The sequence below is a fragment of the Saccostrea echinata genome, unplaced genomic scaffold (genome assembly GCF_033153115.1).
Source record: "Saccostrea echinata isolate AGI-Se365-2 ecotype Australia unplaced genomic scaffold, CSIRO_AGI_Sech_v1 ptg000028l, whole genome shotgun sequence".
In the NCBI taxonomy this organism is placed as follows: Eukaryota; Metazoa; Mollusca; class Bivalvia; order Ostreida; family Ostreidae; genus Saccostrea; species Saccostrea echinata.
In genome coordinates this window covers 13,663,322-13,735,410 of record NW_026889777.1, presented here as the reverse complement: position 1 = coordinate 13,735,410, position 72,089 = coordinate 13,663,322, and the positions used below count along the sequence as shown (strand labels likewise).

The 72,089-nt window shown below is 32.0% G+C and overlaps 2 protein-coding genes and 1 non-coding gene across 3 annotated transcripts; 2 read left to right on the top strand and 1 right to left on the bottom strand.

The window, feature by feature from the left end:
• Window positions 1–24,095: 24,095 nt before the first annotated feature.
• Window positions 24,096–50,718, bottom strand: LOC133193536 (integrin alpha-9-like). Its single transcript, XM_061329499.1, has 21 exons — window positions 50,564–50,718; window positions 46,612–46,742; window positions 43,880–43,935; window positions 42,088–42,261; window positions 41,796–41,844; window positions 41,156–41,245; window positions 37,988–38,079; window positions 37,673–37,747; window positions 37,186–37,347; window positions 36,805–36,913; window positions 36,473–36,667; window positions 33,804–34,010; window positions 33,334–33,476; window positions 33,054–33,191; window positions 32,363–32,826; window positions 26,095–26,251; window positions 25,626–25,760; window positions 25,417–25,542; window positions 25,064–25,153; window positions 24,789–24,914; window positions 24,096–24,416 (listed from the first exon to the last, which is right to left on the bottom strand). The coding sequence occupies exons 1-21, from the start codon at window positions 50,716–50,718 to the stop codon at window positions 24,285–24,287; spliced, it is 3,006 nt and encodes a 1,001-aa protein (XP_061185483.1). The 3' UTR covers window positions 24,096–24,284.
• Window positions 50,719–53,746: 3,028 nt separating this feature from the next.
• LOC133194142 (sterol O-acyltransferase 1-like) lies at window positions 53,747–69,791 on the top strand. The gene is made up of 16 exons (XM_061330124.1): window positions 53,747–53,873; window positions 54,932–54,996; window positions 55,488–55,624; window positions 57,717–57,746; window positions 59,727–59,792; window positions 61,725–61,832; window positions 62,167–62,315; window positions 62,877–63,004; window positions 63,443–63,512; window positions 63,905–63,998; window positions 64,905–65,101; window positions 65,252–65,328; window positions 65,568–65,666; window positions 66,254–66,386; window positions 66,886–67,022; window positions 67,205–69,791. The coding sequence occupies exons 1-16, from the start codon at window positions 53,804–53,806 to the stop codon at window positions 67,268–67,270; spliced, it is 1,626 nt and encodes a 541-aa protein (XP_061186108.1). The 5' UTR covers window positions 53,747–53,803; the 3' UTR covers window positions 67,271–69,791.
• Window positions 64,772–64,844, top strand: Trnas-acu (transfer RNA serine (anticodon ACU)). The gene has a single exon. It is a non-coding gene; the product is annotated as a tRNA-Ser (tRNA).
• Window positions 69,792–72,089: the final 2,298 nt, after the last annotated feature.

Sequence of the window (72,089 nt, the reverse complement as noted above, 5' to 3'; positions counted from 1 at the left end):
CAGACTGACAGTCAAAAATGATTTATAATGTCCTCAAACTTTCGCAAAATCAGGGGACAACAATTATAAGATGGTTCCTTTCAAAATTGAAATTTCATTTTACCTAGAATTAGACAAAGTAAACGAGCTTCTGAGTGGGGAAAATACAGCTGTTTTTTTTTTTTCATAAAAGAACATCGATAATTTGAATCGTAATGATTTTCAAAAATAACAAAATAATGATAACAGTCACGTGACCATTAATTCATGAATAAAGTGTCCAGCATTTCTCCAAATGTTTTAGACTAGCAAATAAAGCTCCCCTTGAGCATAAGTAAGTCTATCAATTATTTCGTAAAAAGTCAAAATTTGGCAAATTCTATTGTAGATAAAGGTCTGTCCAAAACGGGTAAAATGGCATATTTGTAATTTTGAATGATCTAAAATTAACATATTATTTTTTCTAGGTTTATAACATTCGTTATGTGGTATATATATCTCTGATTCTTCTAATTATATTTACTTAATTCTGTCTATAATAATGAATTATAGCACACACTCGACTGTGTTGTCAATGTAAAGAAGAAAATCGATATCCCCTTTTCATGACCTTATTATCACATACTTGACAGTACCATTATTGTTCAAAGAAAAATAGCACGTGTTCACGAACATTCTGTACAGCCCTCATTATAACAATGACCTTGTTTTCTAATGCAACATGCAAATGTTGACTGGCATCTTTCATACAATTTTTATGCCATTAATATTCACACTGAATTTATGTGGATAACTCCGTTTATACGATTAAGACATGGGCTAATAGCGGGTGTGGTAGATCAAAAGGGAATACTTTCTAATCCACGGCAACTGATTCTATCTCTAGAGAATATAGGGGATTCATGTTTGCTTTCTTTCAGGTTTTTACATCGATATTAAGACAAGTTTATCGACTACATTAACTTTGTATCAACCGAAAGTAAGCAGACAGAAAATAAACACTTGTAATTCAAATCTCCATACTATCTCATAACACAAAATGTTAGGTGAAAAATACACAAGCATGACAATAAATACGTAATTTCGTGAACCTGATACAACATACCATAAAGTATAAGACAAATAACAGAAATTAACTCTTGTTAAAAGAATTACCAACCGGTTGCATGGTCGTTTCAACATATTTGTCTGCAGCTTACCTCCTTTTAGAAACTAATCGTATATAGAACATGCCCGTGTGAATGGTATCAACTGTGGCCGATCAGCAGGAAATACTTTCCCTGTATTGTATCATTGGACTTTGGCGCAAGATAACTGTTCGTCATCACATTTTGTTGCATTTTGCTGAATTGTTAATAAAGAAAAATGAAATATCGTATACATGAAACTTACTCAGAAGTCAACAACCATTTTAATAGTACACGTTGCTTGTTAGTAAGAAATTCAAAATGTTATGTACAATAGACAAAAATGACTTTCGGTCATTTGATTTATATACCCTGGGCAAGATATTTTGCATGTAAAAGTTCTGTTTAGAACATTATTCCTATAAAGTGTTTTATGAACATTTAATATCTGCTTAGATATTTTAAAATAAGTAAACCAGGTTCTGCATGTAGTATGATTTCTAAAAAACAAAAAAAAAAAAACAAAAAAAAAAAAAACAAAAAAAAAAAAAAAAACAAAAAAAACAAACAAAAAAAACAGAAATCTTGCTATTTGCACGAGATAAAGTATATGCAATATAAAAAAAAGAAATAAGAAATAATTCTTTTGCAACCTACAATTCTTTTTAAATAAATATCTCTATACAGAATTGTTAGGATTATTTAGACTAAATAGGGCTGACTGACCTACCCTATATATCATATGTTACTCCAAATAATCATAAAGTTTTGGAAAGACAAAGTCTAATCAAAACCAAATTATAAATATTAACACAAGTTCAAATGTTGACTGACGATCTTTCATACAAAATGTTAGGCCATTATGTTCATTCTGAAATGTCCATGAACGTCTTCCTTTACCTGTTCATGACAAGGGACTCGCGATATGACTGGTCGACAGTGGGTGCTTTCTCCTCAAGGGCACATGATTCCACCCATCTCTTATATGTTTTCTGGAATCTTGTCTCAATTTTTATTGTTTGATTGGACTATTGAAAATTATTACTATTTGTTATTTTCTTATGACGACATAATCTAATGATTGTTTACAGGACTTTGACTATACACATATGATTAATCTAAGATTAATTTGTGAACAGATGATTATCTCCCTTACGTCAGATTCATGAAGAATTTGTGATACTAGTAACTTGGTTTACTCTGTGATCAGCGTATTGCTCTCAGCAGAAAAGAAATAAAATACGTTTCAATAAAATATGTGTAAATCTACAATATCATTTAATTTAAATGTTTATCTTTGTTGACCAACATGATTTTTTCTTGATATGAAATCAAATCTTAAAATCTAATGCTCTTCTTATATAAAAATAAGAGATCAGTTAGTTCCATACATATTTTCTTAGAAATGACGGGACTTTTCTTCCACAATTGAAATCTTTAGTGCACACGGATATGTTAAGGAATACGATATGACGTCATAGTAAACTATATGACAGGAACTTCAGAGATAATGTTTTCTTGTCTGTATTTAAAGTTTTTTTTAAAAGTCATTTTTGGATGGTCTAAAATGCGAAGTATTTGTCTGAGGGTTACATGTCTAACCCATGATATCATAACTGTTAATCAAATATTTACCGAGGGAAAATTAAACCTAACGAGAATTCATTTAAACAAATGTATGAAATGGATGTTGAAAAGCATACACAGGGAATATGAATGAAAGATTTAGATACAGGTACAGGTTCGCTGATTTATTCTATTTTTATCAACCTTTTTTCTGTCGTTCTTGACAAAAAAAATGCAACAGTTCAACTACGCCGAATGTTTTAAAATATTTTTTTGTTTATATTGAGTGTGTTTTACATGTCACTGAAATGGTACAATATATGATTACATGGTAATTCTGCTAGAATCGTGTTATTAACATGAAATGATTAAAAGTTCTTGATTGTATGTACAAATGTAAAAAAAAAAATAATTAAGGTTTCATGCAAATGTGTGGAATAATTATTTCTGTGGCTGAAGAATAGGATTCTAAAGCAGAACTTTTCGTGGCCCAGAGATGTTTTTACATAATTATTTTTAGCTAGATGATTTATCTAAAGGTGTTGTTGAACTTTTCACTTTTTCATTAGGGCATTATTCTATTTATAGACGTCACGATGACATCGTTGTAGAACGCTTCTTTTAGCTTGAGACTCATTAACGTCTCTCCTGAGGATAACAATGGTACAATGTAAATGATTTATCCAGAGATTAACCGATTTATTATTGTTACATTTTCCAAAACAAAGAATACCTTCGCCCGAATAATGATCCAGATGTTTCCCGAACATACCCGCGCAGCATAATTTTTATATTCTGAAAGACAATTTTAATTTGCAGTGAGAATTCATCTCAGTGATATTTGAACGAGATTCATGCAATTCAATTATTTTTCCCAATTATTTAAAAAGCAGATAAAAGATTGAGGATTCATAGAGGGTTAAGTGAACAATTAATTGTATTTACTCAGAGTAAGGTTTGTAATTCAGTGATAGTTTTATGTCACTTTCTTCTTGATAAGCAAACTGCGCTCACATTTGATTTTTTTTTTTTTTTTTGTTTCTACAGGAAAATTTAAAATGTTTATAACTTATAAAATTGTTTTCCATGCATTCTTGTGTATTTATGTCTCCCAGCTGATTCGATACACAAGAGCATGCTTCCAGGTAAGATTATGTTTTAAACCAAGGTAGGCTAATAACAAAGAAGTTGATGTTATAGGGCTTTCAACAATCCCATTCAGGGTTCTCCATTAGCTCTGATACTGTATCGACTCCGACACAGTTAAATTTTTCCGTCGACACAGTAACGATTCAAATTTTATGCGTGCAAAATGTAAAAAAAAAAAAAACTTCGCAACAATAAGATCTGCGAGGACCAGAAAACTATGAACATATATTCCCTTAAACGGAAACTTTAACCAATCAAATCTTCCGTTTTACAATGTCAATGCAGAGCACTTAATTTACGTTTAATTAGAGCCCATTGTCTGGCTCATTAAATTGTCAATTACTTGTATCTCCAAGACCATCGCTGAACATTACGCGTGAATAAACAAAGAAAACACATTTGTGTTTTTGTTCCAATGTAACGGAAAAAGTTAATTTTTAACACCAATTAATTATAAATCTTTAGTTTAAAACAACGTATCTAAAATCATGTTTGGACTGCGAGTCAAATATCGTATCATGATCATTTATTATGTAATGTTGAAAAATTAAAGGCATTCCCCTAAGAGTATTTTATTATTCTGAAGTTTCTTTTTTTAAATTAAAAAAAAAAACAATCAAGTGACAAGAATCATTACAAATGCTTTAATTTTGTTAAGATCGTAAATAGTTCGATTGTATGACAAACCAGAATTTCCTCTGCTCTTTATTGTACGTATGAAATATATAAAAATATAGGGTTTGACAATTACAACTTGTAGATACTGATACAAATATATTATATACGTTGTTTGCTTACATGTATATCGTAGTTAAGTTCGTTCAATTCTTTTGAAGTCAAGTGTATGTTTGGAAAAGGGAAGGGGTTACAGATCAGATCGTTTGTTTTATAGTATGCTCATAACTTTATGTTGGAAAATTCTAATATTTTTTAACTATCAACTATTTCATACTAATTAATATGCACAATCAAAGTATTTGTGATTAAAACTAGTAATACAAAAAAGCTGTGCGAATGTGATCGCTGTGAATACCGTGAATATTTGTGCATAGTGCAAAATTTACAGCCTACTAAAATTTTAAATGATGGAGTACCCTGCCCGTTTAAAGACACCATTTTGCAAATTCTCAGTTTGTTACACACTAACAAAATATTTACTATAGTTTATTATGGTAAATTATAGTAAATACGTAGATACTTTGATTCACTAAGAAACATTTCTCTAGTTTATTTTTTAATCTAGTTAATTTTTCGAGATTTCAAAGCTTAAAATCTCCTAACTTTGATAATAGTGATGTAAACTTTGGAATTAAAATGTAAAAAAAAAAAAAATAGAAGTAGTAGTGCCATTTAATATATAAAACAAGATGTGTTTGTGAAACACTGATGCCCCCGTATGGCAGCTTATGGCAAAGGTTAAAGTTTCTCAAACGCAAGTCAAAATCCAGGCCAAAAGATAAAAAATGTCAAACAAAAGAGTAGGTCAAACTCCTATGCCAAGGTCAAAGGGGTTGGTCTTGTCCAAAGGATTACAAATGTGAAGTATGAAAGCCCTAGCACCAACTGTTCAAACGTAAAACGACATTGATTTGCATAAATTTGCATAAAATGGTCTTAATTTCCAGGTATCCAAAGGAAGGCGATGTCACAAGGATTATATATGTGAAGTATGAAACCCCAAGCACCAACTGTTCAAAAGCTATGGCCAAGGTTAAAGTTTTTCAAAAGTGGGTCAAACTCCAAGGTCAAGGTCAAAAGGTCAAAGAGGGTGATATCCAGAGTAAGGTCTTGTCACAAGGAATACACATGTGAAGTTTGAAACCCCAACTGTTCAAAAGCTATGGCCAAGGTTAAGGTTTTTCAAAAGTGGGTCAAACTCCAAGGTCAAGGTCAAAAGGTCAAAGTGGTTGGTATCCAAAGGAAGGCCTTTTCAAAAAGAATACACATGTGAAGTTTGAAACCCCAAACACTAGCTGTTCAGAAGTTATGGCCAAGGTTAAAGTCTTATAAAATTTTGCAAAAGTGGGTCAAACTCCAAGGTCAAAAGGTCAAATATGATGGTACCCAAAGAAAGATCTTGTCACAAGGAATACACATGTGAAATATGAAAGTCATAGATCCAACCAATCAAAAGTTATGGGCAAGGTTAAAGTTGACAACAGACAAACAGACAGACAGACAAACAGACAAACGGACAAACAGACAGACAGGACAAAAACAATATACCCCCGGGATCTTTCGATCCGGGGGCATAAAAATGTTCATGTATGAATTGGAGAACATAAAATATAACAATCTGAAATCCATAGTTAAACAAGAAACACTATGCCCCCGATGGTAACACAATTCTGGAGAGGGACGTAGACTACAGTGCAATAGTTATGGCCAATGTTAAAGTTTTTCAAATGTAGGTCAAAGGTCACAGTTGAGGTCACATGATCAAAAATTTCTGTACCAATGGAAAGGTCTTATCATAATGAATACTCATGTCAAATATTAAAGCCGTACCCTTGACAGCGCAATAGTTATGGGCTAGGTTAAAGTTGACAACAGACAGACAGACAAACAGGACAAAAACAATATACCCTCAGGATATTTCGATCCGGGGGCAAAACTATTTTTGATTAACTATAGAAAAAACTTTGATTTACTATAGTAAAAACTTTGATACTATAGTTAACTATATTTACTAAAGTAAACTATATTTACTAAAGTAAACTATAGTTAACTATTGAATTTTGTGTTTGGGTAATTACATCGTTTGCAAGTGTAACCGATATTTTGACTGATATGTTTTATATAAACTCTGAAGTCATTAATATTTGACAATGTAAACTGTTTACCCGATCAATGCAGAGGGATCGCAGAATGTCTGGCAGGTCTTAATGGGACATTCTAAGCATAGGATCCCTTTTCTAGTTATTACAGGAGACTGTGTTTTTTGCCCTTTTGCCACGATGTACTAATTAATGGGTTAATGAGATCGATCACTGTTTGTTATATCTAACTTTTTTATTCACAGCATTATTCATACGTTCTATTTTTAACAAAGAGATCATCAATGCAAAGTTAGTGCTTTCTGTAATTCCATTATGTTTGGCAATGAGATTTTGCTTGAAATCAAATGAAAAAAGCAACTGAAAGTAGGTCTTCTCTAGCTATAATAGTAATTAATTAAGACCTGTAAGTGGGTATGTTATGAAGGTTTATAATTAAATAAAATCCCCTTTTGCTGCAAGTTTATTTATTAGGGAGTACAAATAAAGAAATATGTAGAGTAGTGAACATGTAGAGCAGTGTCACAGGTAAGATAAAAAAAATGTTAAGGTCGAATATATTAACTGAGTTATTTCGTATGTTTATTTTTTGCACTATTTTTTTTCTTTATTAAGAAACAGTGGTGCACAATTATGACTGTTTTTTTTAAATTTTGAATTCGATATTATGTTTAAAGTTATGTAATTTTCCAGATTTGAAAATTGTAATACAAATATGCAATTTGGAAATTGAAAGGCGTTGCAATGACTAGGTGTGTGTCCGTATTATATGGATTTTATACAAATATAGGTCAAAACAACAATAATTCTTATAATTAACCGATTATTAGATGCATTTAAATATTAGTAACCCCTTTGGAAGATAATACAGAGAGGTTATGAAAACAGGACATTAATTAATTACGAGTTCGGACACTCATTTTGTTTTGTGCTCTTTTGAATGTTTATTACATGTATGCATCAATGTAAGAATTTGAGTGACAAACCTCTTTTGTGTGATAAATAGATGCTTCTTAATTTTTATAATAATTTTCACACATTATTGTTGACACTTTATAATTCTGTTGGTAGTACCAAAATACGTGTATTCTATGTTTCGTTGCAGATTTGGCTTTTTTGAAATGGATATCTATGAAGTTTTTCTAAATATAATAAATAAATAAATAAATAAATAAAACAACAATGTACATTTATTTTGTTTAACAATATATTTCTCACTCTTGAAATTTCTCGAAGTTTTGTCAAGATCCCATTGACTTCGAATTATCGAGAGTCACTTGTATATGTTTTATGCTGTACGAAACATTTTTACAGGTTATCGTACTGAAATATTGGTTTAGTCATGCATAAATGAAAAGAGTGGGGTTTATTCCGTCCTGATATTACAAAATATCGATTTTTTTGCGTAATCTTCAATTAAAACAAGATGACTCGAAGTAAATTAATTTCTAAGATTTGAAACTGCCGAAAATGTTCTTTAAAACACGTTATTCTTTAAAAAGTATTTTTTATCAAATTCAATAATTTTACGTTTTCTTTATATTGAATATAAATTTCACTGCTAGGGCATTAGTTTTACTGTTCCCAAATGATGCAAAATGAGATAAAAGATACCACAGAGTCTGACACATCTGTTTCATATTTTGATATTTTACTGGAAAAAGACTTTAATGGTAACCTTACAATAAAGATTTATGATAACCGTAAAGACTTTCCTTACTTATGTAGATATATACCCTTCTCACATGATTGCTCTAGGGATCAATTTCTAAATGAGATAAGCTATTGACAAACAAGTTGATGAAACAAAGATATCAACAGTCCCGTTTGAAGTCATCATTTTGCAAGTTTTATGGTAGATACAATGACCCTGTCAGCAAAATACAATCTATCATTAAGTCAAATGCCGACTGACTTTTTTCATACTAATTGTTAGTTTATTATTTACATATTGAATTGTCTACGGATTTTTCCGTTTTCTCCGATCATGACAAGGAGTATACAGTGAATTTGACTTGTCAGCAGGGGATGCTCACTCCTCCATGGCACTTGATCCCACCTCTGATATTTTTGGAGGTCCGTGTTTGCTCCGCTTCCGATTTGTACTGTTTAAATGGACTTTAATTTGAGCTCGAATACTGTTCTTTATCTCCATATTTCATATAGATGGATAAACGTTATTAAGTTTCTTTTACAAACTTTAATTTTCGCCTGCGTGGCGCAGTGGTTAGAGCGTTCGCTCTAGAGTCGCGGAGTAAGGAGTTGGTCCTTACGTCGCGGGTTCAAATCCCACTGTGGGACGTGGAGACCGGTCCTTCGGATGAGACCGTATAAACCGAGGTCCAATGTTGCAGTAGGTGCTGGCACGAAAAAGATCCCTCACTGCTCAATGACCCTGAGTGCCGAGTATAGGACAAACTTTGCAGCTCTCCACCGGTAAGTGTTGGCGTCTCCATATGAGTGAAAAGTTCTCGAGAGGGACGTTAAACAACAAACAAACAAGCAAACGAACAAACTTCATTTTTTTGCGAAAAGGCCTACAGAAATTTGTCTTCTTGATTCCTACTCCATTTACTGTAGTTTCATGTTTCGGTTCAGTTCTCAGTCCTCCTGGCAAAATAATTTTGAGTTAATTACACTGTTTCAAGAAAATACCATTTTGAAAATTGTTTATATTAAATAATTACAATTCTTCATCTAGGCTCAACAGAATGTTAAGACATGGTGGTCATAAAATTTACAATTTACATTTCTTTTGAAAATGCTTCTGGAGCAAATTTTCAAGTCAATGCATTTTGTGCAATCTTGACTTGGTGAACGAATTCATTTTATAATAACGAAGGTCTTTGAATAAGGTGAAACTATTCAATATTTCTAATATCATAATAACACAAACTCAAAATCAAGCAACCAGATAATTCATAATATGAAGAATGAATACAGAACTTAATAGTATGATTTCGTTGACTACCACGCTGACAGGGATCAAATCTCCAGGACTCGTCATAGTCCAATGTAGACATAAATTTCATTTGTTGATTAATTTATTGTATGTTCTTTTAAGTCCCATTTTACCACTATGTGTCTGTAATTTTTCTAAAATAAAACTGTTTACATATATGTATTTTAGATTCTTTTACCAAGAGTTGTATTCACAGCATCATCAAAATCTTCCGGCTACATAAAACTTTTTAGAAATTCGCCTACAGAGGTCATTTTAATTTAGTTCCAGTCAAAGTTGTTCATTGATGCAGATTATTTTTTAATTTCAATCTTTAAATATAAGCTGTGAAAACAAATTGTTAATTTTGATCATCAGTAGTCTGTAATAAAACAAACTGGGATAACTCAAGTCTGTAGGAAACAATGTTTGTTTGGAAGGGGGCTGGAAACGAGCAATATTTAAAAAGAATTATTGGGTACTACAAAATAAAACGTCATTGAGGAGAGGAAAAATGCTTTTTAGATCTAGACCTTAATCAATGATGGGATACATTCACAAAGAATTGTATACATCAGCAAAATTATTGAAGAGGGGCATACACCCAATGTCTCCTCTCCTGTTGCTACAAGCCTGCAATTAGGCCTCGCGACAAAAAGGCATGCAATAATGTTTTGGTGTGGTTAATAGCTCTTCGAAAGTTAAACTGTGTTGTGTAAAAATGTCGAAAATCAAAAATATGTCCTCAACTGATAAAAAATAAATAATCTGACCTTGACTTGTTGAACACCCAACACCAGCCCTCCCATGAAGTAGATTTTGGAGTTTGGGTAGTTTTGTTTAATTTTACTTAATTTTTTTTTCATTTTATTAAGGTCTTCCGCCTTCCTTCGGAAAACCTTATTGTTTGTGTTTAATTTCGTTTCATTATTATTATTCCCTTTTCACAGTACATATATAATATGACAACAAAAACAATCCATGGGAAGAACTTGCGGTGTAAATCGGAAGTAGTGAAAAATTAAACTTTCCCCCTAAAATCATTAGAAGTAGTATAAAATGATTTGATATTGGGGTTAAACGTCCTCTTCTGGCGTTTGTGACTTCGATTCCGGCTTTCAACCGAAAATGACGTCTTAAAGACTGGAAAAGTTCGAAGCGAAACCGGAAGTTGTTGAAAAGGAACCTTGTTTTGTAATTTTCGGACATTTGCAAAAATTTTTCCTTATATGGATAAAGAAAATTAAAACTCTCAACACATTACTTTTGACGTCTCGAAATTAGTGTGGTGTAATTAATAAGCATTGAATTTCAATGATTGTAACCTGATATAAGTTTGTTTTTCGTATAATTCGATAAAACATGACATCATATTCTTTTTTGTTATAACTAAGAATTTTTTGGGAGGGCGGGTAGTGGTGGTAAGTGTTCTAGATCTTAAATTATATTGTTTGAAAAAGAAAGGAAAGCTATATCCAATGTGGGCGTTTTAGGTAACATATTGTTTTATTTATTAAATTATAATTAGGAAAAGAAAAATATGAAAGTGAAATTTGAAATTAAGAAATCTTGAGAGGACAAAAAATATATATCACGCCCAAATAATACAAAAATTATAGTTTGGAGTTTGCAACAAAAAAAGATACTGTTCTGTCTTCTGATTTTACTGAAGGTTGGGGAAATTACTTTTAGTCTGTCCATCCGACTATCTGTCCGTCCGTCAGTCATTCTGTCTGTGTGTATAACACTTTCGTTTCCGTATGATATCTCAATAAACCCACTGAGCTTTTACAAATAATTTTTTATCACAGCTTTCTAGGGCTTAAATAAGCCTCTTCTTGATTTTGACTGTTTGAGGTAAAAAAAAAATTCAAAGAACAAAGTCATTGCAAATAACAGTTTTCAGATGATAATTTTAGTTTCGTTGAGATTTTCTTTCAATTTAAGTTAATATAATAATTTCCAATGACCTTAAAAAGAGGTCAAAAGGTCAAAATAAGAAATTTATATATTGCAAAAACAAATGGTTTTCAAATAATAAATTTATTTATTTTGAGTTTTGTCAATGAAGTTACGTATTTTTACTCTAACTGACTTAAAAAAAACACCTCTTCTTATTTTGAGGATCAAAGGTCAAGGTCAGAAATACATACAATGAAAAACGGTTTCCTTGTGATAATTTTAGTTTTCATTGAGCGTATTGTATGGAAAGACTCTCAACGACTTAGAGAAGAATTCTTCTGTAAAGTCAAAAGATCAGTGGAAAATTCATATCTTAAATAAAATTGGTTTCTTGGTTATATCTTGTTATATTATATATTGGAATGACTTTTATATCTGTAGTCAATATGTCATAAAAAGATCAAAATGTTGAACCAATGTCAGAAATTTATATATAATTGCATATATTGTTCTCAGATGAAAACTTTGGTATTCTGTGAGGTTTTGCAATGAAACTTAAGGACATGGATTTTCTTTAACCTTAAGAAGATTCTATTGCTTTAAGACCCTAAGCTGGAAAAAGTCAAAGCTGACCTTTCATTCTTTCTCCATCTACATTTTGTATAATGGATTTACTCAAAAGAAACGAATTATTCTTAAATACTAGCACTATGATTGATATTGTAATTTAATATTTCTTCGGGAAACTCACTGGCAACAAAATAGGTGCAATATTTCACATTAACAAAGTCCTATTGGAGGTTTTGTGGCAAAAAGCCTGTTTATTTCTTAAGGAATCTGGGTGACGCATATTATTCACACATAGACTTTTAGACAGTTATTAGCTTCAGGATAATCGAAGGTTTCGAAAAGCTGGGAAATCAGCATAAGTTCATTTTGATGTATCTGCATTAGCCAATTGTAGATAAAAGAATGGCAGCTAACATAGATCTATTCCAAAATTCTATGCAAAAAGATGATTCCTTGAATTCGGATTCTTGCTATAAATCTTTGCGTAGAAGATTTTATGACTGGATCTGTGCTTTGTTTTCCAGATGAAATATTTTAAGGATGCACGCTCGCTTCGTGTTCGGGAGGCTCGGGTTCGATTCTGGTTCGCCGCAATGCATCAAACGTAAGAAGTAAATATAGGTAGTGACTGTTCCTTTGCCAGGCTCCCGGCACTAGAAATGAAAACCACGGGTCTTGTGGATGCGACCTTAAAAACTGAGGTCCCGTTGGCACCTCATAGCTCAATGGCCCTGAATGCCAATCATAGGTCTAAATTTGAAGCCCTTCAATGGCATATTTTGACGTCTCTATATGAGTGAAAAATTCTCGAATGGGACGTTAAACAACATACAATCAATCAATAAATTAAGGATGCACGTATAAAAAATATACGGTTTAGCTCATTGTTATAGTGTCACTTCTAACAATATTATTGATTCAATAAGAAAAATATTTTTCCATGACGTTTGCTTTCAAATACATCAAAATCATAACAAAACAGATCTTTATTTCGGTTTGTGCATCCTTCTGGATCTTTGCTGCTGATACTATTTACTTAATGTTTACAATGAACAATCATCTTAGAGAGGGACTTTGTATTTGGCCCCGATACAGATTGTGAATATGTTACCAAAATATTTCTTTCTAAGTTTACAAATCTTAAAGATTCAGTACTCGGTCCACTGTTATTTTTGTTATATTTTTATTGTATGTAAATGATATTGCTCAAATATAATGTAGATTGTATGTTGATGATAATTCATAATTTACAACAGTGTTCAGATAATATTGATCTTTCTTAAAATCTTAATCATGACCTTACAATATCCGATGAATGGTCAAAGAAATGATTGTTGAAATTTAACCCACAGGAAAACAAAGCTGTAATTTTTTTTCAAAGATTGTGCAACAATATCTTATTTTTTTTTTTTGGCGTTGACTTTTACTCTGAAAAAGCACCGTTCACGGTAGCTCAGTCGGTAGAGCGCTCGCTCCGTGATCGTGAGGTCGTGAGTTCGAATCTCGACTGACCTAAGTCGATAAAAAATGGGTAGCAACTGTTCCTTTGCCATTCCCTCGGCACTTTGAAGTGAAAGTTGCGGGTCCTTCGGATGAAACCTTAAAAACCGACGCCCCGTGTCAGGGCAGGCCTTGGCACGATAAAGATCCCTCACAGCTCCTTGGCCCTGAGTGCCGAGTAAAGGTCAAAATTTGAAGCCCTTCACCGGTATATGGTGACGTTTCTATATGAGTGAAAAATTCTCGAATGGGACGTAAAAACAATGTACAATCAATATACAATACTCTAAAAATGTTCCACAGAATACAAACATTTTAGGATTATTGTTGTCTTTTAAATTAGGATTGCCAGATCACATTCATTACATTGTGAAGAAAACTTACAAAAAACTAAAAATTAAAAAAATAAATAATAAAAAAAACAAACAAACAAACAAAAAAAAAAAAAACCCAGAAAGTTAAAATTTTCGTGCTTGGTGATATTTTCTTCCGGAGGTACAAGATTACAAGATTTATTAGTCCAATTTTGGCCCCCGGAGGAGCAAAAAAGATTTACAAACATGAAATAAAGAAGGAGGAAGATCCAAATGATAGGACAAACATGATCTTAAATATACATATTTTCATAAGACCTCAACTAGAATATGTTGTTGAATACTCAAAGGCCAACTAGAATATGTTGTCTGAATACTCAAAGGCCGACATAAATAGCTTGAAAAAGGTCAATTATTTGCTGCAAGAAAAATTACTGGGCTTACAGTTAATGCTGTGAGAAATTCATTATACTTGGAAATATGTAGGGTTTATTTGGAACACAGAAGAAATAGAGCTAACCTTTATTCAATGTGTGATTAGTGCACAATAATTTAGTAATTATATACAAATTACAGTACCAAATACAAAAGCCAATATTTCAAAATAACTACTAGAAATTCCCCATTTATTCTTTGCCAAAATTCAAAATACAAATTAGAATTAAACAAATAATATTTTTCCTGATCCAGAAAGAAGGTGGAATACTCTTAGTCTAAAAACAATGGAGGCAACTTCTATTAAAATTTTAAGGAATTCTCTGCAAAACAATATTGAAGAAACCTAAAAATATTTTTCTTATGAAAAAAAGGTTTTTGAATGTAATTCACACAAGATTGAGACGCAATTGTACATGTATTTTGAACTCGAGCTCTGGCTTATTTCTTAGCCAGTCCAAACTGTTCATGTGGATTTTTAATAAGAAGATGCAAACTATCTCCTTTCTATTTGTAAAATTACGCAAAAACAAGACATTCTCTATTCTCTATTGAATATGATATAATCATTTATATGTAATTAATAATCTGTACATTATACATGTACATTTGATGCTTCTGGGTGATGATTCCTTTACTAATGTACGAAATGCGACACTTTTCAAGATTATTCAAATTTTTCTAAATGAATGTGGTAGTTTAAAAAACTTGTTTTTTTAACAATAAAAATTTATTTTCCGTATATTTTAAAGAGGAATTTTTTTCTTTTTTTTATAATACTTTGTTTGTGTAGTAGACCATACATAATTCTACAAAATGATGTGTAAGGAGAACACGCTCTAAGTTCCAGAACTTTTGTCTGATTCACTCGACTTTTTGTCAAGAAAATATATTAAATTCAATTATGTGTCCTATTTTTAGCACTATTAATTTAATTTACGAGGAAAACACTGTAAACATTACGAAACAATTGTGTCACATCCAAACATTAGGAAAAATTTTACAACTGGAGGGCAAATACTCGTATCAAAATATTTTTCCTAGTGAGTCTCATAAGAAATACGTATTATTCTAAGCTTACAACACGTAGTTATGCCACTGCTTACGAAAATTTGTACAATAACTTCAAAGATAAAAGATAACCTATACATGCTATATGTGTTACAGTTTATTTTGTTTACAGAAAAGATGTCAAATAAATGTGTAAAAATTCATTGATGTACCAGTTTCAATACTGAAATGTTTTCAAAGCGTCTGCAACTCTGTTATATTATGCTTTAAATTTGTCGGCAATCGAATGTGGGTCAAGGCTAAGTATAAGCATTTTCTCTGCAAACAAAAAACTCATTAAAGGTTATATTCGAAATACACGGAAAGTTTTAATTCATTTTTGCAGACATATCTAGTGCCTTGGTGCTATGGGGTCCTAATATGACGCCATAATATGTACTGGTTACATGTCGTAGGTATTAAATATGTATTGGGAAATTAGTATTTACCTTCTTTGTATTACAGGTATAGCCTTTAAGTGTTATATTAAGTTCGACTGTTACTCCCTTCTAGCTTTATCTCACTTGCAAAGCTTTGTGAGGTGAAAAAGAAAGCTTCACTGTGCTTGATGATTACATGTATCAGCACTTTGAAATTAACCTCCGTTCTAGAAAGTATCGCACCACTCCTGAAATTCATTTTGTGTGATTAATGAAATTATAATACAGACTTCAAGGTGTCAGAAAACATCTAAAATAGTAGCCATCAACATGTTCTACTTAATAATGTCACGTAAAAATGTAACAGTGATCAATTATTGACCTAGTTTAACATAGAGGAAATACATGTTGTGAATCAAAGTAAAAAATCAGTACACCTTTCTTTACAAGCTACATTGGAGTTAAATACCAAAGGAACCCCTTCTCTTTTTTTTTTAATTTGAATTTACCATTGCATAAACAGCTGATTTCAAAACACAATGATTGTAGATGGATTTACACAAAAAACAAATATTCTCGCCAGACGTTGGCACCTTCATTCACTAGTTGGAGTTCAATTTATATCACAAGTGACATTACAGTAACGTTTCGATGTGAATCTTTTTGGACAACAAGACTGCGAATCGGCATTAAATTTGTCCCTACTCTTCCTGAATCCTTTTTGCTACCTTATAACAGTTAAATTAATTTCATTTGATCTCTTTCTGTTCTGTTCAAAATTTCAATAAATCAATGCGATTCTTTTTAAGTGAAACTTCTCACAAAAGTCTTGCTCTAGAGTTGAAATCCCCCCCCCCGGGGGGGGGGGGAAAGTCTAAATTTAGAGCCATGCTTCTCCTCCATAGTCATACCCCCAAATATCAAAAGAGAGTAAGTTTACCCAAGGGGGAAGCATCACCTTATAGATTAGCCAACCCCAACCGCCAACCCCCAGCAAGATTTGCTTTAGAGTTTTCCCGTTGAAGCACTTCTCTAGAGTGAAACACCCCCTCTACATCTTGGTAAATCATAAATTTGTAAACTTATTGGAAAGAAAAAGAAGAATGTAAATTTTATATTTTAAGTAATATTAATAAATAAAACAAATACTAAGTAGTGCCCATGGTGTCTAGTAAACCTGAAGTTTTATTTAATACTATTTTAGACATATAAGTGCCGTGTAATTATCTAAGCCTTACGAAATAATGATATAAAAGATCATTGCAAGGGCAATTTTTTTTTTAGATATCGTCCAGAACGAAAGTGTTACGCACAAACAGAATAATAGCTAGTCGGACGGACGGACAAACGGACGGTGAGACCCAATTAAATATATACTTCTCTTTCAGTAAAAGCGAGGTCAATTAATGCACCGCTGCAAAGGTTTGGTAACTAAAGTTTTTTATAGAGTGATTGTAGTCCTATTAAAAGCAAGAATAAACGAAGGGAAAGACCTGCTATGGGGAAGGTCTGATTCTACAAGTAGTATTAGAGTAGGTATTCCTGCAGGGAAGTGTGGCTCTGGAGTGAAATTTACAACATGGGGATCTCCCGCTCTGGAGTCGAAATTCCCCCAGAGGGAAGTCTCATTCTAGTATAGAGCATGACTTTCCGGGGACAGTCAGGCTATGGAGGACGTCTCAATCTACAACACCGGCGCCATTTCTCACTACTTTTTTTGCATTCTCTATTCAATTTACGATACGATCTCATAATACTAGCAAAATGCAGAAACAAACTGAACTATTGTGTCATATCCAAATGAGTAAACGTCAAGTGAACGTCAAAAGCGGAGAAAACATAAAAGGATCAAAATATTTTTCCTCGCAAGTCTCACCTTAGAAATACGTAGTAGTTTGAGGTTGCATCGCGTGGATATACCTCAAGTTACAAAAAAATGTACAATAACTTAGATTCAATAACACAGTAACAAAGATAACCTGTATGTGTTATTGTTCATTCTTGTGACAGATAAGATGATGTCAAATGAATGTGTGAAAAAAGTCATTGATATACCTAAAATGATTTTGAATTTATGGTCTCAATCCTGCAAAGTTTTGATAGCCCATGTTTTTGGGAATAATAGTTGCATATTATGGCAGTCATTTTCAAAAAAAAAATATTTATTACACAAGTATCTGTGACTCTCTCAAGATTATGCTTTGAAATCAAATGTACATCAAGTAAAAGTCATTATATTCTGAAATTTGTAGTAAATAAAATTGATTTTTTGAAAACTTCTTATCAAAAACAATATTTTATATTTTCTTTTATCAATATCATATACACATGTACGGGGTCATCTAAATCAAAACTATTTCTATCTTCAGACTTGTTGCTAGATATCCTTTGTTAAAAGTGCACATGACTTTCGCCATGCCTACATTTTATGAAGAAATATAATAATATTTAGTGTTAAAGTCTTGTACCTGTGCTTTGTAAGAAATACTCCACACTCCACAAAAGTGCATTCTCCTAGTATCCATTCTTTTTACTTCTATTCCCTAGCTCGGGACAGTCAGAAAGTCATAACGCATAGTATAATTAGTTTCTTTTGTTTTCCGCAGTGCACACACAGTGGTGAATGCTGTGGGTCATCAACTGAACTCATATATTGACAAAAAATTCACTAAAATCACAAAAACTGTTTAGGGTGAATGGACAAGACATTATCTTATTCCCTATAAATTGTTCCTTTTATGATGAAAATTATATATGCGTGTGTGTTTTGAATTCGCCCAGACAAAGTTCTGTTTAAGAGATGTTACTGTTTTCTTTGAATTCGACCCCTTTTAAATTCACCAAATTTCGACGAGGACAAAAGGGGCAAATCATTTTTATAGAGTGTTCTTTTATCTGATATACTGTGCCAGACTAACTGGCAACAGAATAGTTGCTACAGTACATATAACGTGAGCATTAATCAAAGATTTATAGCACTACGTCCTTTTCTGGGTGGATCATTATTATAGGCTCATTGCAGTTGGACAGTTGAATTGTTATCAGCTTCAGTCTGGATTAAGCTAACTTACTGTTGATGAATCGGCATCAGAAAATTGAATTGCATATGTATCAGTATTAGGGTATAATAGGAGAAGAATGGCAACAAAAATAATGTCAAATTCTCTTCTTATTCCGCTCGGAATCCCTGTTTGTTTAGGAAACTTTCTCGCAATGATAATTCTCTTTCGCTGCCACAGGATGATTACTCAAGTTCGAATTCTCGCCATTAATCTTAGCGTAACAGATTTTATGACCGGATTTATGCTTTGTATTCCAGATAATATATTTCAAGGATGCACGTATAAAAAGTATCTAGCTGGGCCATTTGTTATGGTGTCACTTCTGACGATATCAATGTTTCAATTAGACCGATATCTGTCCATGATGTTTACTTTTAGATATCACAAAATGATGACAAAGCGTACTCTGGTTTCTGTTTGTGGATCCTTCTGGATTTTCTCTGTTCTTCCGACTTACTTTATATTTTACGATGAACAATCAGCTTTTGGTATATACTGTGGGATTATGTACTTGTCACCGAGCAACACTATAAATATAGTGCCAAAATGTATTTTTCTGATTTTACAATTCGCTAATATATTAATGTTTATATGTCTATTTTCTCAAATTTCTGAGATATTGATAAAAGGTAAAACGAATGTCAAGACTAATACTGGACCCATAAGGAAACTCTCAATAATCATAGGAGTTTACCTATTCTGTACAACACCCTACATGGTTATCTTAGTTTTGCTAGGAGGGTATCATTCGAAATATATCGGATTAGCTCATGCTGTGGCTATGGGACTTATTCTCATCAACAGCATGATAAACCCTATTCTTTATGTTTGGAGGTTTGAAGAAGCTCGCTTTCAGCTAAAACTGTTTCTTTTTTTCTGGAACAAGGCAAAATTGGAGGAGATAAAACGCAGCAGAAACAGAGCTACTGCAACATATAGCATAAGTCTTATAAGTAGTAGGAATACAGGAAAAGATCATAATGCTTTTAAGAAAACCAGATAAGATAAATGTATCGCTTCTGCAATAAAATAACAACTGAAAGCGCAACAGCATTACGTCAAAAATTCATTGACGTGACAACCTTTCACAATTTTATGGGGATATATTTGTTAGAACTGAAAGACAAATACATGAAATATGGAGAAAACGAACAATATTCAAGCTCAAAGTCCGTTTAGAATTGCAAATCGGGAGCAGAGCAAACACCGACCTCCAAAAACATCAGAGATGCGATCAGGTGCCATGGGGGAGTGAGCATCCCCTGCGACCGGTCACACATTATATATTACTAGTTTTTATTCTATACGGCAGTATATTGACGAGGCAATGCACGCTGGAAGAATGAAGGCGTGCGCAAAATTAGAGCATCTGGTCAGTTGCTGATAAGAAATTATCAGACTACAAGAATGTAAATTGAACGAAGAGAGGAATCAGAGTTGTTCTTCTTGCCATGTCAGATGTTTTACATAAATTAATTTAATGCTGTAAATTAAGATTTTATTTGCCATTATTTTCTGTGAAATTTGATTCATGTAATGTTGATAAATGTATAATTTTTATTGAGTGTTTATTTGATATTATTACATATTTCCATGCGTAATTTCTTGAAACGGCTTACTTGCGAAAAATTCATTCTGGCATATATCTTCATGAGTAAAGATTATGTAAAGCAGTAACCAGAATTTATGGAACATTTTATCTCGCTTTTGAATACCAAACAACTATTTTTCGAAAATTGTGTGTTCTGTAAATTTCTAAAAGATAAAATGAAATCTAGATATATCAGTCATTTTTATATGATAGCTATTTTCGTTCTAACTGTTTCCACATACATTTGTTTTAATTCCTTTTTAATATTTGTTTTAGGATATATTGTTGCCGTTTGTTTTTGATTATAATAAAGTAATCCTTATAACAAAAATGTGTTCGGCCACAATTATGGAGTGTCCATCCTGTGTTAAACAATATTGTCTCAGTTTTAATTGCATGCCTTATGAAATATTTCTTTTAATAAGATTGTGCTAGTTCATATTCCACTTAATATGATGTCGTAAAATATGAATTCTGTCGCATGTTTATGCCTCCCAGCTGATTCTGTACACATAAGCATAATCATCACGAGAACGATCAATTTTTAAACCGAGGCAGGCTGCTGACAAATTGTTGATGTTACGGAGCGTTTAATAATCAACATTTAACCGACGCAGCCCACTGACAAATAGTTGATGCTACGGAGCGTTTAATGACTAGCAGTTAACAAATTCTTTTTGTTTTGTTATATTGGCCTCCTTTGCAAATACAATCGAAAGTTGGTTCGAAATTTGTCAGACATTTTTCATATCAATTATTAGGCCTTTTTTTTTTTTTTTTAAATTTGACTACAACAGACTACTTTGTTTACCTGATCACTACCTGTAACCTCAGCTATATTGTCCTTATATAGAAACAACCACTTTTTTGCTTGTGGTGAATAGTTGATAATGAATCCTGTTCAAAATCGGTCGAAAGGGTAAAGATTTAAACAAAAAGTAGCCCAAGAAAGGCACAATAGATTTGAAAGAAATATGAACAAAACACAAGTACTTTGGGTGTGGACCACCCTTTTTTCGACCTCGGGCGAAAATGTGGTTCACCAAATTATCATGAACTACTGTGTTGAGCGGGGTATGACACATGACCATAAAGGAAAAAAGATGGAAACCATGAAACGACACAAAAACATACCTCGGACACTAGTTTATACCGTCCTATAAAAGAAGTGGACAGGTTAATTGTCCAGAATTTTTTTCACTCATATGGAGACTTCACCATATACAGGTGAAGGGCTTCAATTTTAGACCTTTACTCGGCACTCAGGGCCATTGAGCATTGTGGGTTCTTTATTGTGCCAACACCTACCGGGACATGAGACCTCGGTTTTTAAGGTCTCATCCGAAGGACCCGCAAATTTCACTTCAAAGTGCCGATTGCTTGGCGAAGGAACAGTCGCTACATATTTTTTTTATCGACTTAGGTCAGTCGCGGCCGTGATTCGAACACACAACTTTCCGATAACGGAGCGAGCGCTCTACTAACTGAGCTACCGTGACGGCAATATGGCATGAAGGACAATTCTGGTAATATGACGTCATTAATTTGGTACATTTCTAAATTGTAAGCAGAAAAAACCTCAAAATGACTCATTTCAGGGGTCATTTCCCTTAAGGAAACAGAGTCCACTGCTGTTGCCCACTTCAATTTTCAGATAAGTTGTGTAAATTCCTTTGAAAAACCTTTTTTTCAAAATTTTTCTGGGAGATTTATGTGTTCTATATTACCTGAAAGAAAATCCGACTGAAAATTGATGTCTTTGGCAACTTTTTAAGAAAATACGGTAAAGGCACAAGTTAATGACGTCATAATTAGCATTTAGGAGGTCATATGAGAAAAACGATTTGTATGTTTTAACTGCATGTAATTTTAATGATTCAGAAAGGAGGAGTTTAATTTCTTAGAGCAATTCCACATTTTAGAAAAATACATGTACATGATCTTGCCTTATTAACTTATTAACTTTCAGATAGTTTTTTAGACGGAAAGAAAAATATGGATATTAATGTAATACATTGTACATCATTGTTGATTCATTTCTTTTTAATGCAGAAACTTTAAGGATAGATAAGAATGATTCTATTGAAAGTAGAGTGAATGTCCTTACCTGTATATACAAAAAGATAGTCAGTATGTTATACACTGGTAAAGTTTAATACATATTTATCATGTGACATGAGAGATCAAACAAAGCATGTAATTTGTACAATTGAGGTAAAGTCGCTTAAGCTTATGACACCAAGAGGTACAAAATAGACTTACAATACAATTCTTATTATTTACAAACTCTGTATTTGAATTAATACACAGGAACACAAAAACGATTTTGTCCATCCATTACATACACGTTTTGTTAATGAAATAAAGTTATATTTAGTGAAGTTATTTTATTCAATTTAAATGCACTGGAAATTACTGTGAACACACTCTAAACCTTATCACACCGCATGAATATATAATTGGAACTATGTGTACTTTTAATTCTCTTGAAAAACCAAAAAGATTTACAACATCATTTTAATTATCGTAAAAATATAACATTTTTTACGCTTAGATTAAATCACTTCGTCAAATACATTTTTTCCTCGCAATATTTGTTTAAACTAAACTTTGTCCCAGACAAAACAACAATTCTTGGCTCTTCCGTTTATTACCCACATTAGTTCTTAATGACTCTAAATTAAGTGCTAGCATTATGCGCTAACATGTGGTATTCAATTTGTAGGCACGACCAGGTGCTATTATATCCAAGAATAATAATCCATGCTTTAATCGCTTGGAATGACTGCAATGCATATTCTTCTTACACAATATATAGAAGCGCATATGTACATTGAATATGTATAAATATGATTATGTGACTTTTATTTTGATTATTACAACGATAGTTATATGAAGAAATATGTTCGAACACTTGCTGAATATTTAAATGATTAGACCACATGACTAAATAGGGATGTCCAGGTCGGACACACGTGACGTTATAGTTTGACAGTTTGTATTATGCTATGGATTCGAGTTTTTCCTAAACGAAATAACGATTCCTGTGCATGATGATCATCCCACTTCTCCATGTGCTCTTCTATATAAATGCAATGCTATCTGGACTTTTATGACCCATATTTTGCTTCTCTTCTTTTTACGCTCAACCAGTACTACTTACGACAAACATGACAAAGTTTGAATTTAACTTCCATCACGATGCTATTTGTATACAATGCAGTTTAGTATGGAAAGGTTTTAAATATATTCTTTTTATGTTTCAAGTGACCCTACAAAATATTCTCTTTTTTTAAAAAAATCTTATATGAATATCTTTAAAGAATCCTAATCTAAGGATAGAAATTGTTCAAAGTTGAAACTTTTTTTCGCGAAAAAACTCAAAATATTACAAAGTAGATACTAGAAATATTGCATAGACTATATTAATGACAAGGAAGGACGGGTCTTGAAATAGAACTCGTAAAATACAGGTAATTCAAGGTAAATGCAAGACGGAGATCAGACGATAATTGTTATTAAAACATATTTTACTCCTTTTGTTCTATACTTAATTATCAAATGTGTGCAAAACGGGAACACACCATTTTAATTACGCATACTGTTGTCTTTAACTGAAATTATTGATTCCTGTATTGGGAGTGCTAGATTTGGACATTGAATATCATTTTTCCAACTCTCACATTTTTCACAAAAAATAAAAACGTGTTTTGACTTCCCTTTTAAAATAAAACAAGAGAAAAATACACACACATATATGAATTTAAAAAAAATAATCTAAAAATAAGGGAAATCACACGTAGAGAAAATATCATAAAACATAGCTATGAAAAATGATTCGTCTTCACTCGCAAAATTATCTTTCGATATATACACTCCTTTCGATACATCTATATAAGAATTTAATCATCTTTCACCACATCTTTTCGTAAAATTATTTTTCACTGATCCGCTACTTTAACTGGTCCATCCACTCGCGATATCTTAGACATTCTTGATTGTCTTTTCAACAAAGCAGTTCTCCTTTTGAACTCATCAACCTGTTGTCTCTTTTTCCGTTTAAAAAATCCGACCTGAAATATATTAAAGGTGGTTGTACAAGCCTTTAAGAAAAAAAAAAACTCCTTTAAAGAGTTTGAAGTCACTGAATATAATAACAAGGTGTTTTTGTGAAATTGTTCTGGGTTTATCAAAACCTTTATGCTTCGATCTTTTCACATATAGTTTTCTACAATTTAATTATCCTATAAGCAACTGAAAATAAAACATTTTCATAGACAGTTCACAGGGCAGTGTTTTATAAACTTAAACCACTGACTATTCAAACTTCGTCTTCTTTTGTCACTTTAATGCTTTCGTTCCTTAACAATGATTAAAACAGTATATACTTTGTAAAGAAAAATGCTCTCATTGATATTTTAAAATGTTACATTAAAAGTTCATACCTTCCATAAGATAATCCCAATAATGATTAAAAATACAAATCCGCCCACGCTACCGCCGATGACCACTCCGAGATCAATTTTTCTGGTTTCAAAAACAATCTTTTTCGGAATAATTGTAAGCACAATCTGTAACACAGTCATATTAGATTTATAAGTGGTACATGTTTTATATTTATACAAGGTTTAGTGTTTCTACAAGTATTTAGCCTTGTTTTCAAGCTCAAGCTACCTTTCTGAATAAATGAGTAGAGTGAATTATATGGTAGATGCCTTACCTCTCCATTTGTCATTCTAAGGTTGCCTTCGAAGTCTGAATGGTTGGAAATCAGTTTTCCCGATGTTATATATTTAATAACAGGGGCTTTCTATGCAAAGGGAGAAAAAAATAAATCAACATTTATAATACGTAATGCATGTTTTGTAGTCCCTCTGTGGTCAGCTGCATGTAAGTTTTTATTTACTTTTCTTTCAAATTCTCCAAATTTTATGTACGACAACAGCTGTTTTTATATTTGTCTTTCTTGCTATATTTTTATAATCAAGAATATTCTTTTTGCGTCTATAATTATTCATATATTTCAATGTTAAGAAACATTAAATGTTTAAGGCAGCTAATAGCTCATGTCACCTCAAGAAGATGTAAGATATTTGTTGTTAGATTCAAGGTAAGCTTTATATCATCCAAGTTGTCTCGTGCAAGTTTCTTTATTTTACACTGGAGGAGATGGCACTTTACATCTTTTTGGGAACAATTCTGAAATGAGCTCAAGGATAAAACGCATGTGACATTTATTTAGAAAAATAATAATTCTGAAGAAACGATTTCCAATTACTCACAATAAATAAACTATTTTGCTTAGTATCCACTTGGGGTTTTGCATCAGGTTGAACCTTTGATTTCACCTCTTTGTCTTTGACGAACATATCAGCATTTGTTGTGAGATTACAAATACCTTTATCGTAGTCAAGTTTCTACAATAAACAAAAGGAACATCATATGACAATACAAATCTTATAAGAAAACATGACCTCAGGTTCGTCAATTCGCACAGTACTCATCCTTATTTTTCCTAGTGCAGTTATCTGCAATATCTACATAAAGCTTTCAAAGTAATTGAGATTCTGGTGAATAAGTAACACTAATTTATTAAACGCCAAACAGTGACATTTTACGTTTAATTCCTTCCCCTCATCAGAAAGCGTATTTTCTACATTAAAATCGACTACAAAGTTCTGAAATAGTAGTGAGAGGAAAAAGTTGTACATACATGTATACAGTTTGAATAAGTTCAATATCTTTACGCACACTTAAGATCTGTACACCAGCAATAGACCATGGTACACCTATCTGTAGAATTAAACCATCAACTGTACTTGGTCCTCTATTATAAACACGAAAAGTTTCTTCATGAATCATCATCTCTGAATTCGTGTCCATTTCTCTCTGATCCTGACTAGGTTCACTATAAAGTAAAATTAAAATTCTAATTCTAAAAGTTACATTTTTAAAAACGTAGTATGATGCTTTTTTTTACTATACGTTTATCTTTTAATTTCAGTTTAGATACCATATTCAGCCCCGCGTAATTTATAAGCTCAAATAGTTTTCCCTAGGATCAAGGTCCATTCCTAATATAATAAATTAACATTATCTTACCAAAATACGTCAAAAAATTAACTATATGATATCTCATGTCAAGTAAATAACTACGACGATTCTACCATAGGCATTTACAAATTGAATTAGTCAAGCTTACTAGTACTATTTGACTGATTTTTTTAATTGACTATATAAGGTGAGTATTTTATTACTTTGTTCATTTATCATACTCGTCTCATTTTTAATGAAATGTAGCGTCGAAAACGACAAAACTGCGGATGGAAACCATGGGAAATATAGGATAATAAAGTATTTCTTATCTTTAAAAACGGAAAAATGTTAATATTGATATGAAAATTCCTTTGCATTAACGGTTTGAAACTTTGTAATTTTGCAATGGGACAGATTTGTCTTAAAGCTAGATATCAGATAGTTACTCTGATTTTTTTAAACACGGAGGACAGACAAACATGAAAAACAATATCTTATCATATTGTACAAAAGAGTCTTGTGAATGTACAGAAAATAAAAATTACAGGTACTATGTCTAGGCAAGGGAAAAAACAGTTACTCACAGTCAAGAGACAATTTTCAAAAAAAGCAGTGCAAGAAAAATAATTGAAATATGAAGGGAAGTAAAAAAAAAAAAAAGGATTGTTAAAAGAAACACGATATTCCTAGATAATTAAAATAGCAATTCTCTAAATGTTATATGAAAAAAGTAAAATGATAAACTTTGCTTCTGCAAAAAGGTACTGCCTTAAAAGAAAAACACGGATACAAAGACGGTTGCAATGGCAAGAAACTAAAAAAAAAGATTTGGAAATTCTTATATTTCCAGGTAAGAAATATTATTTTGTGAATTATGTTTTTAATTAGTGAAGAAAGATAAGGTACGACAAACATTAACAATCACTTTTAAAATATATTTTTGTTGTTTCAAGACACAGCATCACATTGTAACAATGTGACTTCAATTTGTGAGAAAAACCACGTGAGATTAAAAAGAGCACGAAGCTGTACAGTAAAATACAGTTACAGGAATCATGCTTGAAATGAATTCACGTGTACAGCGAAATTAATTCCTTCCCTGTCATTTAAAAACGTATTTTGAACCCCGAATGTAACAAATTAAAATATTCCTTTTTGGAACCTTAGTACGTTTTATTTAATTGGTCAAAGCAAAAGTTAGCGAATAGCACTTTACATTGATATTACGATCTATCGTTAAGTCTTGTGTTGCCTGACGTCTTGCAAACAAATTGTTAGGTTATTATTTTATACTGAATTGTCTAAGAATTTTTTTCCGTTTACACAGTGATGACAAGGGACACATGGCTGGACAGAGGTCCGTGTTTGCCCTGCTCACAATTCGTATTGTTTACACAGTGATGACAAGGGACACATGGCTGGACAGAGGTCCGTGTTTGCCCTGCTCACAATTCGTATTGTTTCATTGGAGCCTGATTACTGTTTGTTTTCCTCACGGTTCACTTGTTCACAGCAACACTAGTAGTATACCTGAACAATTTGGGGCTTGTCGTCTAGAAACAATTTTTTTCGGTGTCGATGAAAGTTCCTCATCTCGATCTTTATACATTTTAAAAATGTGTTAAAGAAAATTGGAGACAACTAACAAATGCTAAAATTGCTTACTTGTTTTGTGTCGAAGATATATCTTTCAAATTTGCATATTAAGAATCAGTATAACTTTCGTTACTATTGTAGCATTTTAAAAATGTACAAGGTAAGGATAACGTACAGTTATCGATCACAAAAAATCCACAAACAATACAAATATGTGAGGGCATAAAACAAGGACCCCTGGAAATTCCAGAGATGGGATCAGGTGCCCAGGAAGAGTAAGCAAAAAGAAACAAACTTCTCAAATGTTTCGCAAAACAGCAACAAAATCCATCTATAAAACTGATATACTTTGATTGAAATAGAGATAACATCATAGATACAAAACACAGCTCACACTTAATAACATTCTTCAGTAACTTTGGTATTGAAACAATACTTATTTCATTTAATGGACTGGCTCATCACAAAAACGGTAAATATTTCTTATCTTTAAAGAAAGTTTATTTAAACGGGATGTTGAATTGGTATGATATATTCACCTCTTATAATCTTTGACTTCGTCGTGTACCTTTACACATCTCTGCATACATTAATATTTTAACATCAGTGTGTAAAACAGCAAGACATTAAAAAAAAATATCAGACAGTGTGAAGAAATACGGTGGCGACAAGGTAATACGGAGGCACGAATAATCCAGTCTCTCAACCTTTGGATGCATTTTTTGAAAACCGATATTTGACACATGTTTTTGACTCGACAGACCAGAATTTTTTTGTTCTTCATTCGGATTTGTACACCACACATAATGTTCCTTTCAAACGTCACTCAATATAATCGAGATGGTTATACTTGGTTTCATATCGATTTGATTTGAAGTCTAACTTGTAGTTAATATAATGAATTTTACCATCGTCGGAACCCATGAGTTTTCTCTCCGTTACACTATATTCTGTTGAATGTAGTGTAACGGAGAGAAAACCCGTGGGTTCCAACGATGTAATTGTACACGATTATGTTGTCATTTGAAAACAATTAAAATTAATTCAAAAACATCTAACAAATCCTTGTTCATAACTCATCAATTGTTGACTTGTCATTTGTTGGCTCCTAAATGTCGGTTATTTATGTACATTATAATTAAGCCGTAGACATGTACAATTCAGTGTGAAAATAAATGCCCCGCAATTTGTACAAAAACGTCTGTCATCTTTATCGGCCGCAGGAGCGGTCGATCTATTTGTGGTTGTGTTAGAATGTGCACATGGGGAAATGAGACGTTACTTTTTCAGTATTTCGATGGAATAATGCCTTGTTGATAACATATATAAATGAGATGAATAAAAGTTTTTGAAATTTGCTTAATTTCAGTTTGGTTTTAATTTTTCATCAGATATCTATTAATTTATTATTTTTTAAAAAGTTGTTATATGAACTGCTCCCCAACAGGAGCGTGTGTAAGATATAAAAACAAAACGTATTAAGTTTCCAGCTATGAATTACAATGCATAAAATAATTAATGAATTGTAACCGTTTTAAGAATGAGTAAATTTTGTTTTCAATACACTACAGTTGCAAATGATTTTTATGCACTTCACATTTATTGTGATATATATCACTGGCATTATCAAAAGTGACAAAGTTCCATGGTATGAGCACGTGAAGTTTTTTGTCAGCATTTGGACACTCATAATTAATAATTTCAGATATTTTTGCATTTGTCTTTGAATCAAATAATTCAATGATAACACATTCCTATCCTTTATTGCGGGCTGACAGACAGAGTGACGGACAGTCTAAAATTAATATCCACTGCTTTTATCAAAAAGTGGGGTCGAAAATAAAATTTTACTCTCAATTTTGTATTAAAAAAATGTCATTTTACAGATTACTCAATCTGCGATCATTGGTTTTTCATACTTAAGTGAGGATCCTGATTACGTGCAAGATACTTTTAATTGTCTTCAAAGCAGACGATTGATTACCTGGAACAGCTAATTATATCTGGGATTTTTTCATTAAGTTTATAGTTATATCTTTGTGATTAAACTTTAGCATAGAAAGCATGTACTGTTACAATGAAAAATGTACTAACAACGCAAAATATAATAAACTGAGATCATCACATTTTGTGTTATTACATTTTGTGTCGATTTCAACGCATAATGTAGTAATGCAAAATGTAAAAACACTATTGGATCATTATATTTTGAGTTATCTAATTTTGTGTCGAAGTTAACACAGAATGTCATATTGCAGTATGTGATAATGTCATATTGCAGTATGTGATAATGTCATATTGCAGTATGTGATAATGTCATATTGCAGTATGTGATAATGTCATATTGCAGTATGTGATAATGTCATATTGCAGTATGTGATAATGTCATATTGCAGTATGTGATAATGTCATATTGCAGTATGTGATAATGTCATATTGCAGTATGTGATAATGTCATATTGCAGTACGTGATAATGTCATATTGCAGTACGTGATAATGTCATATTGCAGTACGTGATAATGTCATATTGCAGTACGTGATAATGTCATATTGCAGTACGTGATAATGTCATATTGCAGTACGTGATAATGTCATATTGCAGTACGTGATAATGTCATATTGCAGTACGTGATAATGTCATATTGCAGTACGTGATAATGTCATATTGCAGTACGTGATAATGTCATATTGCAGTATGTGATAATGTCATATTGCAGTATGTGATGTCATATTGCAGTATGTGATAATGTCATATTGCAGTATGTGATAATGTCATATTGCAGTATGTGATAATGTCATATTGCAGTATGTGATAATGTCATATTGCAGTATGTGATAATGTCATATTGCAGTATGTGATAATGTCATATTGCAGTATGTGATAATGTCATATTGCAGTATGTGATAATGTCATATTGCAGTATGTGATAATGTCATATTGCAGTATGTGATAATGTCATATTGCAGTATGTGATAATGTCATATTGCAGTATGTGATAATGTCATATTGCAGTATGTGATAATGTCATATTGCAGTATGTGATAATGTCATATTGCAGTATGTGATAATGTTATATTGCAGTATGTGATAATGTCATATTGCAGTATGTGATAATGTCATATTGCAGTATGTGATAATGTTATATTGCAGTATGTGATAATGTCATATTGCAGTATGTGATAATGTCATATTGCAGTATGTGATAATGTCATATTGCAGTATGTGATAATGTCATATTGCAGTATGTGATAATGTTATATTGCAGTATGTGATAATGTCATATTGCAGTATGTGATAATGTCATATTGCAGTATGTGATAATGTCATATTGCAGTATGTGATGATCGGTTTTATCTCAGCAAATAAGTGTGTGATTTTTTTCATAACGTTTATAACTATATCTTTGTGATTTAACTCTAGCATAAAAAGCATGAATTGTTACAAATCAAAATATAATAACAACTCTAAATGTAATAAACTGAGATCATTATATTTTGTGTTATTTCATTTGGTCTAAAAGTTAACGCAGAATGTAATATCGCAGTATATGATGATCGCTTTTACCTCAACAAATAAATGCATTTTTCACAGAAAAAAATGGGAAGAAATTGCAATCAATCTTTATTCAAATTTGACTACCTTATCCACAATATTCTTAAATGTCCTTCGGTATACGTTTTACATTGATTCTGAAGGCAAAGTTTATTAAAACAAAATATCTTCATCCTTGTTAGTTGCCATAATAAATGATAACCATATTTTCGAACTTTTAGAAGTTTTCTTGTTTTGAATCATTGTTTTGACCCTAAAAAATATGTTTACATAATTCGATGAAATAAGATTACATTTTATCTATAGCTTATATGTTAAAGCGTTTCTGTTAAATTTTATTGTAAATTCTATAACTTGTTTCGCCTCGGGAAATTGTGCCTCCCTCAGTTTGAAGAGGTATGTATTTACCTCTGATAACACAGAAAATTATTTCAATAAGCATTGATAACATTTGTGTAAATTTTGGTTCGGCACAGAATGTTAGGAACACAAAATGTTAATTTTGATGTAATTATATTTTTCAATGTCGTGTAGTATTGAAAGATTTTTGAGACATCAGGAAATGTGATTTAAAATCGTCTCCAACGACATCTTACTTTAAATATTAAGTACATCGAATGTGTTATTCCATTTTGCGTTAACCTCGATGCAAAATGTAATAATCCAAAAAGTATGTTTCTATAGTTTACGTCACTACATTCTGCATTGGTCTGTAAAAAAATGTAATAATCTCAGTTTATTACATTTTGCGTTGTTATTACATTTTGCGTTGTAACAATGTATTAATTATATCATTATTTAGTATATCCTTCAAATGATAATCTTGTACATACCCACCGACTGATACAACAGCCAGCTGCTTCAGCACTTCGTATGTAATATTAGATCTTTCTCTAGTACTCCGACCGCTTGGAACATACTGCACCGAGATATTAAAATCAACATAACCTGTAGCATCATTGTTTTGTGGATCAATTTTGAAATCTAGACTGATTTGTACCAGCATATGTTGATAGAACGGATCAGTTGTGACATTGCATAGAATTATGGTTGAGTTAGTTTCCTTGCAAATAACCTTTTCTGAATGTACAGATATCACAAGACCAGAATACACTGCTTTTTTAGTTTTCAGAATTTCTATCGTAGTTGCACTGGCTGGGTCACCATGGTTTCTAAGAATGAAATCCATTTTAAAGGTCTCAAATTCTCCATTGTCCTTATGATCATTGATTTCAGCATTTCCAGAAAACTTTGGCTGACATTTTTCATTTTGTGCACATGATGTTCTGAACGTTACCTAAAATAAATCAAAGGGCCATTAAAAACATTTTATCATACCAGTTTAAAATACAATTCTGTATTTGTATAGAGTGCTAATCTTTTCGCCATAAAAAAGGAAATAGCATGGAATTCGATATTTTCATATGATATCTTTAAATCCCTATATTTAATCTGATTTTATGATGTAACGCAAAAAGCATTGGATAGAAATTTCAACTAAATATAAAAACACAGAAGACTTACATTGTTTTGGTGAGAAGTCACGGAACCTTTTCTCAAAATCGGCAAAACATCAAATTCTGGTGTTCTTCCACTCAGAGAAAGATTGACCTTGAACTCTAGGGGTTCAATTATGGATTTAAAGAAAGACATTCCAATTTTCTGAAATAAGTTTCAACAATTTATTCTATTTTGCAAGTTTGGTAATTGATTATTTGTATAAAAAGAAAGGGGGAGAGAGAAAGCAGCAGTTTCTTTAAAAAATGGAAACAGTAGTCATAATCAAGATGAGCTCAAGACATACCGATACGACTGCTTGTAAAGTTTTGCAGGACGATTTATTTCCGTATACCATGAAATCCGAGATATCAACACTGCTTTCATTTCCATCCATATTAATCCTTTTATTGGTCATTGATACGTCACCCCAAAGAGTGAAATTGACATCTTGATGATTTCAAAAACGAAACAATACAGATATACATTATGGGTAAATGCACATTGAATAAAATCCACCTAATAAATGAAAATAAGATTTTTTCTGACTGAATATGAAGATTTACTGTTGATTTATATTTGTGCGCAATAAATTTATTATAGCGTGTTTTCGCGAGAAACACCTCGCTAACTAAAATACTTCGCTTATTCTTCTATTCGTGAAATACAAACCTTAATCAATAGCCAAGTCGCCAATTCATATTCTTGGGACTTGACGAAATTAATTAACTTATATAATTAACTTATATATGTATAGAAAGTATTAGTTATACTTACAGGTGACTGACTGAATTCCTTTCCCTGTGAGATTGAAACAAACTTTTATATCCAGACAAGGATAGTCGTTTCCTTTAGAACAGTTCAGTCCTGAGGAATTCAAAGGTACGGGATTTTGTTGGAAGATAATTTTAGGTTCTATGGATATAATTGGTCGGGATCTTAACACGACAGCCATTCCAGATTTATACGACCCAACGGCAAAGTCTGCAAGTTACATCTGACATGTGAAAATATTGCGATTCCGACCTTTTTTTCAAAAGATGATCTAACAATATTTAACAATATCATTCATCCTAGTTTAAAAAAATACGTTTTTTTTTTTCAAGTACAATTTATGGAATACAGTTTTGATGGTAAAATAGGAGTAAAAAAGTAAAATGAAAAAGAAGAATGTGCAATTTCTAGAAGAAAAAACTACGTGAACAAAACAAAACCTTTCTAACAAATGCTAGTTTTCTACTTACTCTTTAATTCTCAATGTATGAGAACTGATAATTCTTTCAAGAAATATATTTATACATGTAATATAAAGACTATGTATATTTGCTAAAAATCTTTATGTTAATGCAAGTTTATTTGACCACAAAAGCACCAGAGCCAAAGAGATCCCCTTGTTATCTGAATTTAGGTGCTCTTTTTGGTACATGGAAAAGGTAAAGATATCGAACAGATATTAATCTCATAAATCCTATAAAAATACAAATTGAAATAAGAAAAAGATGGACCCCTGGTAACACTAGAACCCAAAAAGTTAAAATTAGCGCCCCTTCTGAATTGATCCGGTAGAATCTGCCAAAACTTATACGAAAGCAATGACCTTACCATTGGTATAAAACTTGTCAGTTAAAGTTCAAATCAACGTAAGTTGCATGTTCAAACAAGGACACTAAAATTATCATAGAATTAATGAAATACTGACTTCAAATGAGACATCTATAAACCCTTAAACATCGTCTTATTTGTCATTAGTCTGTAATGGTTTAAAAATTAGTTGTACACAGAACATACATGTACTCTTGTGTACATGCAGAATCAGTTGATAGTTGAATATTGAGCAGCACAGTTAAGGCTACAAAAAGTAGGCGAGGCCTAATTCATACGGGAAATGTTTACTATGACATCACACAAAAACATCAGTTCTTCAAATTACCACAAAATGAAATGATTTGCTATTTTAAACTGTTGGGTATCTCTTGACTACATCAACACTTAATATTACATGCAGTTGTGTCGTTAGTTAAATTCCACACAACAAGATATAAACAATTCACTGATCGCAATGAACTTCACAATGTGACGTAAAATTTTACGCAGTTTTTATGCAGTGAGAGGAAGATCAAGTCATATTTTATACAATGAAAAATGTATTTTATAATCAAGTAAAATATTATTTGAAGATATATAAGAGGCCATTAACTTAGATGCGATGTCTGTCTCACGATTTTATTCATATACTTTCTGTATATTCCCTAGACAACTGATACTGCCGTATATCTGTATGCAGATTCAGTGGAGGGTAAAAAAGGGTCTTAATTTAATAAATCCAAATATTGCAAGGGCATACCCTCAATGGATCGTGACAAGCTTTTACACAAAAACTCAAGAAGTATTCAGATATGTGAAAAGTGCTGCGAACCTGATGAAATCTCGCAAATAAATTAAGTATATCCATATTTAATGTAGCTGACCAGCAAAATATTCAACATGCGGTCTAGCAAATGGGATTTTAGCAATGAGATAGTAGAATCTATTTAGGTTCACAGCATTTTTCAAAAACTATACAAAGGGTGTTGAAAAGATTTAAAAGTTAAACTTGGTTATGCCCTTGCAATATTGGATTTTATAGATGATCTCAATACTGCAAGTATGTTTGCTAAAATCACGTGACTGTCACATCACGTGACAAGTCTAAATAAAAAATCTAATCGTCCTCAAGATGCAGTTTTGAACCACATTGCATTTGTCAGATATCATTAAAGTCACAAAAAGAATCGCCGATCCCTGCAAAGAATGCATTTATACCTTAAAAAAATCACCGATATTTCCATTTGACACCTTAACTGTACTGCGTGATACATAAATGTGGGAGGTTGAAAAGGGAAAAGATGAAGGCATCGCATCCCATGAGTTCCAGCATATAACCTTAATAAACCTGCTTTAATTATTCTTCCGGATAAATTAAAAAGCATGTTCATTTTGATTTTCTTAAGAGATCAATTTTAAGACTTTCTTCAATTCATTAATAGATGGGCATTCTTTGCAAAAAAAACAATAAGATATATATTTTTTAATATTTCACAATTTGACTTTAAATCTAGGTTTGATTTTTTATAAGCCGACCTACTGATTTAATAACAACAGATCTAAACCATCTTGGCTGACTCGATGGAATACACTTTTAATTCCCATTCGTCTGTTTAGCAAGGCTATTGTTTTTAATTGTATATAGGTTTAAGTTCTTGGCCCTGTCAAGGGGACTAAGCAAATTTGTCTAGGGATTCTAATCATAAATTTTTGTACGTAAGTCGAAAAAAAAATGCAGATTGTGCTATAGAGAATTCTGAATTCAAGAGATTTCTATTTAGTTAAATAGTTTATTTGTTGACAGAAGTCATGATCGAAATCAAATTTAAAATATTATGATTAGTCTATATTGCAAAACTCACCCTTATACTCGTTGTTATCTATATCTTCTTGTGACCGTGAGATATAAAAACCAAACCCTCTCAGGTTAATATTGATGGTTGAAGCATGAATCTTTTGCGTATATTTCCATTTCTCCACACATCCCTTTAAACATCCATTAAAGATGTAAATGGCACCTCTCATGTCGTTTTCAAAGGGTGCTCCGACCGCAACATCTTTTTATCAACAGTATTTCACATATTATTATATTCTGTGAGATTCATTTCTAGTTATGGCTTTTTCAGATAAATAATATAAATCGTTCAGTATTTCAATTTTAAAAAATAAAATAATTCGATCAATTGTAACAAACCTTGGAACGAGTCGTCGTTGATATCCCCTATGCTGCCTACCGCTGATCCAAACCGTCCTGATACTATAAGGTCCCCTGTTATACGTATCCCGATGTCATGAATAATCGTCTATTTTAAAAATAAACTTTACAATAATATCTTGCTGTAAAACAAGTATTTCAATTTTCAAAGGTTGTTTTAAACTTGTAGACTTGTAATCTTTATTTTTCACCGGAATGTAGCTTAAATTTAGTTAGTTCCTAGCTCTAACGACAGTTTTGTGAGAAAAAGTACACTTATAAATACATGATGTATCAATCTTATTACATATCTCATGTGTTAAATGGTTTACATGATAGCTGAGATATTGCATTTAATGTATTGGACATAAGTATACGTACTCCATTATATCCTAGATAGACATACACATTGCCAACGTCAATTATTACAGAGGATTTACTGGACACATTTATGTATTCTAAAGGTGCTCCAACAATGATATCATCTAAACCATCTCCATTGACATCAATGACACTCAGGGATTGTCCAAATCCTCCTCCATTCTTAAGTTTTTTTTAAAAAAAGAAAGTTGGAAACATTGAATTGTATTTTTTAATTTAATTTATTAGGAATTCTACATTTACAGTTTTTTCACCCTAAAGTGTACAATCCAGGTACTTGTTCTTGCCTAAATACAAGTTGCAGATTAAGACTGCAGCCAGTACTTATTGTTACAAACCGCACCCATTCATTACACTGCTTTTAATGAATTTTATTTTTTTTTTAAATTGCGACTACTATTAATTGCGACCTCCGGCATATATATATGACATCTTTAGAAAAAAGGAGGAATATACAAAATATATAGATATGATCGCCTTGTCCTACCTGAAGCCCAGTTATTTGTTTTTGAGGCGCCAGGGAAGGCTTGTTACTTTTAGTTACAATTTTTACGACCTCCATCTAAAAAATAACAAAGGAAGTAAGCATTTCTTCAACAGTTGGATATAGAATTTTAGAAAGGCACTACAAGGATTTTTAACTCGTAATGCCTTCGAATATTTCTGAATAATGCATTCCAGTTTTATAAATTGTTAGATTGAAATTAATTTATTTTGTTTCAGTCGATTTTCCAGGAAAAAAATCTGACAAAATAAACAAAAGTAATAAGATTTATACTGCTATTAAAAAAAAAATAAAAACCAGTCCTATGACGCCCTTTTTGTTGGAAAAACCAGGTGATCCAACAACGTACAGAGTCTCATTTTTGTACTTCATCACATTTAGGGCATATCCTGAAAGCAAGGAAAACATCTTTATATTATATACATGCGTTTAAAGAGATGTGTTTCACTCATCTATCTTACTGTTCACATGGTTACTCGGTCATTGGATAGAACAAGATGAAGCCTAAGCAACTTTATATGATAAGCCCTTTAAACTCTAACTTTGCGTATATATATATATATATATATATATATATATATATATATATATATATATATATATATATATATATATATATATTAAAGAAAAATACCAACAATACAATGGGTTTTATTTTATTTTCTTTACCCAATCTTTGTCAGTAAATCAAAATGAAATTTTGAGAGCTCGGCATCTGATGAAATGAAAAATGCATTAAGTGTAATAAAAATATTGTTAGCAGATAATAGATTAGGTTATCTAATGAAATATGGGGAGATAATGAACAGTATTAGAGCTCAAAAGTCCATTAAACATTACAAAATAAGAGCAGAGCAAACACGGACCTCTAAAACTTCAGAGGTGGGATCAGGTGCCATGGAGGAGTGAGCATCCTCTGCAGACCAGTCACAACCGCCGTGTGCTCCTTGTCATGATCGGGAAATAACGGAAATAATCCGTCGACAATTCAGTGTGTAAATAATGGCCTAACAAAATAGTATGAGAAAAGTCAGTCAGCATTTGACTTAATGATAGATTGTATTTGCTGACAAGGTCATTGTATCGACCATAGAACTTACTTTAAACGAGACTGTTCATATTCTTGTTTCATCAATTTCTTTGTCAGTAACTTACCTCGTTTTAGAAATTGTTCATACGTAGAGCATGCTCTGGCGTATCGAATCAAATGAGAGATATAAACCCCGTATGCAGGTGATAAGGGTATATTGCTGCATAAGTAGGGGGAATTGACGATTGAAAAGTTAAAGTCATCACGTTTATCATAAAGCTTGGTTGTTAGATTACCATTAACGTCATTTTCTAATAAAATATCCAAATATGAAACAGATGTGTTAGACTCTGTGGTATCTTTTATCTCAAGCTCAGCGGGATATATCGTGTCGACATAAGAATGCAAATAGCCATTGTTAATTGACAATACGTCGTCGATATATCTAAATGTCGAGTTGAAGACCACTGCAAGTGTTTTCTATTTTTCACGTAAAAGACTTTTGACAAATTCTGCTTAATATGAATACAAAATTAGGTCTGCTAATAACGGGGCGCAATTGGTACCCATAAGAATTCTAATAGATTGTTGGAAGATCTGGTCTCCAAAAACCACATAGATATTGTCAATCAGACACTCGAGCATCTTTTTAATGTCAACTTCAGAGTACTTATGTGTACAATCAGAGTGCTTTTTAACAAAATAATTTTGTAAATGACCAATGACAAGGTAAGTAAATTAACGAGTTCCATTTTTATTGACAAAGCAGCTGTCAACGATATCAGAAAGTCTGGACTTTAATTTATCGTGGGGAATATGTATATAAAGTTGAAAAGGGTAAGTTTTTATGTTGTTGATTTTGGTAAAATTTTGTGATTTCAGCAGGGACCAGTACGTACTTGTAATCTATCTAATTCTTTTTTCACTTCTGAGTTACTAAATACCGAAGGATAGATAGTTTTCATACTGCCCCTCAATCGCTTAATGTGAGATTTTAACATATATCTGATACATTTAATCCATTCTGACAAAGTGTCAAGGTCTTTTTTTCATGTCTGACCCAACGCCTGGCGTAATCCTGGCAGAATCCATAATATGTATGAAATTACGATGCCAGTTAAAGGATCGGGGTTCCCTATATTTAGGACCTTTTAAAATTTGTGATCTAAGGTCCTCATCATTAACTATATTTACGTCACCAGTAATAACGTGTCCAGCAGGACTATAGTTACAGGGTGAATAAGAAAATGAACACGAAGGAGGATTATGTTTCCGATATTCGATATCCAGGCCCTGTAAAGTTTTCTTGTAATTAAAAAGTTTGGAAGCAATAGTCGATGTATATTTGTAGGAAATACAAGGTGTAGTCTTCAACTTGAAACATGTTGGAATACAAGACTGGACCCTTTTATGATTAAGAATATTACTTATATTAACCGCATCAATTCCTTTGTTGGTATACTGGAGTTTAAGGGGAAAAAAGGGTTGTTTTAGCTGCATTTTCCTCCTTAAAACGTGGCGGTTTAAAAAGCCTATGATTTGCAATATCCATAATCACAGATCCGAGTCTGTATTCTGGTGTCGAGGAATCAAAAAAAAAAAAACTTTCCTTGACCTTTTCAAGTAGACTAATCAAAAGTTTCAAAAGGACAGAGTAAAGTTTGGATTTGATGAAGACCTAACTGTTGATTTACATAACGTAGTAACGAATCAAAAGAGACATCGCGTATTTAAGGTTTATTGTAAGACCGATGTCCATGACTACGTTTATGTCTCTGTGTAAGGTTAAAAAGTCTCATCACATTGACTTTGTTACACTGTGGACTGGAAAGATTCCCAACACTATCGACATTGTCATTGCCTCCATAGGGAAAGGCCGTCCCTAGTTTTCTAATCCAAAATTCTTCTCGTTGTCTACGGATAGGTGTACTCAGTGATGGAATTTTTGTATGATGGTAAATCTTTTCTAGAATTCTAACTTTCATTGACAAAATTGAATGATCTGGTAAATTAAAGTGCTTGTATAGAAGCTGCTGGCCCCCGTTGTTGATTTGAAATCTGTGACCCGATATTCTTTTATGAAGTGAACCCTTGGTTTCACCAACATAAATAAGTCCACAAAGATTACATTCTATTCCGTAGACAACATTAGAACATTAATATAAATAAAGTCATAATATAAACACACTCATTATGAAGCAAATTCACCTTATTGAAGATGTATTACATTCATTTTGAACAACACCTTTTCCTTCCATTCGTTGAATACAATTCCTTTATTCCATTCTCTCTTGTAATCGCAGATTTTATGAAAATTGTATCAAGTTTCCTATTAAATATCTTTGCAATTATATAAAAATCTCTTTTTCTTAGTTTTAGAAATGTTCGGAAGGTCATAATAGACAGAATCAGATAATAAATTAACAAGAACGTACCATAATAATATCCACCAAAGAAACGGGAACAATTGCTACTGTACAGATAATCTGCTGTCTCTGATACATTGGTAAATAACGCCAGACCTCCTGTAAAAATGAAAATTCAATACCAACTTTAATACTGTAAGCTTGAAATTTAGGGGTGGGTGTAATTTACGCTAAATGCACAATAAAAAACCTTCACCCAAGTCTCCCCATCCCCATGAGTACCAACGCCTTTCACCTTTAACTATTTATAATCCCGCTAACGTGAAAGTAACCCCCATTTTGTAATGTGCTTGCTACTAATTCGCATAATTGGATATTTACAAGTTTACTGTACATCATTAAATTAAATTGTTTATTTTCTACCTGTCCTAGTTTAATTTTTTTCTCTTGACAAACTTTTGACACGTCAAAGTTGTTTATCGAACAAAAATAGGGTATGTTATATCAATATACCATTCTTGCACCAATGAAAATGTCAAGAATTTGTGAGGAAATAAAGTTTAGTGAAGCTTAAAATACCGACAGGGAAAATATCTTTTGTTATTTTTTTGAATTACGCTCATCACTGGTTATTTAAATATTCACACAATTTAAAAATAAATGTAGAAAATTATTTTGCATTTTATCTCTAACGATTAATAAATTATACCATCATTCCCGCATGCATTTGGTCCACCGAGTACGACTGACGAGTCATTCTAAAATGGAATTAAATAAATATTTCATTATACTTTATAATTAGATTGGTAAAATAGAAAGGATTAAAGTTTGACAATCATCCAAAATAATCATCATTTTGCTGTCACTAACTTACTAGGATTTTATTTTGCCTAACAATCATCAACTAAATATTTTAAATTATATAAACTATATGTATAAGTGAGTTAACCTAGCCTCAATCGGAAGTTATAATATTAGTAAGAAACCTGTTTAAATCAAACCTCAGCAATTATTGAGAATCCATACATCCCTGAGGCATGTTCCGGGTACTTGTCGTTTACTTTTCCGGCTCTGATATTAAGATATCCCTGCCAAGTCATATTTTTAAAGAATAAGTCACATCCTCCTGCCGTGACGTCTCTATCTAAGAAAAGTCCTCTGAGTGGGGAGCATACCTGGAGGAAAAAAGAAATCTCTCTTTTTCTCATTTACGCGCATACACACGTGAATGCTTGCATACGAGTGTGCGAGCCTGTATTAATTAAAAGAGGATAGGTTCCTTTCCAGAAGAAATACGTAGTATCTATGTGTAGAAAAATTAGAAATTTTAAATGGTAATACACTTCATAGTGTATAAAGAAAGACATTAAAAAATGGACCTTGTCATTTCCTTTCAATGATATTTATTTTTGTGTTCAAGAAACATACCTTATTCAATGTGCATTACCTTGACCCCATATTGAATTTGTTGAATATTACAAAATCAAAACATTTCTACAAATTCAAAATTGTGAATTGTGGTCTTTCGAACCCATGTACGTTTTCAGCACGTAACCTTGGTTCTCAAGGCTGGGCTACCAATGGGTAGAAATTTTTAACAGGTAATGTTCTTTACAGTGTACATGTACATAATGCCATATTTTATTGAACATGGAATTTTTTTATTCAACGCCTTACAATGAAATATTTAACAAACGTCTTTCATTCAACTTCTAATTTTGCTATTATTATATGGAACAATCAAAGTGGAATGCTTCTTGCGTTTTCACTTTCTGGTGGAAAATATAGGTTTTTTCCCCAATGGATTTTTTAAAAGATATGTCCAAGTTCATTTGTAAAGAAGAAAATAAAACTCATACACTTTAGATAGAGTTCTGCCATAATATCAAATCCGTTTGTTATCGGTAGATAAAGCTTATCTTATGATATATACTATGCAATTATCTAACATTATCAAGTTCTTTTATGTTTAAACATTATATGCGTCCCAAATAGGAAAGCATGTAAAAAAAAAAATCTATTGGAACTCGTACATTAAGCAGAAATAGACAGTGGTTTAAAGATTTTCTAAGGCTCCCGGGTGAATTTCTACATTTTTCTTCGGACACATGTTACACCGAAAAAATTAATGCATAGATTAGTATATATTTTTAGACTAAATTTGACTTTTAAATGGTGCTCCATGGCACCTGATCCTACCTCTAATGATTTTGGAGGTCGGTGTTTGCTCTGCTCCCAATTTCTATTGTTTAAATGGACTTTGAGCTTGAATACTGTTCGTTATCTCCATATTTCATTCTATGATGATCATAATTTTCACCCTTTGTCGTTGCCTTTATAATTTTTTACAAGTTTTTTTTTTTATCATTTTTATCATCAAATATTAAGAAATATTTCTCTGAAAAAATGAACTGGTTAAACATTGATTTTAATTAAATTAATTTAGATTAAGTTTATCTATTTTCGTAATTTTGAATGTATACTTTCGTTAAGGAGGCTGGGGGGTCAACAAATTAACCATCAGATATAACTTATTTTTTTTAGATATGATATCTTAAGCTGTCAAATATCAATTGGCAAAGAAAAATTTCATACATTTTAGTTTTAAAATTTGATCCTTTTTGTATATCTTTATATGGAGTTCTTCTTCTAAAGGAGATCAATATAGTCTAAAAAAAAAATGGCCACAACCACCCAGCCCTCTTAAAGGACATTGCAAACTTTCGTAATGTAAAATTTCAAATGCATTACACTGACTTTTTTTTTAAATTTGACTCTCAAAGGAATACTCACAACAACAGATCCTCCATACCTATGAATTGTGGAACCAAATCTCTCTGCTAATGCCACTAAAAGAAAAATATTGTATCTTCAGTTAGCATTTTAATTTTAATTAGCATAAAGCTTCTTAAAATGGCATGTAGCAATGCTTTTACTTACTGTATGTGTACTTTAAAAAATCTCATTTGATTTTCCCCAAGAATTCATGAGTTATTGAAACTCATATGACGGTACACCCCAAAAGTGAAAAATGAAAATTCTCATTATCTCACATGTCTCCCTCGCGCATCTGTCACCGCCTTGATTCTCCTATGCATGGAGTTCATCAGTGTGTTTATCCTTCTAAAAGGGATATTATTCAACCCTTCCGAGAAGGCAGCCCTTAGTTGATTGAGATCGACCAACTTGGACATTTTAAACTCTATCGTCCACGTAGTCCCACAGACGTTTGATGCGAAAAAGATGGACTTGACAGAGACCAGTCAAGTGAATAAATGTGATTGTTTCCGAGAAAATCTTGACAAACCCTGGCAGCATTGGGAGGTGGGTTAACATAAAAAAAAAATAGGCAAACGACGCACACATGCGCGAGTTAGAGGAACACTTACGTACAGTTGACGAGCTCACAAATCAAAATCGCGTTATCGATTTCCTTCAGTTTTGGGATGAATGTAACGATTATGATAGCCTGCTGTATTAACAGCAGTTTTAGGGTAATGTGATGGTGATTATACAGGTGGCAGGATGAATAGCCCGATCTTGACGTGGCGCTGTTACGCTTCAACGTCATCGTCACGGTTGGTTGGAAACCTTTCTACGCCCTCTCTGAGGACGGGTAAGACCTACTATTGTGGAAAAATTCGCAGCAAACTGTACAGAAACCTGTCGTTGCCTTTGTCCTTACTTAGGCAATGCAATAGCAAGACCCCATGGTACTTCCGTCAACCGTACCCTGATTTCAAGAAATGCAAATCGACTGTTAATATCGAAAAACGATGTGTATAACTTAAGTGCAGCAAATGGTACTACGAGATGTTTTGAAAAACATGTCGTCATCGATATGCACGTGTTTTCGGCTTTTTACCACTTTTCTTCTGTGACGTCATACATTTCACGGTTGAGTAGTTCTGAACACTGATTTTAATGCACAGTAACCAAGATATCCCTTTGAACAATTTTCATAATTTTCGGTTATACAGTCAAAAAATGTTCGCATATTATGTTACCCTGCGTTTCTTTTTCCTTTCAGTATATTATCAAAATTCTTACATATAATTCACTTATTCAATTGATCTTTAAATACATTATTTACCACTGAGGCAAAATAATTTTCGTACATGTAAGTTATTTTGTATAAAGTATAATTTTGCCTCAGCGACGATCAATAATAGCAAAGAAATGGAAATACATGTATTATAATATTTTTCAATCCCTTTTTTCAGCCCACCTTTGCCATAAACTTAAGTGAGCTTTTCTGATCGGAATTCATCCCTTGTCTTACGTCCATTCGTCGTTGTTGTCGTTGTCGTTGTCGTCGTCGTCATTGTAAACGTTAAACTTCTTCTACTCCAGAATCACTGGGCCAATTTCAACCAAACATGGCTTAGAGCATTATTTGGTGAAGGGGATTCAATTTTTTCCCCAAATGAATGGACGTGCCTTTTTTCAAGGGAATATACGTGTAATTAAGAATTAGTGCAATTTTAATGGCATCTTTCAACAATCTTCTTTTCAAGAACCACGTGCACAGGGCCAAAAGATGAAACTTATGTAATAGCCTCATTAAATAGTGAAGATTCAAGTTTGTGAAAATAATGACCCCCGGGGGTTGAATAGTGCCTCAATGGGCGATCACAGTTTTACATAGGAATATATACATAGGAAGAAATGTTTAAATATCTTTTTCTGTAAGAATTAAAAAAAACCATGATTAGTCATATTTATATGGAAGCATTCTGAGGTAGTGTAGATTAAGTTTGTTAGAATCATGACCCCGGGGTAGGGTGGGTCCACAATAGCCGATCAAAGTTTTATATATATATAGGAATAATAGGAAAAGATCTTTGAAAATCTTCTTCTCAAGAACAGCAAAGTTTTGATATCAAATTTATAAGGAAGCATCCTCATGTAGTGTAGAATCAAGTTTGTTTAAATCATGACCCCGGGGATGGAATAGAGCCACATAGGAATATAATGGGGGAAAATCTGCTGACGAAGAAGAGCAGGACCATAGTATATGAGGGAACCATTATTGCCCATGGGCCTCTTAATTGTCATATATTTACATCCACAGAATATTATTTCCTTTATGACTTATAAAATACATTGCCGTTAATCAGTCAGTAAACAATACTAAGCAAGCCCCCTTGCATAGATTTCTTCAGCAATGGCTTTTTTCCGTCAATTATGCATACAATGACATACACATCTATAATACAATTTTTAACATATTTAATTTACTTTGAATGTTTTTTTTCAATAAAGATATAAATATAAACAATGAAATGACTCTCTTTGTTTTTTAGTACGTGAATTGACGTCGCACCTTTTGCAGAAAAAAAATTTACATAACCCACTTACGCGGCTTATGTATTTTTTCTGCAACAGCTGTGACATTAATTCAAGTACTAACAACTAAAGAAAACTTTTTTTTTGTTTAAATTTCTAAACATAATGATACATTTACATCAGTCATTTTAATAAAGAAAATAAAAAATATAAATAATGTATAATAAGTATTTTACTTTCAGGTTGTACTTTTACACAGCCAGAGAAGTTTGTTTTCGGCTCCATTGGTTCTACTGGACATGAAAAAAGGAGTCCACTACGGTTGGATTCAGGCAATAGAGAGGTTGCTGGTGCACCGATCACAATCCTTTAAATAATAATTATGAATACAGTTTTAATTAGTCTTGAAAGCAAATAACTTCAAATTCTAGACCATTTTAGTCAGTCTGAATACATACAACTTACGACATATATAGAATGATTACCTATTTTAATTTCGGTCATCGCTGTCGGGATTCATTCGACTCCAAATGCCTTCTATGTTATTATTTTACTGATGGAGAGCAACGAAATATTCACTAATAATGATGGAGTAAGCAGTTTGGTAGACTCTGTATTTGCTGCTCTAAAAACACACTAGCTATAAACTCATGGGATCATGCATTGCTTTTGGGGAAAACTAATTTACTGGTGGAACCTGGTTTAAAAGGAAAGGTTGGATCCATTTGGCCAGTACAAGCTTACAAAATTAGTGCCAATCAATTTAAAACGCCATTGTTTGAATACAAACAATACCAAAGGATTAATACTTTATAAACTTTATCCTGATCTTTCAATAATTTGAAATGTACATCACATGCTGTATCAAAAACTTGATTGTTTATATATGCTCCTAAAGTAATATGGATTAAAACCAACAGGCCACATCACTTTAGATATATTGAAACGAATAAGGAACTCGAGTTAAATTACTCGCACAAATTACGGAACCTACGGTTATCCAATTGTTCATCATGTAATTTGGGTGTAATATTATTATATATTTATTAATCCCGCCTAATAAAAACGTCGTCTAGAGCTCGGTCCAACATTTCACCGACCGGTCCAACACGCGTACAACATCTCACCCACCGGTCCAACACGCCACGTTTTAGACCGCTCAATAAAAATATAGGAAATGCTAAACTTTTCTTGCATCGAATTATAAAGGAATTTTTTTAATGATTTTATTTCATAGAAATGTACTGATGTAGAATATTTTGATAAATCATAAATATCAAATATTATATAACAAATTAGAACAAATGTTATAATGAGTACATTAAATACTCATTATTTTGATGTCGACAAAATGTACATCTATAAAATGATATTATCCCCTTTTATCAAAATAAATTCTGATTAATAATGTGTGTTCGAATCATGACCTCGACTGACCCAAGTCGATAAAAAATAGATAGCAACTGTTCCTTCACCAAGCGCTCGGCACTCTGAAGTGAAAGTTGCAGGTCCTTCGGAGGAGACCTTAAAAACCGAGGCTCCGTGTCTTGGTAGGCAATGGCACGATAAAGAACCCTCACTGGCCACGTCCCTTTAGACACTCGAAACAATTAAGGAATTCGAGCTGGAAGTAACCTCTAAAACGCTCGCACAAATTATGGAACCTACGTGTATATTAATATTTATCCAATTGTTCATTATGTATTTAAAACGTCATCTAGGTCAAAAATCCCTCCGACTGGTTCAATATGGTACTTTTTAGATCGCTCAATAAAAATAATAAAATAAAAAAATGTTTGAATTTTTTTGCAAAGAACTATAAAGGAAATTCTTAAAGGTATTACAATTATTTTATTTCATCGAATTAAATAAAGATTTGTACCGATATAGAATATTTTGATGAATCAAAAATCTCTAATGTTGCGGTGAAAACAATATATGTATCATATTAAATACTTATTATGTTGATGTCGCGAAATGTACATCTATGAATTGAGATTATCCCCTTTTATCAAAATAAATTCTGATTAATGATTAATTAGAAAATTTCAATAAATGATTGTTTGGTTTATCTGACTTACAAGAAGTACACTTTTTTGGATTTTGCACATTATTATGTGCATCAACTTTCTATTATTTACAGTCATACGCCAGGACAGTGTATCAAACTAACGTCTACTCAAACATGTTAGAGAGTTGTTGTTGATAGTGGTGTTAGTTTAATTTCAGGCCATATTTAAAAAAAAATGTTTGTTTGCCCTCTCCCGACCCAGGATAAAATAATGGGTCGGTAGGTAGGTGGGAAATTTTTTTCCCAAGAAAATTTCAACATCAATGCTGAATTTTTTAAACTCTATCAAAATTAAAGGTATTATTAAAATTAAAATGTCCGTGTACGGGACAAAAATTTTCGGAATGAATGATAAATAAATAATAGTTTCCTAGAGGTTAAAAAAAGTTTTTTAAGTAGGGCACATTTTAGTCAATCGGTAGGGAGAGGGCAAACAAACAATTTTTTTTAAAGATGGCATTACTTCAAACTCTTTCTATTGTATTACTTTGGTAATTCCATGTAAGTGTGATCAAATATCTTCATGACCAGGAAGGGGTTTCATTATTCTCTTATTCTGTAGCATCATCACGTGTTTATAGCTGACAATGGCAATTTTCAGTGGCGATTTTGGGACACAAACCACTATCTATTTTAAATTGTAAGGTTTGGATATACAATTTACCTTTTTTTGGTCTCATCTTTCCGATCAGCTTTAGTGCAGCTGTTATAAATGACATATACATATACATGTATACATATTACTATTTTGTACGTCTTACCTCAGTTATATTATTCATATGAATTTTTTGACAGATCAATATAAAAATGTGCTTAAATTACTTCGCGAAAAGGAAGAAGTTTTATTTCCTAGAAATTGTTGGTATTTATTTTAGGAAAATAAATCAACCAGTGGGAAATAAAAAAAAAACAATATTATCTGATATTCACTATTCTTGACAAATACTATTCTATTAATAGTTTACATATTGTGATATACTTTGCAAACTAATTCTACCTGTAATGTTGTCCATAGAAAAACTTAAAAAAGATTAGCTTTAACGCAGAAGTCTACTTTGCGACATGTTTGTGATATTGATCTTTATTTCAAAACAATGGTCGAATGTTAACTAACGTTTTGAATACAAATTTTTTGGCCAGTATTTTCATAAATGTCTACGGATTGCTCCGTTTACTCGATTCAGACAAAGAGCATACGCCGGGCGGGACCGGTCGACAGGCGATGTTTCTCCTTCACGGCGCCTGATCCCACATCTGGTGTTTTCGGGGTTCGAGTTTGCTCTGCTTTCGGTTTTTATTAAAATTTATATAAGACTTTTGAGCTTGATTGTTATCCATTGTCCTCATATTTCATATTGAAGTCATGCAGTACTATTTAAGCTAAGATCGGGAAATAAACCCTAGACAGTCTGTCAATATAGTTTGTGCATAGGATAAATAAATCATTGAAATGTAAATATAATTAAAGCATTTCTGTTTAAAAAGTTTATGATCCGATTCTTTTCACCCAAACGTACTTCTTTAAATGAAAAACGATAACATCAGTAAGTTATAATCTATCAGCTAGTGCCTTTATGTACATTCTGAACTGAAAGACATTTCTCTAAACATTGAGTTTGAACTTTTTTCAGTCGTGTTTCGCATACACTAATGTACAAGCTTTGGTAGCCAAAACATTTCTAATCTACAAAAGAAGGAAACAGACAAGCAAATGTTTTAAATGAGCCCTGGGGTATCTAAGGGTTTTTAAATTGTGGAAAAAGATATAATTTATATGCATTTTTTTAAATTTTAGGTTTTTTTTTTAGTGTCTCATATGTCGTTGAGGCAGGATGCCAGTATTTTACATGCAATTGTAACTGTATTGTTTTATTTGTAATATTTGGCAGGTGACACTTAAATAAATAAATAAATAAATAAATAAATAAATAAATAAATAAATAATTATTTACTTACTTACTTGCTTTCTTACATAATTACTTACTCACTTATTTACTTACTAATGTAATAATTTGTACACTGATAGATGTTTTTCTCACCCCACTCCCTTTGCATTGTTCAGAATCATTCTATCAAATGCCTTATAAACAACACAAAACAAAAACACGTAAACTCACCGCTTTTCTTCGTTGTTAGATAAGATTTCTGTGGAATATCCAAACTGGTCTCCTGCGACACCAAAATAAATTAAGGGTTTTTCAACATCCATATTGTACGCTAATAAAAATGATAAATGTCCAAAAAACAGAAACAGATTTAAAAGAGATTTCATTTTATCACACGAATGTAAAAAAAAGTTTAATAAAGGCATGAAATATTGGATCTATCAGGAAGAAAAAGCTTCTTCCGTGTTCTGTTTAATAGTTTCCGCATAATTCATTACAAGTTCGAGGACTGCCCTTCAATAAACACAGTGATTTAAATTTCGTAGAATGTTATTTCAACTATTTATCTATTTGGAATTATAGTTGATCTAGCATAATAGTTCATTACATATTTAGCGTATCATGGATTGTGGCGTGAAGAAAAATGGATTTTTCTAAACTTTGGTTATTCATTTTCAATGTCAAATCTGAGCATGAATTTCTTTCTTTCTTTCTTTTTTTAATTTTATTCATTAATTAGATTGAATAACTGTAAGCAAAAACCTAATGCTATTGTTACATGTTTAATAATTGCAAAACCATTTTTTTTCATGTGAATGACAAGCAGCTAATATACAGTTTCTAAATACTCGATAATTTATCACAGAACTTTTAATCTAATCACTCAGATACATTGTTCATTATTGAAAACAGTTTTTTAACATGTTTTATAATTATAGGAATTTTTTTCACTTAGCTTTTAATTATATAAGTTAAGAAATGAAAAAAAGAGTAATTCATTCTTTGTATGTCTTATCTTTATAATTATATGTATATAAGTACATGTATTTATAATGTGTTACAATGTTCATACTATTCATCACGTATAGAAGCGTCATACCATGCAAATTTGTTCTATAACATATGCGCTATTTTTCATGTATAGAAGCGTCATACCACACCATTCTGATTTTTCTGTGTATAATGTTAGAAAATTGTGATAATACATATGTATTTAGAAAATAAAGAATAATATATAATGTTCAAAAGGGCACCTTAAGATCCTTCCTCATAAGAGAAGTCCTAACATTTATATTTTAAGACACATCTTATGAACACTCAAGACATATCTTATGAACACTCATGGCATATCTTATGAACATCCAAGGCAAATCTTATAAACACCCAAGACATATTTTAAGAATTAAGGTGGTACACAATAGATAGGCCAAACTTTTCCTCAAATTCAATTCTGTTCAAACTTTGACATTTTGTTCCAGGGTATAAAACCTCTCTTTATATGTAATATGAAAGAAATTCAACCATACATGTTTGCCCATATTGTTTGAAATATGGCCTTTCAGACCCTGTAAGAAGAACTAGCATTGTTGTTAGACTATGCCATCTATGATAAATAAAGGCTAAAGCCTTTATTATTATTTTATGCCCTACCCTGATAGTACCTGCCTGCTTTGTACTGACTATACAGTCATGTATTTAAATGAGCAGAGTCTAACGTTTTAGAAGTCGACCTCATTATGAGGAATAAATAGGAGAATTCTCTGGGTTTTTAATAGAAACCTATGCGTAAATAGAATTAACTAGATAAGTTATGAAGATAACGAACAGTTTACAAGCTCACAAGTCCATTTAAACAATACAAATCGGGAGCAGAGCAAACACGGACCTCTAAAACATCAGAGGTGCATGGGATCAGGTGCCATTGAGGAGAGAGCATCCCCTACTGACCGGTCACACCCACCGTGTGCTCATTGTCATGATCGGGAAAAACGGAAAAATCTGTAGACAATTCAGTGTGTAAAAATGGCCAACAATTATCATGAAAAAGGTGATTCAGCATTTGACTTAATGATAGATTGTATTTGCTGAATAGATGTGTAAGACTCTGTGGTATCTTTTATTTCAAGCTCGCTGGGATATATTGAGTAGACATATGAAAGCAAATAACTATTGTTGATATAGATAGTAATTTGGTCGATATATACAAGTCTAAATGTCGAGTTGAAGACCACAGCAAGTGTTTTCTTCTTCTTGTGTATATACATACGATTTGGAATTAATTCTGATTCATATGAATACAAAATTAGATGTGATAATATTTCTTGGAAAAACAAAAGGACCATTGCAAAATACAAGTAAAAGAAATGAACTACATTTACTCCTTTAACATGTTTAATTTTGTAAAGTTGTTAATCTTAGATTTCTTTTTGTTTTATCATGTTTATAGGAAAAGAAATCAGCACTGAATCCGTTGTAAATTTATCAACTTTGATTTATTTGAGGACAGATGATGACGGTAACGGAAAAAAATGTCATGACTTTTTGGACTTCCAATTGTTCTTTTATCCATATCTCTGCATTAAAAATTAAGCATATTTGCACTTGTGTATAGTGAACGTCTTGATTGACTAATCGACTGTTTGTAGTTTTATGTCCCTTTCAAAATAATTTCACTCAAAAACAGCATATTTTCTGTATTTCATATTTTAGAAGCCAACAAAACCTAGTAATAATACAGCGTGGAAACTAATGTACAGGCGGATAGAAAAAAAAACTTGTAGGGCCAGGGGTTTTGCCCCTACCATTTTTTACTCCGGATTTTTTTGTAGTTTCGGATATTAAATGAATAAAAAATACAGGTTGGTAATAGGATATGTCTAGAATTAAGGAATGAAAGGTACTTGATTGACCAATGCTGGCCAGTAGAGAAATACATTTGCATTGCGGCATCTGTAGCGTTATGGTCAAAGACAAAAAATATGTAAAACCATAACGCTACAGACAGTTCTGCCATCCTCACAGCATCAGGAGCCCTGAGTCAACACGTTGCCGTCCAGCACCGTCAGAGATCCTGAGTCATTACGTTGCTGTCCAACGGCAACGTGTTGACTCAGGACCTCTGAATTTGTCAGGATGCAGTTCTGCAGCTACACACACATATGAATAGGTTTTATGTATTTTGAGAAATTTGATTATTCAATTAAATTCATTTATTTACAACACAAACGTTGGATAATTGTCATGAATACAGAATACAACAAACATTAAACATACAAATTATCAAAACATTTGCACTATGATAATTACAGACGGAAAATTGCCGACAGACCGTGTTGATTTCCAACACTACATTTTATTTAACTGGTTCCTAGTCCACCACGTGAGGACCAATCATTATAATGACGGTGATGAAAGTTTTATAAATCATTGTATGATTGTTGAGTAGAAAACTGTGTGGAAAACACATTGAAAATGAGTGAGGGGGACATTAATAGACCACTGGAAAATGGTTTCCACCGTCCGGTAGCGGAAAATGTAGATGGTCTGTATCTTTTAACAGGATTTTTTCCTACATCGTGATCAACATACTGAGGATACAAGATGATGTGTTCAACATTATTAACTGCGTAATTTTAGCTTCATAATTATATATTTTATTTTCCCACAACCAATATTTACTAACCTAAACGCTCCGAGAAAAATCACTAGGCCTACGATTATGATGAATAAAAACGTGTTTATTATGTAATTTTGAAACGTATTTTTTTTTTAATATGATGCTCAAATGTCGAAGGTCAATGGCCACAAAAGTATTTAAAGTTCAAGTATCTAACATCTACCGGGACGTATGTACTATCTGTATCTGTAGTTAATTCACGATATTTTAATATTGGCGATTGGAGAATGAAAGGCCAAGTAGTGACCAAGTTAAAGATTTTGGAGCACATTCATTTCAGTTGAATTTAAGCCCTTCCTAGAGCAAACTTGTGTGGTGATACAGCTAGGTATTCTAGACTACTGGACTTGATTTGTATGCTGGATCAGACCTACATATTTCCGGATGAGTGACCATGTTAAGTTTTTTGATCTGATCCATTCCTAAATAGCTACATGTATGTATAAACATTATAAATCATAAGGCCTACCTGGACCAAACATGTATGGATTATGCATCAATACATGCACACAAACAGACTTGATTTGGATGCTAGATCTGACCTTCACTTTTTAGATATTAAGTGACCAGGTTGACGTTTTTAGAACAACTCCATTTCCAAGTAACTATAAACCCAACCTGGACCAAACACATTTTTGGAATCATATATATTATTAGATTTTTAGTGTAGTTTAGTTAAGGATAATATTCATTGAGGTAAGCTATGTAATCTTTGATTACCTATGTTAAGCACATGAAAACCCAAAGAACTTTTGCAACACTTCGAAGTTTCAGTCAACTAATCACCTGTAATGGCACATAGTAATTTGTGTGTTTGGGATGGGAGGGGGGGTGGTGGTGGCTTGAAATATATTACATGTATATTTATGTTTGTTGTTGATACAGAAAAACTTTTACTTCATAAGTTCTTTTATTTTGCTCAGATATAACTTGGATAAATAAGATGAACTCTCAAATCGGCTACCAGAAGATAAAGTCTCAAGCTCAGGTATGTATGACACTGGTTATAAATACATGATTTCTTTATTGTTGTGAAATGTACAGCACACTAATACAAAAATTATATATATCAACTCATATTTCAGTAACTTATATTTATACTATAAACATACTTTGTCCATTGGGCGTCACAGTTTCAGTTTAATCCATGAGTAGAAAATCAAATGGAATTTTTTGGATTGCCTTTGTATGTCTTATGTACATTTAGTATGCTGTGACAAATTTCCACGGAAAATTAGATACTGTGACATCACCGCATACGTGTCTTAATTAATCCCACGCAGAAAAAAAGTACATCTACAGTACATTATTATATGATACAGAAATGTTTGAACATGCAAATGTTAAATCAAAAATCAAAAAAGAAATTGATTTCACATGATTATATGTTAACTTGAATGTGACTTAATTTATGCTGTTCTTAGTACAATCTTACTGTTCGAGCGTTACCATAATCACGTGTCGATGTTATGATTTCAGCAACTGAAGCAGGAACTCCAGCAGGCTTTTACCCAGGAACTGGACAGTCTTGTGGATGGGTTTATAGAGGAAGTGGAACAGATGGAGGGAAAAGAGGGTCTGTCTAACAATGTCAGCTTCTCAGATCTTCGCTCCAGGTATGGTCTGAGTTTTTTAAACAATATTTAGTTAAAAAAAGGAATTAAGACTGGATGCCAGGCAACAGTGCCTATTTGAGCCCTTTCACTCCCGAGAAGATCTGAGATACACCCATTGAGAGCATTTATAAAGAGCTACATTCTAGTGGGTTGTAGATATTGTAGGACATGAAGGGGGCAGGGGCCTGACAATGTAAATTTACTTGACCTTTAATTGATCAAAATCAGTCTTAATACAGGTCTGTACTCAAGAAGGAAGTTGCTAAAATGAAATGCATTTGATATGTTTCCTGCTCAAATTGAGTTTTTCTGTAAAATTGGCAGTATGACCATGTTACGCATGTTACAATCCTTTATTATTCAGTGATGCAACTCATTTGAATGTTTACGTGATGTGTTTTGAAAAAAGTCATAAAAATCACAAAAATCAGACCAAATGTCTGACAGTGATTTAAAAATTTTGACAACTCTGCACCAGACTGGAATGTATGATGTCCCAGTGTCCAGTTTTGAGAATTTACTATTTTGACATGGAGTCATAAAAACGCTTTTTTTTTAAATTAAACTAAAAATATTGCACAAATCCAAGTACACTGTATGTAAATGAGACTCAGTGTGATTATAACTACATGTACCATCTCAAGTATTCAAGTATTATGAGATATTTCATTGGTTCTGCATATCTACGTTTCACTTTCTTACATCAGGTTTTTCGGAGTGAGAAAATTTAGTTCTGTCCTGTGTGTTTCTCAAGTACACAAGACCAAATGTCCCATGTGTCTCAAAAAATGTGCGCATCAACTGATTATGATGAATTTGTATGCCTTTTCATTGCTGTACTCAGTACCCTCAATATATCTCTAACCTGCCTACACTGGTACAGTGGTTCCCGTTTTATCGAATAGTCAAGTTGTCAGCCTAGTTTTAGCCGAATAGCCGAAAATTAGAATAACCGATTGCTCCATACCGAGTCCAAAGATAGATGTATAGAGCTACATGTATTGATAATACATCGTAGCAAATTTCAAGCTTGCACTTTCGTTTTCTTTTGACATGTTTACTTAATGACTTTACTAAAAATAATTTATTTCACTTACCTATGAATTTAATGTGAATTCTTTTTTCAAATAAATTGACGTATAGAATATATTCTTTGATAGTTATTGCCATCTTTCTTCAGCACATGTTTACATTCCTTCTTCGATGGTCGCCATTTTGGAAACGGAAGTAGACTAAATGCTTGACTAATAACCGTAAACTATTTTTCCCTGGATAGATTGTAAATTAAAAATAAACAAAAATATTAAATATATGTAATTGTTTCGTTTTTATTTGTTTCTTTAATACGGTTACATATTTTATACTGTGTGTGAGTTTACCAGTCTTATTCTTGTCTGCTGAAGAGAGATTTTGAGAGCCATGTGGAGAAAGATGGTATGAATTTTGAGACGTATTTTTATAGAATGGGCCATTTGTGATTTTTACCGTAAATTTTGCACTGAAAAGTGAGTAAATATTAAGCCAATTGACCAAGTTAAACGATTGAATAGGCTTATTTCATTATCCAAGCAAATTGTCATACACAAGCTAATCAGTTCAATAATTAAAATTTCACGCTGAAAAAATTACAAATAACTGTCATAATTAACAAGTGCATCATTGAATCCAAGCTGATCATCACAACTGTAATCAAAACATATCTATTTACTATGCCCACTATTGACACAGATAAGGTGCCTGTGTGCATCCAGCCGTAACTAATCCCCTCATTATCGTACTCAAGCCAGTCAAGGTAATTGGTGTCAAACTGTGTAAACAAAGGCCTCACATACGAAGTTGGAGGTGTGAACAAGGTGCTGATTATCAAGAAACACTATGATAGTCCAAATTTTTGTATCAGATAAAACGAAATTCCAATATTTTCTCATCAGAATATCAGGTGAAATTATTAATAAATATATAAGAAATGGTTTTGTGCTCTGATATTATATTGAAATAGCCGAAATATTCGTTAAACCGCTATCCGATAAAATGGAAGCCACTGTATAGATCTAGATATCAGAATAATGCCTGATTTCTGTTGTTTTTACAGTGTTTCAGACTTAAGGCATGAAAATGTAATGTATGTAGCACTTCTTTGAAACATTTCATACATTTTTATATAATATGTAAATTTCAAATAAGAGGGAGTTTGATTAATTCATTTTCCTGTATTTATTTATTAATTTTCATTCTTCAGACTACTCCTGAGTCCTCCCAACCTAAATGCATGATGTTAGAATTACTTTTAATCAAGTAGACTTGTTAGACATGGATTCCTTTTTTTTCATTTTGCAGCAGGTGATGGCCACTGTTAATTGGTATTGCTAATGTAAATCATTGAATTGTTAATTATTGTATAATAATTATATATATATTTAATTAAAAATTAGTAAGGAGTTAGAGTAAAACTCGGTTATAGCGAAATTTACAACTTTAATAGCAAAATTTTTCAAAGATCTAAATTTAGATCTTTGAAAAATTTGCTATTAGAGTTGTAAATTTCGTAATTTCTTCTAGGGGACACAAAATCAGTTCGCTTTAACAGTAAATTCACTATATCCGAGTTCGTTATATCCATAAATATTACAAGGAATTTTTAAGAATTTCGCTGGGGGTTGCAAAACTCTATATCCGTAAATTTGCTATATCCGTGTTCATTCTAAACGAGTTTTACTGTACTGTAATTATATTTAACAAGCACATCTTAATGGACAAAAAAACAAATGCATATTACTGGTATGTATCATGTATACACCGCATTGATGTTATTATATAATATTTAATAATAATATTAATTCTGTTAAAAGGGGTAAATACCACAGTTGCATGTCCATCTCTGTGGAATTTTCTATAACTTACCATGCTTATACTTACCATAAAATAAATCACTATTTATCATGATTATCCCAATTTTCTAACCCCATGTTCATTAAGATACATTTATATAGCTAACAATTTCAACAGCATTAACTGATTCAGTATCTGTAGATTACTTTTTTTTTTTTTTGCTTTATGCAGTCTTAAAATATCCAATGATGTTCATCTATTTACGAATATGAATATGAAAAATTTACATGTTACATGTTATAGCGGCGAAGAAATTTACTCTAAAATCTATTGTTTTCTTTTAAAATAAATTCATATATTGACAAATTTTATATGTTATAATGTTTAAAGACACTGACAATTCTCCAGGATGATGCAATGTATTTAAATAACCAAGAGTTCATTGACATAAATCAAAAAATCTTAGGAACCATTTATCAGTCAATCAACCCGATATATTTCTGTAGACAGCAGCTCATTTGTAGGTTAATACCTGACAGGGTATATTACTGTCCGAAAGGGTGTTAGACTGCTGATTTTAACGAGGGTGATAATCTTAGTCACATTGACAGGAAAGAAATACCTGTACGTGTACCTGTACATTCAATGTCGTATGACGTGACTCAACAGAGATTAGGTTGATAATTTCAGATGTCTGTATTGACTTATCTGTCTGTATAGGTAGAATTTCACTCTCATTTTTATGAAGGGAATTTTCATATCTATCTAGTATTTCATCAATTGTTTACTTTTCATGTCAATGTACCATGTTAAATAAATATACATAGGGATAAGCATACAATAGGTGCATTTCTATTTTTATATTAGTTTTAATATGAACTGTGCATTTAACTGTTCAATCTGTCCTCTATAGTAAAAAATTAACTGCCATGAACATATTTAGTTTGAATGATAAACATTTTCATTATAATATTTAGTACATTCTTATTTCATTTCAGTTATACACTTGTAGCTCTTCATTATAGTACGTTGCACTTGTATTGAAAAGACATGTTGAAATGTTAATTATATTGCATTGACTGCATGTTTACTTGTTTATCATGCTAGAATGATATAGTACTATAAATGGGTGAAAAATCAGGGATCCTCTACAATGGTAGATTTAGGAGAGATTTTTAAGAAATATTAAATTTGTACCAGGATAATAAAAAATTGTGTAATATATTGCATTAATATTAATATATAATATACATATATCATATGTACATTGTAGCAAAAAGAAGAGGGAGGGAGGTGAACTTCCAGATAAGGAATTTATGCCCAGGAATTCAGTGTTAACGTAGGTATCTCCCAAAGGTTCAATAATGTATATAATTTAATTTTGGTTGTAACGCATCATTTGATTGGGTAAAAAATTATTTTATATTGTTTAATCTGTGTTGCCTATGTCACATTGACTTATGTCAAAAATGTATCAATCCATTTGATGTTACATTTGAAATATGTATGATTTGAATATACTTCTAATCATTTATGCTTTATTTTTTTTAATTCTTGAAGTTCCTGAACATTTAAGCATTCATACACACATATGAGGTAACAAACTAACAAATGCTTTCATATTTAACATTTCCTTTTAGATTTTGTATTTCATTCAAGTATACAAGTATATATAAATTTAAATGATAACCATCATCCAATGAGTAACTCTTTAATTAACTAAGGATGACTGATACCTGAAACATATAGAAATAATATTACATTACATAAATGATTAGTTATCTCCTCCCCCGGGGACAAGTTTTTTAGGCATTAATAAAACTTAAAAGGTCTGTATAAATCAAATATCAAATTACGGAATGTTTCATATCACAACTGTACTTCAGTCACTAGTAATTAAAGATCAATTGAACTGTCCAATAATCAGTTATTCTCTGCAGGAACCATTGAATCCCCATTTTGCAGTAGACAAGTAGGAAAAAAATCTCTTGCTAATACAGAAGGACGGTTATATGGTATCAGTCATAAATGATAACCATCATCCAATGAGTAACTCTTTAATTAACTAAGGATGACTGATACCTGAAACATATAGAAATAATATTACATTACATAAATGATTAGTTAAAATTGAGAAAACTGTCTAGTGTTTATTTCCTTCTTTTGGTTTGTACATGTCACTACATATACACAATAAGTAGGATCATCTGACCATTGTGTTTTTATACAAGTTACAGATCAAAAAGGAAGTGACATTCTAATGACTCAGCTCGCCCCAGCACTGATTGAAATCTTTAATACTAAAGAATCTGATTTAGCAATATAATACTAGTAACTTGGATGGAAATTTATCTGAATAATATCACTAAGTAGGGGAAACTTCTGATTTCCTTAAAGCATGATATACATCAAGTCTCCACTTAAAGAATTCATTCAGGGCATTACCTTGTTTTAATTCGTTCAGGACATATCCTTGTTTTGTCAACATTTTTCACAATTTTCATTGAAAATCAGATTATATCACTTCAGAGTTTAGATATTTAATTGAAAATCACATAGTTGATAGACCTTTTTTAAAGATCTGAATGTTACAAAATTTAATATTGCTGTCAATTGATGAGAAGTATTATTTGTTTTACTTTCATAGCAACTTTCACGTTAAAGGTCAAATTTGATTGGTTTAAAAACATTTGCCAAAAAGTACTGTTACCTTACCATTGTGCATCAACCACACCCTCCAGGTAACATTACATAGCAACAGTTGAAAATGCAAGACAATGGGTAACAGTATAAAAATTGTTAACTTTGCAGAATGTTGACAAGTACGGTTCACACTGACATTTTACTTTAAATTCATTCTAAATACATTCAGTATAACAAAAAAATATTCCATGGCATTGATTTTTAAGGGTAACATGAAATTGTTATCCCATGAAGACCTCTGTTTACCAATGTATACTTTTGTTAAAAGTATACAGTAAAATCTGTTTAATCCAGATACTGTGTATTCTGAAATCTTCCCTTTTACAGTAGTACTTTTCAGAAAACAAGTTTTAACAACGCTGTACACATAATCCTGAATGTTGACTAATCTGGCAAATTTGGAAACAAGAGTTTTTTTGTTTTCAATTTTGACATTTTTTTTAAAAAAAAGTGAATTTATGTTCTTATATTCTATTTAATCAAACAGACAACAATTGAGAAAAAATCAAGCAAACACAGAATTTTTTTGACAATTGATGTTAATGTTAAATTATGATTTATATTTCAGAGATTTGTTTAGAATAAAAGATGTGAAGACCATCTACCATATTTTTGTGGCTATTTTGATTGTGTTCAGTCTCAATACTCTAGTGTATGATCTCATCAATGAAGGGAGGTAAGTCATATTCAGATAGTCAGTGGTTTATGTTTAACAGTGTTAGATTCATGCATGCATGTATAATTGGTAAAATACTTTAAAAAGACTCGACTGTAATATTATAGTATTAATTGCAGCAAGAACTAAGATAGTCAAGTTCAAAAATTTATTGTAGATGCCAGAACACATCTTAAATACTGAAAAACCAAAAAATAATGATATTTTACAATAAACAATACGAATAATAAAATGTCATGTAAAGGGATATTGATATGTTATCTGTATTGTCAACTTATTTGAAATATGCTGATATTGTAATGTGTAATTTACAGAGCTCAGAAATCTGTTGTAGGTTAAATCTCAGCTTTGACCTGATACAGTATGGAATGGGAAAGTTCTCTAAAGTCATGGAGTTGTGGGTCAGCATGACCTTGTCTACATTATTAGTGGTCTACCCCGGCTTCTACTACTGGTCAATGCACAGAAAACCAGGCAGAGTGGGTCAGTAAACAGAGTGTTACATTTTGAGTGGTTCAGACACACCCACCATTTATATAATAACATAACCCGAAATCTTTAGTACCTGTACATGTCATCAGTTCAACTGTTACATTAGTATGGCTTAGAATCTTAAGTACATTTTCATCAATAGCTTTGAATTTCAATACATTTTGAGCTTATACAGTAAAACAAATGTTGTCTGATCCCGAATGTTGTGTAATCTGGCAAATTTCTATGAAATAATTGGTGTCTGGATTAGACAGGTTTTACTGTACTTGTGACTTTCAAACAATGACATATGCTGTACATTTCACATCAAACCAAATGTTACTAATGAAAAAGAAAAAAAGAAGAAAATTTCACATAGATTGGTCAGTGCATTAGGTCATTAAGATTATCTGACACCATCATTTTGTTTGTCAGCAACACTCAAAATTCCATAGTACATGTATCAGTGAAAATGACATGATATTTCACATGAGTACACTTAGAATGAAGGTCATTTGAGTGGAGGAAATTTCAATCATTTTTGATTGATTTACAATTTTTTTTCCCTTTTAGGTGGATATGACATCGCTGCAGGATGTGTCTACATTCTCTATCAGCTGGTTTTTCTTGTGTGGCCCGTTAAGTACATCACAGACAATGCCTTACCCCCAGGGTCCAGTATCATTGTCACAGCTGAACAGGCAAGGGTTTTCTCATGACAACGAGAATTTTTTTTTACACACATGAAAATGCTTTTAAAAATAATTTCTGTTAATACTTGTAAGGTCCTGGATATATAAGTATATGACCTTATGTACTGTATACATGTAGTACAGAAAGCATCATTCTGTATTGTCAACTATAGATTTGGCTTTGAAAATTCTTCATATGTTAGACCTATATCATGTAGGGGAAAAAAATAAATCTGTTAGCATGGATTTAGGAATCAGGAATCTGACAATGTGTATTCACTAAGGACATTATATAGATTTTTAGAAAAATGTGCAAGTTGTTATTTGTGCTGTCCCCTTTTATGTAACCTAAATGTTTGTGAAACCATTCCCTAAAATGAGTTGTCCTTGTAGACCTGACATTTTGATGAGAGGTTATGCTATAAATAGCAAATTTGCCAATTTCAGATCAGATTGATGATGAAAGTCCATGCTTTTGTGAGAGAAAATGCCGCTAAAGTTTTAGCATTCAAAAAAGGTAGTACACTAACATTCACTTTTTTTCTGTCCTATAATTTCAAGCAAGGATTCAATATTGGCATTATTAATGAGTCTTGAGATTGCTAAAATTAAAATTGCCAACAATTCATTCTGCATCAGAGTGTAAGAGTTACTTTTCTTTGCATTATAAGTAGCTAATATTACTTCTGGGTATTGCAAAAATATATGCTGATTTTTGAGGACAAATTGCTGAAAATCATTAAATAAAATTCTTTTTCATATGGAATTTTCTTTTGACCAAAAAAATTGTGATTAAGCATTTCATACCCAATTGATTTGCTTCAAAATAAGGTCCTCATTATCTCTGTATACCTGTATATATTTGCAATGGATACAATCTTTGTATGGAGCATTGTGTATGTTTTACAGATGATAGTTCTGAGGATCACGTTTGTCCTGATTTCTCCAAGTATCTGTATTTCCTCTTCATCCCAACTCTTGTCTACAGGGACTCGTATCCAAGGTAATCTCAACCCTTGTCTACAGGAACTCATATCCAAGGTAATTCCTCCCAACCCTTGTCTACAGGGACTCGTATCAAAGGTAATTCCTCCCAACCCTTGTCTACAGGGACTCGTATCCAAGGTAATTCCTCCCAACCCTTGTCTACAGGGACTCATATCCAAGGTAATTCCTCCCAACCCTTGTCTACAGGGACTCATATCCAAGGTAATTCCTCCCAACCCTTGTCTACAGGGACTCGTATCCAAGGTAATTCCTCCCAACCCTTATCTACAGGGACGCGTATCCAAGGTAATAAATGAGAAATGTTAACTCAAAAAAACTAGTTCTCTCTGTGTCAAATTTCAGGTTAGTCTCTGGGAATTACTTTTGAAAACAGCAATGAAAATAAACTGTGATATATATACACTCAGATAATATTTCTTCAAATTCTTTTAAGAATAACCAAATATTACATATTGATAAAATGAGTCAAGGACTATATACAATAGGCTACTGCTTGAGCCCTGAATTGGAGAAGTATTCATAGCATATATTTAATCAACAGAGACATTTCTCTGAATAAAACAAAAGATTTTCCTTTTCACTGTTAGGAACATGTCCATTTAGTACTTAGCGTCATTTCATTGATATTTTTTGACAACAACTAAAATAGTATTCCATAAATGTAAAAGACAGTAGAGATTGTTCAACAGTTACATCATTTTCTCTACCTCTTAATAACTGAATTGAAACAAAAACATGTGTAGTGATCAGGCAGGTTTGATAACCATTGCCCATGTAGTTCAGTTGGTAGAACACTTGACTACTGATTCAGGGGGCCTAGGTTCTAATCCTAGTATGGTCATTTGCATTTTTTTCTCCTCCTTAGTTACACATGTATTAAAAATAATTGACTACTCTACAGGACACAGAAGATTCGCTGGAGTTACGTGGTCAGTAACTTGGGACAGGTGCTTGCTTGTCTGTTCTACACATATTACATCTTTGAGAGGTTCCTAGTGCCCGTGTTCCGTAACTTTGGCCGTGAACACATAACAGCCAAAGCTTTGATCCTGTCAGTGTTTGGATCCATGTTGCCTGCCACTCTAGTCTTAGTTTTGGGTAAGTGATGTTTAAATGGGAGTATAGAAGTTTTGAATTTTTTATACATATGAACATGAATAGCAGACTGATTATACAATCATGTATAAATGAGGGCTGTAATGATCTAGTTTATATTTAGATTAATTGAACATTTCCATTTTGTTCTAGGTTTCTTTGCTATTCTTCATTCCTGGTTTAATGCCTTTGCTGAAATGATGACTTTTGCAGACAGAATGTTTTACAAGGTTTGTTCAGCATTGCACTGTGTATCAGTTATGTTACTTTTATTGTTGTATACCACATAAATACAAATTGTATTCTGAAAAGATTTTTTTTAACACATTCCATGAGCATCAATCTATATTAATTACCTTTAAACATTTTTTTGATAACTATCATTTACAGGAGATAGCTTTATTTAAAATTTATTAATGGAAATTGTTACTTTTATTAAAATATTTGCTTATTTTATATAATTCCATAGGACTGGTGGAATTCCACATCATTTGCTAGCTACTACAGGACTTGGAATATTGTTGTACATGACTGGTTGTACACTTACATCTACAAGGATGCTTTCAAGGTATTTCCTATTTTGATTTATATTTTTTTTTATAGAGACACTAGGGTATAAACTAATCTTACATGTATTTTATTTGAGGTCATCTGTACAGCCTTGTAATCTCTATCCACAATTGCTAAACTCTATTAAAATTGATAATTTTTAAACACTGATGATTTGCTAAATATGTTGTTAGTTTTTCCATTCATCTTGTATTAATTAATACCGGGTAGTTGATAACTAGTAGAACTGTCTTAGTTTCTACTCACCAAATATCTAACATGTAGGATCGCGCATGAATATAGAGTATTAATATACAGAATGTAGATGAGTCATTTATTTAGGTTTCTGAGAAAGGCAAGAAAATGAAACTCAATTTGTATATTTTATAGTGTTCATATACATGTAGGCATTCATTAAGGAATAAAATTCACTCATTTGCTTAAGTACATGTAATATACTTGTACATGTACTAAGAAAATGAAGTCCTTAGTCTGTGAAAGATGTGAAACTATTGTACAACAGTATTTAAAAATACTGTTGAAGTACATATATGTATTTTGTACATTATGTATAAATACATAATTAATTGAATTGATAATTCACAGCTTTTCCCCAACAATCGTTCCCTTGCCATGGCTTGTGTGTTTTTGATCTCGGCTGTTGCCCACGAGTACGTGTTGATCATGTGCTTCAAGTTTTTCTATCCCGTCTTGTTCGTCATGTTCATGGGAGCTGGGTGTAAGTATGAGACTTCATTCTGAATATACAACTGTTGGCATTGTGTAGTCAATTGTGTAGTAAAGTTTTGGGCACCTGAATTTTTCTGTTTTTGACTTTGCTCATACATGTACATATAACTTTGATGAATTTTATCTTTCCTTTCTCCTCAATTTGTTGATTTAATACCAGTTTCATACCACAAAGATATTTTTTTTCATCTTGAAACTTGATGATATATATATATATATATATATATATATATATATATATATATATATATATATATAAGTGAATATTATTTTTCTAGGCAATTTATAGCTAGGAAAAAATAACTGATTGGCCAAATATTTAAATTCTGTCTATGTTCTGTTTTTTTATAGACATGTTTTATTGCTATATTGTTTTATATCTTTAAAGGTAGCTGTACTTGTTGACATAATCATTACAAAATATTCCAGTGGTACATATGTTCACTTACATGTATGTTTGATCGAAAATGATTTCTTTTCGTTTTCAGTTGGCTTCATCTTCTTTAAAGGCGTGGGTAGGGGTTGGAATGTGTTTCTGTGGCTGATGTTGATCATGGGAAATGGAATGTTGATGTGTTTGTACAGCCTAGAATGGTATGCTCGACAGAGGTGTCCAGAGAATACGGTTAGTTTTACCACTCCTTAAACAGTTAAAATGAGGGGAGGGGCGGGGGGCTCAAAAACACAAAGAAATTCAATGGTGTACAAGACTGAGGAAATTGTTCATGATTATAACAGTAAGGACATAAAACCAACCTGAGGGGATATTTTATGATAATCTTTACACTCATTCTTGATACTTTCCAGGACAACTTTTTGGATTATCTCATTCCTCGGTCATGGACCTGTGACTTTGAAGCCATGGAAAACTGAACAATTTTTTCCTTACAATTTGGTTTTCTCCAGCATGTGCAATAAAGTTAATATTTTATGAAATATACACCAGAAAACGATATTATTAAATTCTAGGAAGTGATTGAAGTACATGTAAATTGTACATGTGTTTACATGATAAGTATGTGAAGTTTGTCAAGGGTTTAAAGAGAGTGCTGCTTGTACTGTACATCCTAAAGCTCAGGTTGATAGCATAATATTCCTTTTTGTACATTACATGATTGAGGTTCTTTTTCCTGTACACATGTACATCAGTAACAATTTATATTATCTGCATTGTCACCAAGTGAAATTTGTCAAAAGCCATCACATTTCTTTTGTGATTATTAATGTTCATTGATCACCCTGGTAGAAATACTGCAGTGCCTACATTAAACAAAACAGTATAATAAGTACCGATAGCTTATTTTTAATTCAGTAGATTTGATTTTTGTGGTTTACATGTATGTTCTAATATATAATACATGTACCTTTATTTAAGAAAAACCATCAATTAGCAAACACTGAATTAAATATCAAAATCACAAGAACCATCAGCAATATTTATAGGGATTCACAATATACACTGCAGAATCAAGGTTGTCCTCATGTTTTGATTAATAAGTTAGTCTTTGCATTGAAAGTAAAATTTAATTATCATATAAATTGATTAAGTGACATTTATCAAAAACATATATTTATTAGTTGTTTTTACATTGTAAATGTAAGAATCATTTAAGAATTGGTAACATATTCCTGTAAGGAAGTTTCATAGAAGTGCAATTTTCTTGACCATGTTCATGATTTATACAATTTTGATTGAAAAATTGTAGATGGCATGTACAAAATATAATCAAATGAATTGTTTGCTAAATGAGATTTTGAATCTTTATGTGCCATGAACAAATGTGTAGCTACTGTGTATATTGTTTTCAACTGCTTTTCATGGTATACTTTTTTAATGTGCTGCCTCGTATTTCTACACCAAAACTTTAAAACATTTATAAACTCGTACATCTATTTATTTGGCCATGCAGAATACAAATAATTGATTTTTGAAAAATTTTTTCATGAGATATTTTGATAAAAGTGTAAAAATAATTCTGTAAAAATGTTCATATTACGTGTACTTCCCTTGTTGTAACTCTCGTGTAATAGAAAGCAGGAAAATTCAGAGGAGTGGAAACTAAGGAAATGTGCTAAACTGACACATGCAGAGAAATGTTTTGTCATTTATTGTGATCACTTAATGTAAAAGAAATATATTACAGGGAAATTATTAGTTTTATCAATTGGACTTCAAGGTGTATGCATTCAAGGAAATAGGTTTTTTTTTTTTTTTACATGTATTGTGTAGATTAATTATCAATTTCAAAGCAAAATTTTCTAGTTTTTTAATGCTTTTTCTTGGGTACATTAAAAAAAAACATTTTCCAACAAAGAAAGTGGATGGAAAATGGTCTCTTCAGTCTTGGGTGCCACAGAAATTTACAGTCATATGATGTTCCTAATTGTCAAACTTCTTTTAACAGAAGTCTCAGATTCTTTAAATAAGGGAGGCACTTTGAATGTGTTTAAATTGTTCTCAATTTTTTTTTCCTGTGATAACATATATGTGTTCGTTTCTGTCTCAAATTATTTTGTATTGATTTTAGATTAAATGATGAAATATTATATTTGGACCAATGGTATTACCATATATATTTTCACTTGTACAATTCACATGTACATGTATTTGAATTCCAATTTAAGCATAGGTGTCCTGAACTTATCACACTGTGCTGTTTGAATTAGTCAGTTGTGTATTTTCAGAGTAAATGGTTGCCCCAAAAATGTATATTTTTCTAAAAATTGTCCTTTTTTATTGAAAAGTACCGTTAGTATATATAATTATGCATATGTAATGATTTATTAATGATTTTAACTCTATAATGGATAATTTATTTTTTTTTTGGAGGGGGGGGGGGGCAAAAATTGTCTTTAATGTGTGCCAGCTGGTCATAGGCCTAAAATCTCCATTGTTTTCCCAAAGTGATTGACAGAAAAAAATGACCCCACAGAAAAATGATAGATATAATATTGATGTTAAATGAAATAATTTTCCTTCAACTATGAAGTGTCCAATTAGATTTACATGTTTACTGATCTTTCATTGTTTCATTGTGTGAATTTCTTGGCTGAATACCATAGATGATAATGGAAGGTGTCCAAGGGAAAAGATTATTTTTATTAGGCCTGATTGTTAATATTTTGTGATATTTGTGATAACCCAGTAAAGATATAAAATACTGGGATCTCCCCCTGCAATAAAGTATGTAAATATATATTTTCTATGTGATGTTTGATTTATACAATGTATATACAAAACATGATAATAAAAATCTAAAATTTATTTTTGTTGGCGATTACAGTACATGTGCTTATTTTGAACTCCCAATTTCAAATACATGTACATACAGAAATTTCCTGCATCAATTACATCTATTCATTCAGCAAAAATGACCCTATTCAGAACATATTTTGTAACTAGGTGAAATTTTAAAGGTTTTCTTTATTCTTTCGTAACTCATTATCTATTTGCCAGATTAATTTTATTTTTACAAGAATAAATTTTGAAATTGTACCTTTTAATTTAACGTTGGTGGATGGTATTGGATGAAACACGAGTAAAATGTAACTAATGAAAATAGTTGCATGTTTTCTGAAACACCCTGTATGTAGACTAATAACTTTGATTTTACATGTACTCTGATAGTTTAAATGAAAAAAAAAATCCTGCTGTGATATAAACTTATGTGTAATTGACAATTCATTAATAAAAGGTAGAATCCTACACACTGATTATCGTACCGTGCGGAAGATTTTCGAAATAAATGTACTTGACCATATCTATGGAAAGCCAACGGGTTCAAAATTCCACCTCAGTAATTCTTAAAATGTACACATGTAAACCTGAATTTGTAAATCATAATTTCATAATTTGTCAATTGTTCTGTCACAATTTGTTAATTGTAACTATCCAACATAATTTGACAAGTGTAAAATGTAAATGCAAGTGTTGTCGATGCTCGCGTGTAATTCGTAGACCTTACGAAGTTACAAAGTTGGAATTTTGAACCCGTTGGCTTTCCATACATATCCACCTGAATACAATAATTACTGCAACTAATTGGGGGAGAGAGAGAACCAGATATATGCATCCAATATACATATTAGGAAAAAAATTTATGGTACATGTAAAATGTTTACGTCCCATTTTAGAGCTTTTCACTCATATAGAGAACGTCACCATATACTGGTGAAGGGCTTCAAATTTAGACCTGTATTAGACAATACATATATTGATCAGTGAGGGTTCTTATTGGTGCCAGCGCCTACCGTGACAGAGGGCCTAAGGTTTTTAGGGCCTCATTCGAAAGACCAGCAACTTTCACTTCTAAAAACAAACGCTTGGCGAAGGAACAATTGTTTAAGGATAAATAACACAAACAATCTTTTTTTTTTCTTCAGAAATCAGCAGAATTTCTCATAGATTTATATTCGAATAAGTAACCTGAATAATATTTACCAGGTAAAGTGGGAAAACTTTGTAAGATTTTGTCGCAATGTTAAAAAATATATCCAAATGTTTGTATAGAATTATATAGAAAACAAAACAAAGTCGCATATATTTAAGCACCAAAGAAAACTTACGATTTCTTTATATTTAAGGGATTTATTATTTACGTCATTTTTATTCAAAATCAGTCAAAAAATATACGAGGGGTTATCAAAAAGTTCGTGGACTAGCGCCATAAAATTAAAACCGTTATATGTACATCAATGAATTTTTAAACATTTAATAAGCATCATCTTTTCTATCTGTAAAATAAACTATAAATCGTAAGTTTTATTTTTTTAGTGAATCGTAACTGTTTTTGTAAGTAATGGTATGTCCAGGCGGCGCAACCCCGAAAAGAACGTATTTTCTACCTGAGTGTAACTGAGAAAACTCTCCTTATATGAGCATTTGGCATCCGAAAATCACATTAATTCACTCATCTGATATGACACAATTTTTTCGTAAGAGTTGCAAGTTTTACCTCATTCTGTACATTCAATGAAATTTTATCGTAAATTTTATTTTGAATGTCCAAACAATAAAGGGTTTAAAATGACCTCGAAAGGGGGTAGGGTGTCATTTTACAACATTCTATAAAGCCTCAGCCCCTGGAAAACCTGGCATAGCCTCAGAAAATGTTTAAACAAGCTACAGAGAAATACAATTTACCCAAAGTACTTGTTTTTAAATACCAAAAGAAATTCAGCAAGAAAAGAGACACACGGTTAATATCGATTTGTAGTCAGGGTGTCCAAAGTAAGTCATGTCGAAAAGTGACGTTGATCTTTGGTTGACATTGAACTCCGACAAGAAAATTATGCTGGCAAAATCAAGCGAGGATCTTTTCCTACATGTATGTATAGATTTAATATTTACAATATTGATGCATTGAAATCAAGAGTTCATAACATTGTAAAGTCATATAAACAAGAGGGATTTAGAATTTTACTTTTCTCCAGAGAATCTCATCAAGATAAGTGTATTGAGGCAGAAAGAGCGTGCATTGAGAAACAATGACGTTGCCGGACGTCATGAAACCAAACGGTGACAGCGCCGGGTGATCATATAATGCATTTTTTATTTAATGATAATTTGGCAAATAATCAACATATCAAGCTGAAATTTTCAACACTTCTTCAACTTTTGTTGTTTTATGTTCCCTATAAATTTTGTAATCAACGACTACATAGCATTAATTTTATCGCATCAGTCCACGAA

What these genes read in the sequence shown, in the direction of transcription:
- LOC133193536 (XM_061329499.1), bottom strand. Translation starts at nt 50,718, where the DNA reads ATGAAATCTCTTTTAAATCTGTTTCTGTTTTTTGGACATTTATCATTT. An exon ending in AACAAATAACTGGGCTTCAG is followed by an intron (nt 37,348 to 37,672) that starts GTAGGACAAGGC and finishes AAAAAACTTAAG; the next exon opens with AATGGAGGAGGATTTGGACA. An exon ending in TGACTTCTCACCAAAACAAT is followed by an intron (nt 32,827 to 33,053) that starts GTAAGTCTTCTG and finishes GATTTATTTTAG; the next exon opens with GTAACGTTCAGAACATCATG.
- LOC133194142 (XM_061330124.1), top strand. Translation starts at nt 53,804, where the DNA reads ATGAGTGAGGGGGACATTAATAGACCACTGGAAAATGGTTTCCACCGT. An exon ending in CAGAAAACCAGGCAGAGTGG is followed by an intron (nt 62,316 to 62,876) that starts GTCAGTAAACAG and finishes TTTCCCTTTTAG; the next exon opens with GTGGATATGACATCGCTGCA. An exon ending in AGAGGTGTCCAGAGAATACG is followed by an intron (nt 67,023 to 67,204) that starts GTTAGTTTTACC and finishes GATACTTTCCAG; the next exon opens with GACAACTTTTTGGATTATCT.